Genomic DNA, 72,089 nt, shown 5'->3' on the forward strand with positions numbered 1-72,089 from the left:
TTGCGGATCTTTCCGAATGATCAACCTCCTCCCTCTTTGTCTGTCTTTGGATGGTCAGTAGACATGGTGCCCCCCCCGGCGTGACTCCATAACTGTCTGATCGAAGATCATTCGGACTGAGAGCCTGGTACCTCTGTGATGGGCAGGCCACACACAGACAAGCATGCGTTGGAGGAAAATGTGAAAAACCTCATGCGCAGATACAGTTGCTGACTGCGGCTCCGGCGGGACTGGAATGCAAGCCATTGTTTCGAGAGCCATTTAGCAACAATGGGGCGATCCAGGACAGTTTGCAGCACAATGCCTCCACGCTGCTCCATGCAGAAAAGCCTCTCTGCCGCTTGCTGCTGCGGCACCCTGCTGGGCTTGGTGAACTGCTTGGGAAACGGGTCGCTTGTGCAGCTCATCCGTTAAAGACGTTTTCCAACAATTACTCTGATGGCACTCATGTAATGACGGCACCACTGAAGCACCACCCAAGCAGATTTTTCTATTAGATTTGTGCTGAGAGTTTGGAAAGTTAAATCTGTTGCAGGGAATCTGCACCAGATGTCTTTAACTATTATGAATTAAAGAATTATCTCCTCTCATATGTGTGCACACATGAACGCTGAATTTCCCAGTTAAAAGGTTTTTGTCGCACACTTTCTAGACTGTTTTATGTTACTGTAGAGACATAAATTAAGCTGTATGCTAAACCTACTCTTGACATATTTGGCTTTAAAGCACTAATAAATCATAGTATGTAATCAATTGTAAAGGATTGTTATTTGAAAGTCAGTGCAGATATTAATTTGTGTAGCGCTCAGTCAGTATAAGCAACTTGTAGGCCAACTTGTTTCAGGCCTGACTGTTGGCCAACCATTTTTATTAAACTGAATATTCTCCAACAGGGGAAAGAGAAAATAACTAATTAGATTTGTTGTGGTAGCCCCAACTTTTCTTTTGTACAAGGATTAGGAATCCATTTAGCGTTTATAGACATTAAAACATGTTTGTGATAAATCGCAATCCTTTGTTCTATATTTTTCAGTTTTGCCGAACAGCACATTACAAACATCCAGACCCCCCCAAAAAAATTTATTTACAAGACTGATGGAACATTTTTGGTTCCAAGAAATTTTATTTATTTATTTTTTATGTGTCCTTTGTTTTACCAGGCAAGTTGATTGAAAACAAACTCTAATTTTCAATTACAAACTACTCAGAAAACACCAACACATTAAAAACAGAATTAGATACAGCAGAAAACAAAAAAGATTTAATAGAGGAGCCATGATGACTTCCTGGAGGTGGGGCTTCAGAAAGAGCAGGAGCTTCTTAAAGAGACAGAGACCCAGTTTAAAGGCGCTAAAGTATGAAGTCAAATTTCTTGTAAGTCATATTTGGGTTTTAGAATAGGTTTTTGTTGTAACAAAGTGTGAAACAATGAAGTGGTATTTCTAGTGAAAATGTAGTGTTTTGGCAAAAACATCCTTTTCTGGCTTTATAGTGGTGTTAATGTTTTTAAGTGGGCTGCTGTAAGGAGGTCCTAGATTTGAATCCTGGTGTTATTTGACACAGGTAAACATCCAACACTACAAACCGTAGCTGAACCCTTGAATTTCAGAAAAGTTAGGCCACATTTTTATTTATTATTATTTTTTTTAGAACACAACTTTGTATCATTTTGCGTCATTTTAGGGAAGAGGTTTTGGGCTGTGGTGTGACAATGCGGAACCGAGTACAACAAAAACATCCTTAACAGCAGGTCAGTGACTGTCTGATATGAGACAGTGACTAAACCTGTGGGAAGGGAACTGGAAAGGATTTAGTTGTCAATGGGGATTTCTCTCAACCCGTTTCCATTTGCTCAACAGTGAGGTCTGCTGCTCTGTTAGGAGGAAGTGGTTCCGTCTTTCAGCGCGCATGCTGGGTTTAAATCTGCATGACTGCAGATAAAGTCCTGTTTATCAGCAGCAGGATGGAGCAAATATGGTGAACAAGGAAACTGACTTTAGAATTCTTTATTTGCCCCCCTAAACCTATTCTGCATATGCAAACATCGCTAACAGCGGCTGCCTTTCCATTACAAATGAGCACAAAATTTTGCCAATATCCCACTAATGTCAATAAAACACAATTTTACAATTGTCATTAAAATCACATGTGAATATGTTTGTTCACGCGATACCATTAAAACACATTCATCACCATGTGTTGAGCAAAAATGCCTCATACTAGCTCCAAAACATTTGATTAAAAAACTGGATTTTTTTTTTTTACCAAGCAAATTTATTTTCCAAATCTCAAATTGCGCTATTGTGTGGTCAATGGAAACGCAGCTATGAAAGCAAAGCATTTTACATTCTCTCCTAATTTCCATTTTACGTAAATGAGTCCTGATACCGAGTAATTAGTGGGTGATTATGTGGTAAAGTGAGAGAATTTCATAGGGGCTTTTTGTCCTCCTGTCTGGAGTTAAAAGTGCAGTTGTGTAGCATTACACACAGAACGTCCCAGAGAAACACACACCTGATTTATAAAAGGAAAGTGAACGAGGATAGCTTCTGCTTTGCTCCTGTAAGCGACAGTAGAAAGTGGCTGCGGACGCACACAAGCGGCAAAACGCAATTCGAGAAAGGACATTAGTTGAATTTTAGAGTAAAAGAGAAGTGAGCCCTCAAACAGGTAGTAAATACAGGTCCCTATGCCCACAACTGCACTCTACGATACTATAACACCTCCATGAAGATAGTAAAATAACAAAGGATGTGAGTCATAAGGAGACATGTATTAGACACACTCATGTATTCCTTTTTCTTTTTCTTTATGAGTCACCATTTAAGTGTGGCAGTAGAATGCAGCCTAACAATAGAGCCACGTGACAGAGACCTGGAAACACACACTGAAAGTCACATGAAGGCCTACCATTCCTGGGGTGTGTTTTGGTCATGTGTGCGTGGGCCGGCTTTGGAATGAAAACAAAAGGTCAACGCACACTGATTGAGAATGTTGCAAAAATATTTAGCTTTATATTAGGTAGGGATGTTTCTTTTGAAATGTAATACTGCAATAACACCAACTGGGCAGTTTATGTTGTAGTTATTCCATTCAGACATATAGATGTGTGTGAAACCATTCGAATGACTAAGAAAGGGAAATTAAGCTTTAAATCTGCTATTGTTGTTGGTGCCAGACAGACCGGTGTGAACTGCTTCTGATTCACTGGGATTTTTATTCTTGTGTTTACAGAAAAGGGTGTGAAAAAAAAGTCAAGTGATTGGAAGTTGTGTGGACAAAAATGGCTTTTTGTTGTCAGAGACAAGAGAGAAAATGACATTGTTCCAACCAAGGTATCCTGAATTCCGTCTCCGACTACAAAGCAGTTCAAAATTGGAAGAAGATGGGCTACAGCAGCAGAATGCCTCACTAGGGGCCACTCCAGTCAGCTAAAAACAGGAAACTGAGACAGCAGCCTCACTGAAAATGGAGCTGATTGGAAAAAAGCTGCCTGATGATTTGTTTTATTAGTCATGCTGGAATCACAACAGAGATGATGACTCAAGTTCATGGTCGGATTTGAGTCACACATAAGCTTCAAGACACAACACTTGACTGAGTCTTGTTGTCTGAAGCCATGTTTCTAGCGGGTCTTTTTTTTTTATATGCATCATGAATTACGGTATTAGAAAAGGTTGATATAAACTGCAAAATTTAAGACAGCTTCCTCAACTTCCCAAAAATGTTTTTACGCTCGTTTGAGTTGGTTTTTGGTTTTTCCAAAAACAGTGAATTTGCTGAGGCGGAGATGGAAACACCCATTTTCTGAAAAAGTTGAAGCTGAAAGCTGAAATCCATTTTTTTCGTGTGGTTGTTCACACTATTAATTAAATTCGACCACAATCAGACTTCAGTGTGGAAGGTTTGCGCACTGCTAACAAAACATTAATGGATTCCTCAGTCTATTGACTGATTTTGAAGATGTTGCGAGACAGGAGCCAACAGTATTGTCAAAAGACCATAAGTCAAACAAAGCTATGAGGAAAAAGGCACAACAATTAGCGATGGCTGTTCAGACTGTCGGATAGGGGAGACATATGGGCAAAAAGAAATTAAAATGAATTCATTTAAATAATTTAAAGCAAGTCAGAAATGCTCATAAAATGTCAAAGGATGAAAAAAAATAGGTAATGAATGTTAAATTATGATTGTCAAATGTTCATGTGCTACATTAGGCCTAAGACCAAACATTGAATTTCTAATCTACTGCAATGGAGAGTGATAGGAAGACTACATGTTGTGCATTTAATAATAATAAAAAAAGTCTTTCAATAGAAACTTGCAAAAAAGATAAAAAAATAAAATAAAATAAAATCTGAATATTTCTTGATCACTGTAAAGCTGGGATAAAACAATAACAACCAAAACTCCACATAATATGAATGAATACCCAAATATGAGGATCTTGTCCTGTTGGGTTTATCAGCTGTGGTGCCACCCAGGTTTACCTCTCGCACCGCCATGATCATTTTCCAGCCTTCCTAACTGAGAGTTGAGCAACATGTGGGGTCATATTGACTCAAGTCTTAATCTGACATTTAATAAATTAAGCAAATATTTAATTTCCTTGTTGCAACAGCACGTCAGCAGCCTTTCTTTCTTTCTTCTTCTTTTTTTCCACTGCAGTTTACCAAGAGATCCCAGGTTAATATCAGCTCATTACGTACCAGCCAGCCATAGGAGTGTTTTTGCTGTATAAAGCGAATAATCTTAACAAAAGGTTATCAGTGTGATTCCATGGTAACAGGCGGAGAGAATAGCATTCTGGGTGTGACTCCAAAAGCAATAACTGGATAGAGTTAGCAGAGTGCGGTGTGCTGGTGGGTGTGTGTGTGTGGGTGTGTGCTGTGTGTGTGTGTGCGTGTGTGTGTGTGTGTGTGTGTGTGTGTGTGTGTGTGTGTATGTGTGTGTGTGTGTGTGTGTGTGTGTGTGTGTGTGTGTGTGTGTGTGTGTGTGTGTGTGTGTGTGCCACTTATCTGCCATGCTGACAACACCACAGGTTACTTTTACTTTTATTGATGGAAAATATTGTTTTTTACAGGACAGTTGTATTATTTTATAACCTTGCAGGCTTTACAGTTTGCTGCCCTCTTGGACTCACATCCATCTTTTATCGTCCAACTTTTACTTTATCTGGTAGCAATGATTAGAGCACCTCCATTAATAAGAACCGGTGAAAAAAACAGACAGTTTCTGTTTTAAAATGAATGGTACATCACTTCTGTTGTATTAGAATAGAACACAATAGAGTAGAAATGTTGTTTATTGTCCCCCAGTGTGAAAGTTCAGGTGTGCTCCAATATTAGAGGATGAGCATGTTACTTTTTGTATTTTCTGTCCAATGGCTGCTGGAAAAGACAAGTGTTTTGTTGTAGACCCCAATGTACAACGTGTGCATGACTCCGACTCAAAAAGGGATGGTTGTACACAATTGTGCATCTGTTTGCATCCATTTTCACAGGTATAACCATGGTGGGGGCGTGGTGAGCAACAGCTTATTGGCATAAAAGTGACAGAATCTCTAAAACAGCTCAAAATATGCAGAACTAAGCGGGAAAAAAATCTCATCATATGAGGATGATTTTGTGCAAAAAAATATAATGAATCTGTTTTGTAAAGCCCACAGATCTATCTTAAATAGTTTAAAATGAAACATTATAGATCGACTTTAAAAGTGTGCTGGGTCTACGTACGCATCTGGATGTGACTGATAGTCAGGTTGAGACACAGCAGGACCTGCTGTAATGTTGATCTTTTTTCTTTAGAAAATATGCCAGCAGGAAGATCATGTTTTATCATGATGCTGAGGTATTTCAACATAAAACTGAAGCTAAACTAATAAAGTAGATGTGAGTGTTAATGTTCTGCTATATATGATAGGGCAAAAAAAGCTACATTTAATTTGATGGTATCTTTAAAATTTTATAATTTAAAATAAAATAAATAAAATCCTCTCAGTGCAGGCACACCCTTTTCAGGCTTATATAAATCTATAGATCCAGTATTTAGGAATGTAACTAGAGTGCAATTTCTTTCCCCAGTTAGGTTGTGTTGAAAATAAAAAAAAACAACAGGTCAGGTTAAATGAATCACAAGGAAGCCGTAGTGAACTCATCACCATGACTCATGCTTATGGATTCAACAACAAAATATTTTTTTTCCAGGGAAATTCAACAGCACAGCCTCCCTTTCTGCAGGCGCAGATCCCTGGAGCGTTTGTTGACATCCACTTCCCGCTCCAGGCTCGCTGCGCCTCTCAGCTGTCATGTGCCGCCCTCTTACCCCCGCCCACAAGCTTGTTCCGTGGAAGCCCCAGCCGCTTCTTATCTCACCACGCCCACTTCCACAGAAATGAACACGCCCATAGCTTCCAACAGAAACGTGTGTAGCATCGTGTGAGTTTCTTTCTACACACACGTTTCATTTCTATGTGTTCGTTTGGAAGGAGGGCCGCACATCCTCACGGTGCCGTTCAGATGATCAGTCCGTCTCCTGGCGGGTGCAGCCGGGTGAAAACAGCGACAGAACCTGTGGCACCTCAGTGATCACTCAGCTGTCGCATTAGTTAACTTGTAGGTGAATGGCTCTGCTGTAAATATTGGTGCCGCTTTCGATGATTATGCAAAGTTAAATCTATGCTGTCGTTAAAAACAACACAGCACATCTTGCATGTTGGAGCCATAGCATTAGATTTTTCCATTGGTTTTGCAGACAACTGAGTGCCATAGCATATCCTTGTTGTATAAACATGCATTATTACCTTGTTTATTGCAAGTTTATTACAAATAAATAAATAAATAACTTTTCCCACATTATGTGCATCCAAATCCAAAACATAGCAGGGGGGAATTGCTCAGGTGTGACAGTAGTGCCAGGTTTGAACAAAGTGAATAAACATGGTGTTTATTGTCCCACAGTAGACAACTGGAGGGATCCTCAAGTCCAGTCATGAAAAGCAACTGTCCTGTAGCTTTTATGGTCCTTTTCCACTCGTACCTAGCAGCATGGCTCAACTCTACTCTACACTGTTTGGGTGGTTTTCCACTACAATCCTGGAACAACTCTAGTGGGCTGGGTTGTCATATTGTCAGGGAGTCCCAGAGTCTAAAACTTACGCCATCGTGATCTGTACACAGCATAACAATGGAGGACATGGCCGTTGTCTGCTCAGTTAACCATTGTCCTTTGGAACAGCAAATTGTTCAATCGCTGTTGTAAGTTTTTACAAATGGGATTATTGTAAAGGGACTTGATCTTATTGTTGCAACCAGTGACTCCGCCCCCTAGCCAATCAGTGATCGACAATATTCTCAATTCGACTGGAGCCTCAGTGAAGTAGGGCTGGTGGCTTGCACCAGCTACCAGTGGAAAACCACTGTTACTGCACAGAGCTGAGTTGAGCAACACTGACTGGGCGCTAGCGCTATGAGAGATATTAATGTTTCTGTTCTCTAAAACACTTGAATCCAATGGAGTTCCCTTATTAGCATTCAATTGTTCAGCCCTGTAAAGGAATTCAGCTCAGGATTCAGGTGTTAGAAATTGTAGGAAATTAGCAACAGACGTTCTAGAAGACTGGAAATTTGCACCCCTGCCCTGAGACATGTTGTGAAGACACTTTACACTTATTTTACATTCACAATTTACATACATATAAGAACTGGAAGAAAACTGGATTTTCTATTGTACAGACAGTCTTTTTCCTGAGCAATAGTTACGGCACAAATAACTTTTACTATGGCTTATGAGAATAGAAGCTTGTTAAAGAAAAGGCATATATTGAAAAGAGGCAATGGTGATGACAGTGGTAGGAGTTCATCCTGTAACCGATGGGTTGCCTGTTCAAAACCCCATTCCATTTATCTCAGTTGCTGTGTCCTTGGGCAAGACACCTCACCTGCCTTGCGTGCTTCTGTCAGGCTCCATCATAGCTGGCCACACCAGCATGTGAATGACTGAATGTAGTATGAAGCACTTTGGGGTCCTCTGGACTTCATAAACAACTATACAAGTACAGACCTTTTACCTAAAGAGTTCCTCATTTTCTTGATCCATGTTTGTTATTATTTCAGTCTGGACTAAAGTAATGGACTGACTACATGAAGAGCTGACAGCCTAACATTACCATCCAAAGAGCACCATGACTAAACGGTGTAAATCCTATGAAGTCATCAGTGCAAACCGTCATTTCCAGAGCTTTTAGGCTTTCCAAGAAAAACTCTTCATCTGACTCGAATCATAGATCAAGACTGCACAAAAACATAAGGGAGTACCGCAACATTAACGGGGAGGACAGTGAGGACCTTTGGCTTATCTGATTACTGCCAACTCCCCAGCATTGGCTGAATGCTCAGCAATGATGTCAGTGCATTCCTAAGGCCTCAGAGACATTCTCCAGGCAGCACCAGTGAGCCTAAAAGACCTTTTCACAGCATTGAAGCCAGATTCCACCACACAAGCTGAGCTCACATGCGAGGCCTTATCTCCGAGCCATTCAGGCCTGAATAGCAACTTTGATAAAAAGCTTAGGCGTTTTATGTCTTCGGACTGATTATTTTCAAAGTTTATGGGTTTCTGACCAACTGCGCTGCATAAACTTGCTGCTTAGGTTTTCTGGCAAAGTGAGAAAGTGCTGTCCTCAGAGTGATGGATATCAGCTGCGGTGTTTGCTTCAGGTCACATTCTTTCCAGGAAAGCAGCGCATCTCCAAGGCAGTGGCTCTGTTTTGTCGTCTTGTCTGGTTATTACCCCAGTTTTGCTTTCCCTCTCTCCCTCACCCAGGTCTCCATGTACAGCTGATCCAAACTCAAACATCACCAGACACGGAGCTATAGTAGCTAGAAAACATATGGGGCTGTGTGCTTGTCCATTTGCACCAACTCAGTGACCTCCTTTTCACTGTACAGCTGATTCTGTCTCACAGCTACTTATTCATGCACACTCACTGACTCCTGGCAGCCGATTCCTCTCGCCCTTTCCCAGAAGAGAGGGAGGCGAGGAAAACAGCTGCAGAGTTGAACTTAGTCCAGATACAAGACTGACCAGAATTCCCTCCAAAATTAATATTCCACTGAATATTATGATTCAGTGGAAGTCCTGTCTTATTCCTCCACCCCCAGTAAACTTTATCTTAGCTAGAAATATCACTCACTTTCTGGAAAGTTATTTGTTTCTTCTGTGTATCACAGCAGCTTGACACGTTGTACTAATAAAGACTTTATCTGGTATAACAAAAGATAAATGAGAAGAAAAAGTTTTTATTGCTGGACTTGTTTCCTGTTATGGGTGCATTCTGTTTAATCCGCTTTAATCAAACTCTAGTTCGTTTGTCTAGAAAGTCTGGTTTGTTTGGGGAGGTGTGAATGAGCAAATAAGCTCTGATGCGGACAAAGAAATCTAACTCTGGTCTTTCTAAAAACCTAGGCCTTGGTTTGTTTGAATTAAACTCTTGAATCATATGTGAAAACCAAAAGCCGGAAGAGGACTATAGCATAGGGCATTATGGGTAAATACTACCATAACAAATGGGCAAGTCTGGAGCTAGCAGCTCATGGTCTGTGGCTACAGATGAACATGAAATCCTACAACCACTAAAATGTGACGCCACTCCATTGTAGTTTATATTTCATGAAGAGGGAAGTTGAGCTCAGTGTCTTCTTCTGAGGTTTTCTGCAGTGATTCTTGGTGCAGCGGCACCACAGGTAAGAAAGTGAATAGGTTGCTTAAAGAATTTGGTTTGCTTGACACAATGCAGTCTGAAATTTAACCACGCCAGCTGAAAATGTAACAAATGTTGCAATTTTGGTCCCTAATTGAACCAGACCAACAGGTGGAAAAACACCCTAAAGGTATCAGATGTAATTTGTTGCTCGTTGAGGGAATGAATTTTGTAGGTCTGTTCCTTTCAAATAGCTTTTAAAAAGATGTTTGTTTTATTAATATGTCTATTTGTATATGAAGATCCTCTCAAACCATGACACAGCGGGCATTTTCATATCTAATACCCGTTGATGCTTATTTCACACATACCAAAGATCATTTTCAAATCACTTTGCTGCCATCTAGTGGTAGGAATTTGATTAAATTTCCATTTCAAATGAAATACCTAAATGTATGCACAAAATAATTTATACCCTTGGGCAGATTTTGCATTTAAATAATATTGAAATTTTTGGAACATGTTTCCTGAGTGGAAATAATCTTAATGTTTAGAGCGTCATAGTTAGAGGCCCAACTTAAATCAGATAGAAAATGTGTGGAACCTGTTGCATGATTAAAGGATTTTAAAAAAGTCATGAAATTTATAGTTGAGACCTATTTTATTCCACAAGTGATACATCTTTACTTTGTGTTGTAGAAGCAGACTTCTTGGTTGAATTAAAATCACTATAAATCTAAATAGTTGCATCTACATTCAGATTTTCTACTCAATTTATAATATTTCTGACAGCAACAAGGCAGTTTGAATGTTTATGTAATTGGTTATAAATTCAGACAGTAAGGCAGCCTGTTGGAGGAAACTAAATAATTACTTGAGAGTAACGATACAGAAAACTGCATCTAGATGTTGTTGCATTTTCTTTTCGTTCTTTTCAGTTGCCAGTCTCTTATTTCAAATAAAACAAGTAGCATTCACCCCCACTGTTAGACTGCTCTGCTCTGTAACAAACTCACAAAGACAGTGTTTCAAACTGCTGTCATTCGATATTTACATATCAAATAAGCAACACACGTATGCCGGGTTCCTGACATTTCTTTTTTCTTTTCACTTCCTTGTCTGTTTTTCTATTTGTTTAGCTCACAGAGAACAATACCTCACAATGGAATATGGAAAACTGGGAAAAAAAAACAAAGAAAAAAAACCCCTTTCAAACAACTACAGGGAAATTACAGGTAATTTAAAACTTTTGCACAGCACTTTGTGACATATGCTCTGAAGATTTTATTTTTATTTTTTTAATGAATAAAGAAAGCTATTCTACATGCTAGTCTTACTTTGATCTTTGTTTTGAGAACTGTTGTGAGTCCAAAGAAGTAAAAAAAAAAATAAAAATGTTTTCTTGCTTTTTTTAATGGACATAATGTCATAATCAGTGATGCATGGAAAATAAAAATGGAGATGCATGGCTAACTGCAGAGGTGGCAGGTGAGCTGAAGTGGCTGACTGGAGTCAGGATGTGCTCAGCAACACCACAGAGCCATTAGACAAAAGTGACTTAAAGCTGCTTTTTCCTGCTAATGTCCTTCTGTTTCATAACAGGTTGAATAATTTACAGTGGTAGCTGAATCCAGATGACAAAGCAGTTGGTCTGCTGTGAAACCTATTGCCTGATCCCGTGATGCGTACATTGTCTATGAAAAGCATTCACCCCATTGGATGATTTGCCCCTTTTTATAACTTTTACAAATCAATAAAATGTGGCTTTTTTGATGAGGAGAAAGTGAAAACTGATTTCTACAAAACAATTAAAATTTCCTTTTAAAAACCCACACAAAATAGGTACCTGCATAAATATTTAGCTCTTCAAAGTGACTGACTTAATTCAAGAGTGGTCCAGCCAATTGGTGCGATTACTCTGACAATGAGTGAAAAGATTGTTTCAAGCAATTGTAGTATAAAATAATCATTTAATGATCCTGATGTATAAATCTTTACTCGGTCTAACCCCAGCATATTTATCCACTCTCCTACATAGAACTGTCAGTTTTCGTTCTCGTCGCTCCAATAACATTATTCTTCTGCATGTCCCACGCTTTCGAACTGAAAAAGGGAAGCAGGCATTCAGTGTTTGGCCCCCACAGCGTGGAATCAGTTGCAGTCTGAACTTAAGATGTCGGAAATGATTTCACTGGACTTATTTCGAGCAGTTCTTAAAGATATGTGTAACCCAGTGTTTAAAAACACAAGAAAAAAAATAATAGATGTTGATTCAATGTCTTATTCTACCAAAATAGCTAAAAGGTAATTACGTAAATCTTCAAAAAATGTGAAATATGCTTTTAGTGTTAGCTTCTATTGACAGATTAGGCAGCCAATGGCTGGCGCGGTCTGGTTTCGTGTCGGCCAATGGGGTTGATCGTCCCGCCCCTTTTTAACAGCTGGCGGTTGTTTCGTTCGGAGCGCGGCAGACAGGCTTGAAAGCTAACAGCTGACGGTTGCTTCGCTCAGAACGCTTGAGAACAGCTGACGGTTGTTTCGCTGCGAACGCTTGAGAGCTAACAGCTGACGGTCGTTTCCGTAAAGAGGTAGAAAGAAATTGACGAATCTGGAAATTGGTAAGGAAAACAATATTAATATAAATTCACTAAATATATAATTCAAAATACTACATTCGGTTTTATTAGATCTCGGAGGGTTTCCCCCGTGAACAGCTGAAGCCCGAAAAATAGCCGTTGACAGCTCGGAGCATCGGTGAGTCATCGCACGCGCTCGGCAGTTGGTTAAGTAAATTTGGTGAAAATTGGCTTAAATACCTATTAAATTATAAAATTTAATATAAAATAAAATTGATTGTAAGATTTTGTATTGTTATTGTTGTGTATGTTGTATTTGTTTTATGTAATTGCATTTATTTTAAGATTGAATGTATATTATATTCTTTTTTTTACCACATATAAGCTAATCTATTTAGTTTTACTAATATGTTGGAAAAATTGTGTTCTGTTAACTTGTTGTTATACAACATGAAAGAAAAAAATAAGAAGAACTTGAGAAATGATTAAATAGCATCTTATGTGCTAAAATGTTTTACTTTGGCCTTGTTATAGGTCAGGTTTTTTTTTTGGAGTGTGTACAGTACACTTTTGGCTTGGAGGGCCAAAGATTCCAAGACCCTCTTCACCTGAAACTGGATGGCGAGCCCCAGCCCAGAGGACCAGGCGCACGGGTAGATAGTAACCCGACTGGTCACCAGCTGAGAGACTTTGAGACTGAAGAATTAATTCATTGGAGACTGAAGTATTCAATTTATTTATTTATTTATTTTTTTAAAAAGCGCGCAGTATTTGTTTGTCTGTTTTAAATGTGGATCCACAATTGTTTATTATATTAAATATTTGCTCTTTTCTTGTAGACACTGTGTGTTCTGTTGTTGCTCACACCTGGGTTTCCTAGAATTTAATATCTTCTGATTAGGCCCAACTTCCTATATATATAGTATAAATTAATTAACCTGTTTTTGTGAGTTGCAGGTTACAAAAAATTTGGCGAGTACAGCCAGGAGCCTAGTTGTGTGACAACAGTGGAACAACAATTTGAATTTTATCTGTTAACACATTGGTACTATGGATTTCATTGCAAAATTAGGAATTAAGATACCAAATGCAGTCATTGTCAGCGGTTTAACTGGATCTGAAAAGGATGATGATGTTTTTGACTACTTGCGACAATGTGGTACAATAAGTAGGACACTAACAGTCGATGATAGCTCATCTGAGTTTTACCAGAACTGTGTCGTGGAGTTTAGCTCTGATTTAGCTGTTCAGGAGCTAACACCTGCATTGCCTTACCTGTATCCATCAGCTGAAAATCCAGATGTTAAATACTGTGTCCGCGCCCTAACAGATGTTTACACAAAAACCGTAGGGGGCAGTGTAACTGATACCTACCTCACTGAACTAAAGACCTTAGCTAAGTTAAGTGGGAAGGATTTTGAAGAAGTCTTAAGGGAGGTGATGTCAAAGTTTGAAGAGTCCATGGGATCTGTTGAGGCAGCTGCAACCCCATGTCCAAATAATGACACAGAGCCTACACAAAGTGTTGGTTTCCCTCCACACCACATTGATAACCCCCACTCTCCTAAGCTTGTTCAGAGCCCTAACCCAAGTTCCTTGAAACTTAATCAGAAACCTCATATATTAAGTCAAACCGATCTAGTCTCACCTGAAGTACAGAGGATTGTGGTTGAACATGTTGTCAAAACTACAGAGAAGACATCTAATGGTCACTCCACCCTTAGGTTGAGAGCTTTTTCTGGAAGAAACCCTAGACCATATCCCGAAGTTGACTATGAAACATGGCGTTCCCATGTTGACTTAATGATGGGAGACACATCTCTTTCTAACTTGGAAAAAACCCGAAAAATTCTTGAAAGCCTTCTCACTCCAGCTTCAGATGTCATTCGGCCTCTTGGGCCTGATGCATCCGTTGATGACTATCTTAGGCTGCTTGAGTCGGCATTTGGCACTGTTGAAGATGGTGAGGAACTGCTTGTGCGATTCATGAACACTTTGCAGGATCCTGGGGAGAAACCATCTGCGTACTTGCATCGCCTACAGGTGGCACTGAGTCTTGCAGTGCGCCGGGGTGGTGTAGACCCCCGAGAAAGAGACAGACAGCTTCTTAAGCAATTTCAAAGAGGCTGTTGGGATGATAACCTGCTGACAGAACTGCAGTTGGAGTTAAAGAAAAATAATCTGCCCACGTTTGCAGAACTATTACTCCTACTCCGTATTGCAGAAAACAGACAAGAAGTTAAAAGCACAAGAATGAGAAAACACTTTAGTGCAACCAAACAAAAAGCAGCGTCACATGAACAAACTGTCACTGAAACAAAAATGGACTTTTCCGAAACAACTTCAAACACTTTAAGTGATCTGAAAAAACAGGTTGCTGATTTAAAAAGCCAATTAGCAGCAGTTATGAAACAAAAGAAACAAACAGTACCTAAGAAGAACCAAACAACAAAACCTGACCATGCAAACCCTGAACCCAACTTACCTTCACACAGCCGCCCTAGTTCACGGCCCAAGCCTTGGTACTGCTTTCGCTGTGGGGAGGACGGACATATTGTTGCCAATTGTGAATCTGAGCCAAACCCTGCACTTGTAGAGGCAAAACGTAAAGAACTAAAAGCAAAAAGGCAAATATGGGATAGACAACACAATGGCTCTGCTTCTTTAAACTGAAGTTTGCCTCTGTTGAGGGACAAACAGAGGCTACCACAGAGTCAAACCGTCCCCTTGAACCCAAGCAAAATGTGCCGACTAAAAAACGTGCCATTTTAAAGTCGCATACTAAAACCGGCAGATTCAAACTGCCTCAAGGTTTAATCGGTACTAAAAGTACAGCCCAAGTAAAGATTGACAGCAATACTGTAAACTGCTTACTCGATTCTGGCTCCCAGGTGACCACGGTCCCACAATCATATTATGAACAACATCTGTCCAGTCATCAGATTAAGCCACTTTTTGACCTACTCGAAGTAGAAGGTGCAAACGGCCAATCAGTGCCTTACTTAGGGTACATTGAAATGAACGTCACTTTTCCAAAAGAGTTTCTCGGCATTGAAGCTGATGTGTCAACACTTGCCTTAGTCGTGCCAAACATTCGAGCTGCTTCCCAGTCTTTGGTGTTAATTGGAACTAACACCTTAGATGTGCTTTATGAATTGTATAACGAAGCATGTTCCGGACTGCAGCCTCTCATTTCAGATGGTTATAAGGCAGTGTTAAAAGTGCTAGAGTTAAGACACAAACAGACCAAAGGCAGTAGCCTTGGTCTAGCAACCATGTATAACAAAGGCCCTCAGCTAGTCCCAGCAGGCCAGACAGTTGTCCTGGAAAGCATGGTAGCATTGTCAACTAATACCACAGAGAGATCCGTGCTGCTAGAGCACCCATCCTTTTCAACCTTACCTGGGGGTGTCCTAGTAAAGCCAAGTCTCATCAGCTTACCTGAGCGAGCACCCTACCTGATACCAGTTGTTCTCACCAATGAAACTGAACATGATGTGACAATCCCTCAAAAATGTGTGATTGGAGAGATCCACACGTTCCAGAGAGTCCTCTCTCACCAACATTCAGTGGGATCTTCCAAATCTGAAGTCGGTCAAAAACACAATCTGGTTTTTAACTTTGAGTCCTCTCCTATCAGTACTGAGTGGAAAGAGCACATCTTGCATAAGCTCAATAACATGCCAGAGGTTTTTGCACAAAATGACCTTGATTTCGGTCGGACTGATCAAGTCAAGCACAACATTAAACTGTCAGATGAAACTCCATTCAAACACAAAGCACGACCCATACACCCCAATGACCTAGAAGCCGTCCGTAAACATTTACAGGAGCTGCAACAAGCAGGCGTGATTCGAGAATCCACTTCACCGTTCTCTTCGCCCATTGTCGTTGTGCGAAAGAAAAATGGCGACGTCCGTCTCTGCATAGATTACAGAAAACTCAATTTGCAGACTGTAAAAGACGCTTACGCGCTCCCGAACTTGGAGGAAACATTCTCTACATTGACTGGATCTAAATGGCTTTCAGTCCTTGATTTAAAATCTGGCTACTATCAGATTGAAGTAGAGGAAGCTGACAAACCAAAAACTGCGTTTGTATGTCCCAGTGGCTTTTGGGAGTTTAATAGAATGCCTCAAGGCATTACAAATGCTCCCAGCACTTTCCAGCGCCTTATGGAACGATGTATGGGTGACATGAACTTAAAGGAAGTTCTTGTGTTCCTTGACGACATCATTGTCTTTTCCAAGACACTTGAGGAGCATGAAACTCGATTAATGAAGGTTCTAAACCGCCTCAAAGAGTACGGTCTTAAACTGTCTCCTGAAAAATGCAAGTTTTTTCAAACTTCGGTGCGATACCTCGGACACATAGTATCCCACAAAGGGGTGGAGACAGACCCAGAGAAAGTGAAAGCTCTGAGTAGCTGGCCTGTGCCCAGAGACCTTAAACAACTTCGTTCGTTTTTAGGTTTCTCGGGGTACTACAGGCGCTTTATCAAGAACTATTCGAGCCTTGTTAAGCCTCTCACAGATCTAACATCAGGCTATCCACCGCTGCGTAAGAGCACAAAACCCAAACCTAAGCCTGCTGAGTACCATGATCCGAAAAAACCCTTTGGTGAGCGGTGGACTCCCTCTTGTGAGCAAGCTTTCAAAGACATCATTGAGAAGCTCACTTCTGCTCCTATCTTGGCATTTGCAGACCCTAAGCTGCCGTACTCACTTCATACTGACGCCAGCACCACAGGGCTTGGCGCCGCCCTTTATCAGGAACAGAATGGACAAACAAGGGTCATTGCTTATGCCAGCAGGGGGTTATCCAGGAGCGAAGCTCGTTACCCCGCCCACAAGTTAGAGTTTTTGGCCCTAAAGTGGGCTGTAACTGAAAAGTTTGCAGACTATCTTTATGGGAACCAGTTTACTGTCATTACTGACAGTAACCCTCTGACCTATATTCTGACAACAGCTAAGATGGATGCAATGAGCTACCGTTGGTTAGCTTCTCTTTCCACCTTTAACTTTAAGCTCCAATATAGAGCAGGAAAACTCAACTCTGATGCAGACGGTCTTTCAAGGCGACCGCATGGTGAGTTATTAAATGATGCTGTATCACAAAAAGAGCTTGACAGGATACAGCAGTTCACCCAAACTCATTTGGCACAGCAAGACACCAGTTTAAGCCAAGAGGTGGTGTCAGCCATCTGTGAGAGACCCTTATGTTGTAGTTTCTCAGATGAACCTACCCCTCTTGTTCACTCATTAGCCATCTCGGTAAACACCTTACCAGATGACTTTGTCAATGAAGATGATTGTGGTGGTCTTCCAGTCGTGCCTCATCTGTCAGCTGAACAACTCAAACAAGAGCAACGAGCTGACCCTTGCTTGCGCGAGGTCATTATCCAAATTGAGACTGGTAAAAAGGTTCCACCTACAGTCAGAACAGAACTTCCAAATATAAGTCTGTTGCTTCGAGAACTAAATCGTCTTGAGCTGCACAACCAAATATTGTACCGAACACGCCAAGATGATGGCAGTGTCACTCATCAGCTCGTCCTACCAGAGCAGCTCCGTGAGGCAGTTTTTCACAGTCTCCATAATGATATGGGCCATTTAGGTATTGAGCGTACCCTCGATCTCGCCAGAGGAAGGTTTTATTGGCCTCGTATGGCAGCTGACATCGAGAACAGAATCAAAACATGCAACCGCTGTGTGCGGCGAAAGACCCCTCCGGAAAAAGCTGCAGCGCTTGTGAACATAAAGTCTACCAGACCGCTTGAACTGGTTTGTATGGATTTCTTATCCATTGAGCCAGATCAAAGCAACACAAAGGATGTGCTCGTACTAACTGATCACTTCACTAAGTATGCCATAGCCATTCCAACTTCTAACCAAAAAGCCCAAACCGTGGCAAAATGTCTTTGGGATCACTTTATAGTTCCTTATGGCATCCCTGAACGATTACATAGTGATCAAGGGCCAGATTTTGAGTCACACGTAATAAAAGAACTTTGCAAGATCATGGGCATTCACAAGATTCGAACCACTCCTTATCATCCTAGGGGGAATCCTGTGGAACGCTTTAACCGCACCTTGTTAAGTATGCTTGGGACCTTAGAACATAAAGACAAAACGCAGTGGCGCAACTTTGTAAAACCATTGGTCCATGCGTACAATTGTACGAAAAATGACACAACCGGATTTGCACCTTATGAATTAATGTTTGGTCGTCAACCCAGATTACCTGTTGACCTTGCATTCAACCTACCTCTCCAAAACAAAAGTTTTAAGTCCCACTCACAATATGTGGAAAAACTGAGAACAACTCTCCAAGAAAGCTACAAACTAGCAATCCAAAATGCTAACAAAATGGCTGACAGAAATAAAGCCAGATTTGACATGCGTGTAAAACCGTCCAAACTAGAACCTGGAGACCGAGTTTTGGTGCGAGCCGTTCGTCTTAGGGGTAAGCATAAACTAGCCGATAGGTGGGAGACAGACATTTATGTTGTGGTAGAACAAGCTGGTGATCTGCCAGTCTACACCATTAAGTCTGAAACTAAAGATGGGTCAGTGCGCACTGTCCATCGTGACCTTCTTCTACCTTGCGGGTTCCTTGCTCCCACAGAAGAAAATCCAACTCCGCCAAATCAGGTCTGCAAACCTAAAACACGGCAGTCCCCTGAGCAAAATGAAGAATTCACTCTTCCTGAACCTGAAAACGAGGAGTTCTATTGGCTTAGAGAACAACCTGTCCCAGAGCCAATCAAATTCACGCGAATTTATGAGATTCCAAAACAGACATGGCCTAAAAACTTACCTATATGTGACAACTTACCTGAATGTGACAACACACCTGAATTCAGCAATGTACCCGATTGTGATGACGTTCCTGGCAGTGACCCGGTAGTTCCTTCTGAAGAGAAGTTTGAAGCAGTAGTAAATACTGAACGGTTGACCCATGGTAGTGATTGTAAAAGTGAACCTAACCTACATAGTGAAGGTGTATGTGACCAAAATGTATCAGAGGACAAACCCAACCACCCAAGTCATGAAACCACAAATCCTGTGAGACGTTCAGAGAGACAAACCATTCAACCAAAGAGGCTCCAGTATAGCCAGTTAGGGAACCCACTCATATCCATTGCCCAGTCCCTATTCCATGGCTTAAGCCTTGCTTTTACTAGTGCCTTGATAGAACCTGAACTTGAAACCACTTTTAAGGGTTCCAGCATTCCTGTCATTTCAAAACAACCCATCCCATGCAAAGGGACTTGCATGTTCCAAGGGGGGACAGTGTAACCCAGTGTTTAAAAACACAAGAAAAAAAATAATAGATGTTGATTCAATGTCTTATTCTACCAAAATAGCTAAAAGGTAATTACGTAAATCTTCAAAAAATGTGAAATATGCTTTTAGTGTTAGCTTCTATTGACAGATTAGGCAGCCAATGGCTGGCGCGGTCTGGTTTCGTGTCGGCCAATGGGGTTGATCGTCCCGCCCCTTTTTAACAGCTGGCGGTTGTTTCGTTCGGAGCGCGGCAGACAGGCTTGAAAGCTAACAGCTGACGGTTGCTTCGCTCAGAACGCTTGAGAACAGCTGACGGTTGTTTCGCTGCGAACGCTTGAGAGCTAACAGCTGACGGTCGTTTCCGTAAAGAGGTAGAAAGAAATTGACGAATCTGGAAATTGGTAAGGAAAACAATATTAATATAAATTCACTAAATATATAATTCAAAATACTACATTCGGTTTTATTAGATCTCGGAGGGTTTCCCCCGTGAACAGCTGAAGCCCGAAAAATAGCCGTTGACAGCTCGGAGCATCGGTGAGTCATCGCACGCGCTCGGCAGTTGGTTAAGTAAATTTGGTGAAAATTGGCTTAAATACCTATTAAATTATAAAATTTAATATAAAATAAAATTGATTGTAAGATTTTGTATTGTTATTGTTGTGTATGTTGTATTTGTTTTATGTAATTGCATTTATTTTAAGATTGAATGTATATTATATTCTTTTTTTTACCACATATAAGCTAATCTATTTAGTTTTACTAATATGTTGGAAAAATTGTGTTCTGTTAACTTGTTGTTATACAACATGAAAGAAAAAAATAAGAAGAACTTGAGAAATGATTAAATAGCATCTTATGTGCTAAAATGTTTTACTTTGGCCTTGTTATAGGTCAGGTTTTTTTTTTGGAGTGTGTACAGTACACTTTTGGCTTGGAGGGCCAAAGATTCCAAGACCCTCTTCACCTGAAACTGGATGGCGAGCCCCAGCCCAGAGGACCAGGCGCACGGGTAGATAGTAACCCGACTGGTCACCAGCTGAGAGACTTTGAGACTGAAGAATTAATTCATTGGAGACTGAAGTATTCAATTTATTTATTTATTTATTTTTTTAAAAAGCGCGCAGTATTTGTTTGTCTGTTTTAAATGTGGATCCACAATTGTTTATTATATTAAATATTTGCTCTTTTCTTGTAGACACTGTGTGTTCTGTTGTTGCTCACACCTGGGTTTCCTAGAATTTAATATCTTCTGATTAGGCCCAACTTCCTATATATATAGTATAAATTAATTAACCTGTTTTTGTGAGTTGCAGGTTACATATGCAACAAGATTCTATGAAACAGTGTCATTGTTTTCAAATAGTTTTTATTGTTTTATACTTGTGCATATGTATTAATTGTTTTTATCTTGTAACCAGGTTGCTATGTATTGCAAATGTTTTGCTCAGGTCCCTCTTGAAAATGAGATCTAGATCTCAACGGAGTTTACCTGGTTAAATAAAGGAATATAATAAATAATGACTACTGTGTCTGGAAGGACCATTCACTGGACTACCATTACAGCATGAAGATTGAAGAACACTCAGAGAAAAGGTAAATGAAAAGAATCAGTCAGGGGATGGATATAAAGAAATCTCTAAGAACGGAACATCATAATCAATGATGAATGGAAAAGAAAGTTCAGCGAAATTCATCATCAAGACATTGACGGAATATGGCGCTTTCGTAAATCTGCCAAGATCAGGCTCTCCGCTCACACTAAGAGACCGTGAAGAACGACACTAGTGAGAGAGGACAACAGGTTACCATGACTACGCTGAAGGAATTACAAGCTTCAGCAATTGAGATGGTAGACGCTCTGCAGACAACAACTGTTGTCCAGGTCCTTCACCAGTCAAAAGTTTAGGAGAGCAGTGTTGAGAAAGCCACTGTAGAGGAAGAACTGGAGTTTGTCAAAAGGCCAGAGGAAGACTCCTTAGACAAGAGGAAGAAAGTTCTTTGGTGTGGAGCTTTTTGGCCCTGAGACAAGACACTATATTTGGTGGACACCAAACACTGCACATCACCACAAACACACCATCTCCACTTTGATGCAAGACAAAATGAACGCAGCAAAACATACTGTAGATGGTTCCGGAGGACAATTAGTTTCCATCTGCAGCGGAACTACGGCTTAAGAGAACATTTATTTTTCACCAAGACCGAGCCAAAGCATCCGGCTAAAGCTACACAGAAATGGTTTGAAGGTTTGAAGATATACATCAAGCAGGTAAATCCTGCTCGATGTTCTGCAGGTCAGATCTCAATCCAAAGGAGGATTTGAGTAAGGACTTGACAAGGCCTGTTCACAGCTCATCCCCATGAAATATTAAAAGTTGTTTTTGTGTCAAATGAGCCAGATTGTGTTGATCATGATGGATTCCTAAAAGCTATGAAAGGGTAAAACATCCAAAGAGGTTTTCACTCAAGATTCTGCTTTGAGTGAGAACCTGAAGAAGTAGTGGAAATGACATGGACCGCCATTACCGCCACCCAGTAATACAGACTGGACAACGGCTGGTGGACAGACACTGAAGGAGTCACATATTTCTAAGGCAAGTCTTCCTGCGGATTGAAGGTCAAGACATGCTCTCCTCCTACTTTCATCATTTTTACCATTGTAGATGTGCCTGGCAGCATCATTAGCTGATTAAGAAGCCAGATAAAAACTTGAGTAAAAACATTTTGGTGGTAGAGATGACTGGTTTTCACACTAACATCTTCTGGTTGATTTATTTTTCAGTTAGTCATAATAACACTTAAACTAAAGACCCACAATGATGCAACCTACTTTCACTCTGACTTAGATACCACCTTATAAAAGAAAAAAAAGAAAACCTGTTTGTCTCATATACTTGCACAAAACAAGAAATGAGTCTAACAAGGTTGCAGCCAATCCACTAAGGGTCATTGCAACACCAACCTGTTGGACAATTCCCTCTGCATTGGAGCTCCATTAGCATCGCAGCCTGTTTTTCCATCACAAAGAATCAGTGATGAAGCCCAGAAAGTTACTTAACTCTTACATGACATAACAGCCATCCATGTTCATAGATAGCTATGGCTGGATGGGTGATTCAAGCAGCTGTCTGTCTGTCTGTCTGTCTGTCTGTCTGTCTGTCTGTCTGTCTGTCTGAGAACTGGGTTGTCAAAGCAGAAAAACAGGATGCCGGCATCTTTAATAGTTTATGCAGCAGCTGGCTGCTTTCTTGCAGCTGCATCCTGGAGTTACGTTCTCATTCCCATCAACCCTCCAAGACAAACTCATAGTATAGAAAGGCATGGTGAGATTTTGATGTACTTCCTTATTTAATTAGTGTTATAATGTAAGCTTTTTAGGACAGGAAACAGTTTCTTTAGCACTGCAAAAAGATTGAAAACAAAGGGATCCTCCCTTTCTCAGTTATTTTCAGCACACGAGAGAAGCTGTTGAACCATTTTGAGACAGCAGAAGTGAATTGAGACCTTATCCAGACTAACTGGGACAGTGACTCGAGGAAAGCGCTAAGTAGGCCTACTGACATCCAACTGAAGCATTTGTTTTGAAATTGTTTACGCGGACGGATTTTGGTATCCTGCTCGACATTGAATTAATCTTTACGACTAAAAATGACTTTGAGTTTTCTTCATATGTGGCCTCTTTAACCAGAGACATTCAACAAAGTTTAATAATGGCAAACTTATTATTTTCTTTCTACATTCTTTTCTTAGCTAACTTTCTTTTTTTTTTAGTCCTTTCATAATCTTTTCAGAATGTTTTAAGACAGATGAAATGTGGTGGGCACACTTTCGCTAATCTGCTAATAATTGAGCTAATTTTTCACCTAGCACATTAGCGTTTTTGCTAACTAGCGAAACATGTAGCACACTTACCTTCCCCTAAATAAATGTTTCCATATAAATTCTAAAGTGCTAATTTACTTGGCAGTTTTGTAAACTTTCAGTTGAGTGAAGTTTGGCATCTGCTTTGAAGCTTTGGTTAAGAATAATTCAAGTAGTTAGATGTTAATATTCATGCTCTTATTTTGAAGTGGGTGAAGACGTGTTAATGCAGCAGATCCAGTTCCTCTCCTCACGTTGTCCCCCTCTGATGCTGTGCAGCAAATAACATTTATTTTGTACCCAGAACTGTTGACAGCTTTTGACATGACAATTATTCAGCCACATTCTTGCTTACACAGAAAGTGACTTTTTTATCCTTTTAATTTCAGGTGTTAATTCGAGCAGATAATTAAAATATTTCTCCAACACATAGAGATTCTGAGAACAAAACCAAAATGGCAACACTGCCTGCATTTCCTTTGACCATAAAATTGCGTAAATTGAAACTACGAAAATGTATTTGCTTAATGGAAACACAGCAATTTTGAAAAAACTCATGTGTTTCTATAAAACGTTTTTTGCATCAGATGAGGTGGTTTTTTCAGCCGTGTGGAAATTTGCATATTTCACAAAACTGCAGCGGAAACACTTCTTTCATGATCAACAGTTGGATGTTACTGCTGGCGGAAAAGACGACGAAGACAACGACGGGACGTTATTGGAGGATGAAGACGTAGCATGTTTCAACAAGCTTAGTCATGTGCGATTTTAATTTGACTCCATGGATTTCCTATTTAAAGGAAACACCTGCAATTGCAAAATTGTGTTTGTTCTTTCCCCCCCCGAAATTAGCAGGATATTGACAGTTATGCCCACATTGGTAACAGAGCTAACAGCTCCCCTGACTTTTTTTTTTATGATGTGGCATGATGCTGTGACCTCAAAACAACCATCGACTGATTTTCACTACACCACTGCAGAGTCGCAGTTTACAAATCTCAGGGCACCAAAGATGGGGAAAAAAACCCCCAACATCTTCCATATAAATCTCTCAGACCGCCTGATGGTAAACACGATACCAGATTTTGATATGAAATGACTCAAGTTTTCTTTTGAGTCCATGACAAACAGCTCTCTGCTGCGGTTTCTGCTGCTCCGTTGTCTTGTTATCAGCTGTATTGATGAACACAGCTGCCGTTACCTGAGCTGAACCGCGCTGTGGCTTTCTGTGCCCTGTTTTCACAGGCCGCCTGCAGCGGCTGAGTGGTTTCCTAATATACTCGTCTGCTCGCTCACTGTCTGCCTCTCCTCATCTCCTCCTGCTCCTTCACGCCGTCCCCGAATGACTCGGCCTTTCTCTTGTCTCTCTCCATCTGCTCCCATGTATAGCATAACAAGCATTCAGCTCTATTTTCCCCCCTCTTTTCTCTTTTCCATCAGCATGGACTTGCGTGAATCTCCCACAAATGCAGAGACAATATCTGCCTCCTAAATGCCGCCGGGCGTCCGCTCCTACACGAGCTTCCACGATGCAGGAGGAATGCAGTTTTGATAAATTATACATGTGGAGACATCTTACAGCTGCAGTGCATTACAAGGTCTGCATAATTGATAAGTGCATTATGACAGACTCCACTGCTGAATATCACCTAAATTAACCCCTGCAACTTTGAAACCACACAGGAACCTCAGTATGGAGGCGTTGATACGAACACAAACATGAAAAACATTAGAAAACAACACGACTGCTTGCAGTGTGTGTGCAGGCAGGCATTCTCACAGGATGTCTGTTTACAGTACTGTACAGGAAATGCATTATGAGTTCTAAGAGCTACATACTGCATTATCAGACTTTTTTTTTACTAATAAGCACAATTTTCTTCAATTTAGCTTTGGGTAAACATTGATTGTAACTGGGCTTTGCTGAATAAATGGTAAATCCCAAATAGCTGATGTTACAGTCAAATTGTTTTCTGGTACATGAGTCTTTTCATAATAATCTTGGAAACATTAAATGTGTTGTGTGAACTGTGACTTTCTATGACCCGGTCATATCTCCCTAAAATAATAATTGAAAAATGCCCAAAAAATGCACTTTGGGGCATTTTTTTTTTGCCTAAAGTGATTTATTTTTTTAGCCTAAATTATGTTTTGGTTAAAAATTACTAAGGCCATTATCATATGAGAGTGATGATATTCTCCAACAGGCTCACAATTCATTTGTCTAGAAAGTCCGGTTTGTTTGGGGAGGTGTGAATGTGTTTTCAAACTCTGAAGAAGCTCAAAATAGCAAACAATGGTCTGCCTGAAAACCCAGGTCTCGGTTCGCTGCATATGCATATGTGACCGCCTAACTGACTGGAGGCAGCTCCAAAAGAAGGAAGTGGACTACAACGCATGGCATTCTGGGTTAATGCCAAGAATGCCCTGGGCTCAGAAATGCCCAGAACAAAATGTCTATCGCTAGCAAGAGAAATGCAAATAATAAAGAGAAATCCTACAACAGCTAAAATCTGACCCTGTTCCATTTTTGTGTACATTTTGTGAAGAAGGACGTTGTGCTCAGTGTCTTCTTCAGAGGTTCTTGGTTCAGCGCCACCACAGGTAAGAAGGTGAACAGGTTTTTCAAAGGGTTTGGTGGTTTGACACAGTGCAGGGTGAAAGCATTCTCTATCAGCTGAAAATGGAACAAATGTTGATATTCTGGTCCCCAAACAACCAGAGTCTGTCAGACTATCAGGTGTTAAAACACCCCGAAAAAACTTTGCACTGCAAGGCCTACTGGGAAATTCCAAGGAGCACTCCAATCACCAAGCTGGTCCTGTCCTATATCTGCCTAGCAACAAAGCAGAATCAATTCTGATAGGGTGGAAACAGGCTGCTTTTCAAAGAACACTAGAAGTAATCATTCTTTTAAAAAGCCCTTAGAGACATCTCAACGATTCCCTTCTGGGAATTGGAATCGACTCAGACTCCAACTATATTTCCTCCCAGAGGCTAAAAATTGCCACACCATCCACAAAGCCGTCAAAAAATGATCAGGAAGCAGACAGACAGATGATGGATCCATTCAAACCATTTATCACCATCAGACATGATCCGATGTACACTGGATCACGTTTGGTCTAATGTTCAAACACAATCATTGGATCAAACATGAACAACTCAACTTAAAATGATCAGGGATCGTTGTGAGTAGATTCAGCTATCTGCACAAGTCCCAACTTTAAATCCTCTCCTAATGTGTCCAAATATTCATTACAGTTTTGGCTATTTTTCTGCTGAGTTAAATTCATTTTACTAGTAATTCATTACTTTTACTGTGGAAAAAAATTTGCATGTTGTTCAATATGAAAAATATGAAAAAAAAAGAAAAACCAGAAAGAACATCCTTAGATATAGCCTATTATTAAAACCTGTAGTTATTAACTTGCACATAGCAACAGAGGAAATGCCTTCTAAATATTGAAAACATTTAAATTTGATGGGGCGTGTTTCAATTTTTTTTTAAACCAAAATAAATTGCTATGTCAATTTTTGTTACCCATGACTATATTTGTGGACTATTTTGCTTTTACTTTGTCTTAAGTGTTGATTACTTGGGTTTCTGTCAAAATCTGGTGTGAATTTGATGGGCCCATTGGTACTATTTAAACTTCGAAAAATGTGTCCAACACTTTTTATTTACCTGAGCTACACTCCATTTGGTAAATGTCCTTAAAAAAATCAAATTTAGAAAACAGTCTATATAATTTGCTAATATAACATAGTTTTCATATTTTAATAATAATAAGCTCCAGACTGCTATGCTACATTGAGGAACACATTTAATCAAAATGTTGTGTTCTGTTTGTGAATTTTTTTTTTTTTTTTTGCTTAACAAGTTACAGGCAATGTGAGGACACTCAGCATGGGGTGTGGTGGAATATTTTTTATCCCCAGATCCTGACCTGAGTCAGTGTGTCAAACCCTTCAGGCGTAGACACTGAAAAGAGGCGGAGCTTCCAATAGATCAAAGGCGCACGGTTAAAGAAAGAGGCTCTCTGTTGGCAGGAAATTGAGTAGAACAGTGGTCTCAACTTTCATAATCACACACTTTTCTACTTCCCTGAGGCCACTAAAGAAACCCAACATCAATAACTAAAAGGTGGAGCTATTGTTGTCTGTTCATAATGTTCCACATCAGAAGAACTGCTGCTTTCATGGCACGGTGTTTGGAGGAAGACCCAAATAGAAATCAGGTATCAGTTCACATCTTTGGTTTCTTTTCATGTATGTGTTGGGTGGCATGGTGCTGCTTCAAACTGCTTCCCCATTAAGTCTACTGATTTTCTGAGAAAATCAGAAGAATCAGCGTCAAATTCACTAAATGGGAGTAAAACAAAACTGGAAAGTGTTTACTCACTCTTCAACAGTCAGGAGCACACTAAGCTGCAGTGCTTTCCCGCCTGACTGCAGGAAAGACTCGGTTTGAGTTGCGACCAAAATTGCAACATTTGCCATATTTTTAGCTGCTGTGGTTTCCCTTTGGAAAACCTGTTCACCACCTCGCCTGTGGTGGCGCTGCACCAAGAACCACTGAAGGAAACAACCTCTGAACCTCTGTAGAAGAGATTGAGCGCAAACTTTCTTCTTCACAAAATGTGAACAAAAATGGAGAAGAGTCAAATTTTAGTGGTTGAATTTTTCCATTTGTTGTTGGTAAAAAAAGACCAAGAGCCATTCCTGCCACTAGCGTTTTCTTTTGGCTATATTTTCCCAGTATGACCATGCTGTTGTCCACTTCCTGCCTCCCTCGCCTGTGGTGGCGCTGTGCCAGGAACCACTGAGAAAAACAACACAAAAATCTCTTAAGATGACACAGAGCGCAACTTCCTTCTTTACAGAGTATTTAATAAAATGAAGTGGCATCAGATTTTACCTGTTGTAAGATTTCTTGTTTGAAAAAATGTATTTAAATCTTTGCAAATTAAAGAAATGTATGTAAAAGTAAACAGAAATGGAAGGAACTACTTTAAAAAACGTTCAGGTGTTTTGTTTATAAGATACATGCCAAAAAGAAGGTCTCGGGGTCAGAAGAGGTTTTGTTTTGCTATTACAAAGTTGTTTTCATTATTGCTTGTGCATTTCATCATTCGTATATATGGATATGCAGAAACAACATAAGTTGTTTTCACCATTTGGCCAAATCTAATTCTGATGTTTGTCATGTTTTCCTTTGGAAAGGCAATCTGTGCTAATCCAGGCTGGTGCAGCTTGTAGTCAGAGTTAATACTTTCTTCATGAAAAACAGCATCAGAATGTAAATTAGAAGTCAGAACAATATTTAGTAACTAATGAAAGAGTCAAAGTGATCCAGTCATTGGGGGGAAAAAAAGCCCATTAGGTGAACTATGCGCTTACTTTGCCTATGTTTCTAAAAGTCAGTAAAAACAGATGTAATAGGGACATAACGGACCAGTTAGTCAGAGTCACTTCCCTTTGTGTGGGTTCACATCAAAGCAGTGACTCTAGCTTTTATCCCCGCAGGTCTGGGACACAGAGTCCATCTTTAAAACAAATCCCCTCCTAACACTGGATTGCATTTTCAGTCTCTGTCCTCCCTCACTCTCTTTTTCACCTTCTCCTCGCTCTCCGCCTGCATTAACTCTGCCCCTGCTGTTCTTTTCACAGCTCTTTTACTTTCTCAAGTGTGAATACCTCCCTCCAGGTCTGACCTGAGATCAGTTCATCACGGCTTTTCAGGCAGGCAGTCGGCCGGTCATCCAACAAATCAGCTTGCTTCTCTGAGGGAAGGTCCGGACGAGCTGTGCTACATACCAGTGAGCTCTCCAGGAACACTTTATGCTGTTTATCAGAAAGATCACAAAGAAGCCAGAAAGCATGTTGTCTGGTGTGTTGTTGAAAGCAGAAACCTAGACAACCAGTCAGCACAAACACAACGTGCATGTTAGGGATGAGCAAAAGAGGTTTAAAATTTTACCTCAGTGTTTTATGGGTGTAATTGTGACAGTGATAATTAATTATTTTTATTTTTTGCATTTTGTAGATTTTACAAGCGGCTGCACGGAGGAGCAGTTGTTAGGACGTTTCCCTCGTAAAAAGTAGATTTTGGGTTTGAATCCTGGCCTGGATGACGTTTGTCTCTGGCTACTCTAGGTTCCTCTCACTGTCCAAAAGGTGATTATTAGGTTAATTGGTCTCTTTAAATTGGTAAATTGCCTGGTTGCACTTTCTCTGTGTTGTCCTGTAATGGACAGGTGAGCTGTCCAGGGTGTGGCCCGCCTCTTGCCCAATGACCTCTGGAGATGGGCACCCGCCATGCGACCCAGCATGGACAAGCGCATAAAGACAATGAATGGATTTTCAAAGATGTGTCCTTCTGCCAAAAAAAGTGGAAATGTCATAGTAATGAAATCCAAGATGGCGGATGTCTGCTGTGATTGAAGTCAAAAGTGTAAGCATTGTCATTATGACCACAATCAACTGTGGTCAAGTCGAAACCCGTCAAAACACACTGAGACCACATTTGCTAGTTCCCAGATGCACACTCAGATGTGAGCCAGAGGTTTGTTTTGGAGTCTGTTGTGCAGAAGAGGGGAGATGAGATGTTTTCCATCTCTTTATAGCCTATGAATCAGATGGACGGCAGGGGAGGAAGGGTGAGGTATTGTCTCGTGGTCGGAGGATGAACTCATTTCCCCCATAGCCATGGTCATGGAGGAGGAGGAGGAGGAGGGGAGGAGGGTAGAGACAGCTCAGGGATGGATGTAGGTCAGGATGACGTGGCATGTGGGGTCAGATGTGGTTTATTTCAGACAGGTTTAAAAAACCACCAGCGGCGGATTGGAAACGATGTGGCGCTCCCAAAATCTGCTAACCACAAAAATTCTGCCAACAAAGCCTTGGCACAAACAAGGCGTCTGTGACTCTATCTGGGAGAAAAGTCAGGAGGGAGTGGCTGCAAACAGCTGTGCAGCTTGTTATTCTCCACTTGGCAAATCCTTCTGAATCTTTCAGTGGAAGCCCCCTTGAAAGAAAAAAATAATCTAGCACATATTTGGACGTAGACCTAAGAAAGGATCATGTTCACCGAACATGAAATGACGAAGATTCCCCTCAACATGAGGAAGAGTTTATGTGGACCTAGCTGTGTAAACAGTGATCCAAAGAGAAACTCCTGAAATCAGCATTTGTCTGCAAGTGAAAATCATTTATTGCAAAATTTCAGCTGTGAAGTGTTAGATCAGCAGGTTGTGTTTCCTGAGCTGGCTGTTTGCTCTCCACTCGGGTCATTTAGGAAGGAAGAGATGGACAGCAGCGGATGCCTTTCCGGAATCAACACCGTGTTTGGCAACCTTCCTTGAGATAAAGGCGGCTCAGGCAGGAAGTTTGGATTGTGTTGTGGTCGCACCATATATTTTCCGTCGGTGGTGTGTGGAGAAAACGGTTAATCTGACGCCAAGCCTCACCTTTTCAGACACTTCTCTCATTAGAAAGCAGAATCATTCAGTCCCTCTGAGAGTTTCCACTGTGAATCTTTGGGCCTTCACAGTGACTCTTAATAACTCTGAACAAAAAATAGGTAACAATGAGAAGCGATTTAAAAAATAAAGGTCATAGAAATGGCCCTTCTGACTTTTTACCTTCTGAAGTTTTGGTCAATCTTGGTAAGAGTTCATATGGAATAGACAGACCAACAGACCAATGACAGTGACAGTCCAGTTTTTGGATTATGGGAAGAAGCCGGAGTATCCAGACAGAACCCACACATGCACAGGGAGAACATGCAAACTCCATGCAGAAAGACCCCGGGCCGGGAATCAAACTTGGAAACAGTGCCACCAACTGCGTCACTATGTAGCCCCAGTGCAAAAAATGCATAATGATAGAAGAGTCTTCACTGGGTCTACAGGGTAATGAAGCTCATCCGATCCAGTGAACTGAGCTGAAGAAAACCAAAGATGATCTACAGTGAAGGAGCTAGGATGAAAATCCTTCTGTCTTCTGAAGTGTTATTGGAGAAGACTGAAGTCTAAAAGTAATTATTTTACAAAACCATTTTTCCCTATTGAGCAAATGTTAGATTTCTCTAACTTCCCAGTGAGGTATTATGCTTTATTATATTTTTATCTTAATCAGTGGTATGAAAGTAGGTGTATGTAGTTGTTTTAGAAGTCCCCTAGCCTAGCCTTATCCTAGAAACACATGTAAAACAAAACCTCTTTAATCTATGATAGGAACTGTCTGCACAACATTATTGTTTGTGTTTTTTTATTGGACAGGTATTTAAATGAATACTGAGGTATTTTTGGCAGATAATGAGACAATGCAAACATGAGGCTCCTTAGCATGTCGGCTGTGTGGATTTGAAAGGTGTTACATAACGAAGAGGAAATGAATGTGATACGGTGACCTCGTAGCGACCTTTAGATAATCCAATAACAATATGAAATCCGTTGTGATCATATTATCATTAACGTTGGAGCCAGATGGCTGTGGATGAGAGGAAGATGGGGGAGCAGCATACTACAGTGTGTGTGTGTGTGTGTGTGTGTGCGTGTGTGTGTGTGTGTAAGAGCGATAGAGAGAGAGAGATTGGTACTCAGGGCATTCCAGGTCGTCTGTTAACCTTGTTATTGTTACTGTTTGGGTGTTCAGATTAGCTTCTCTAGTTATCTTGGAAGCTGTGATTATAGTACAACAATCTCTCCACCCATCAGTACTCACACATTTTATCCCACCAGTCAATACAACACATTCCTCTTCTCTGCTATCATACTGCTGGAGGTGGAATAATCGTCCTGTGCTGCGTCTTCTTCGTACACCAGGAGGTATGAAGTTCCTCAAGTCAACTCCAAGACGTTTTGTTTTTAAGTGCTTATTTTCATAGCTGGATCACAGCAGTAGTTTTATCATATTTATTATATACAAATATGAAGATATTCTTAATTATGACATCTACTTTTTTATCAAATAGAGTTTACACATCCCAAAGTCATCTCTAGACTGAGCAAATGGCTTCAACCAATGCTAATAGCGAAGCTAATTTTCCATTTAGAACTTTAGCGTTTTTGCTAACTTTAAAAATGTTAAGAGCACTTAGCTTCCCCTAAGTAAATTTTTCCTGATAAATTTCAAAGCACACATTTTTATTGACTTAAGAATTATTCAAGTAGCTATGTGTTTAGTGAAGATTGTTTGTGCAGAGCTTCCATTTTCTCTCGTCACGTTCTCCACCAGTCATGGAGAATGTGAGAAATAACAGAATAGCCGTCATTTATCATGAATGCAAAGTTTGGGATATTGTTCTACATCTTAATCTTCCTGTAAGCATCTCAGTGACTCTCTTCCTGACCTGTCTGCTGTGTGCCTTAGTCTTTATGATTCTGTTTGTTCTGTAATGTTCTCTAACAAACAAAAATATAGATATTAAGAGCATATTGTCTTTTCCGAAGATCTTCACTAAACATATTTTATGGTAAACTATAATTATAGATAAATTATATTGACAACTGCTAGTCAGACTAAAACGAGGTTAACCTTTTATCTGTCACGTTCATCATGCCATTAAAGACGTTAAAAGGAGCCCAAAACAAAAAGGATGCCATCAGTCTGTCTCTGAAAACACTTCTGCTGTCATCTGTGCCTTTTAGAGCACAAATCAGCTCCTGACATGCATTTTAAATGCTTTGATGTTTGTTTGCAGGTCTTTTGTGCGGTTGCAGCGTGCATGCAGAAACAGGTTAAAACTCCTCAAATACACTGAAATATAGCAGCATCCTTTTCTCCTTCACTTAGTGGCAGCTTTAGACCACATTTACCAGGGAGGAGGGGGCAGGACGGGCCCGGAGTTTTTACATAGAGGCCCAGAACAAAAGAATGAAACAAAACACAAAACCAGGGCAATATTTGATGGGTTTATTTATTAAGTGTGTCACAGTGCCATCAAGACACTCCTGACTCTGAAGCTGCAGGTTGCAGACCTCCAGATGAAAACCCAGATCCCATGTCAATACGACTGAAACGGGCAACACCGTCATTTTTAAATTATCGTCAAGTAAACTGTGAAGGAACAGTTTTGTTAAAACAGCAAACAATTGGTTTGACTTGCTGAATGAATTAAGATTTGTCCCTAAGGCTTTGTACACACATAGCGGGGTCTTTTTAAAAACTAATATCTCTGCCACACGTTTTGAAAAATAATATCTTTCACATGGGATGAATTTTAGGAAGGTTTTCATCCACCTGAACCCGACCAAAACGCCAAACCCGCAGGGCGCAGTGTAGCATAAAAACCAAATGTTATGTCAGCCAATCAGATTGCTTCAAAACAACCACGACTTCCTGTTGGGAGTTAAACATGGGAACTGGAGGTTCAATTGTGTGGACAGACATATAGATTGAATTACTTTTACATATCGTACAAGATAGAATTATTAAAACACAAGATGATATTGTGGTGCAATATTTCTCGCAGAATGGAATGAGTTGGACCCCTCGCAGTTTTCCTTAGTATACATGCAAACACAAATACAAAATTTTCTCAGATCTCTGCTCTGATGTGTAGAATTATTTTTAGTAATATTGAACAGAGTTATTGCAAGAATTATGATTCGTAAAAATAAAACCTGCTTCCGAAGGCGTTCCTTGCTCTTGGAAACCCAAACTGAATCTTCTAACTTCTATCCCAGAAACATTTATATTCATCAGCTATTTTTTGGTTCTTTTATCTTAACGCTTTGGTCAGTGTTTGAAGTTGTGGGTTAAATCAGATGCAAAGGAACGCTTTATGTGCAACAAACACCAAAGAGATATTTTTTTCCCCCAGTAAACAACCTGACTGTACGGAAGCATTTCTTACGCCGACAGATTGCAACACGGAATAATCAGGCTGCCTGTTTACCCTGCGAACAGAGAGACACTCAGTGACGGAAAATGAAGACTGTGGCAAGTTTACATTTTTAACAGCTGCGTCACAGGGGTTCATCACACCGCATACATCCAGCGCAACAGCGGATGGCATTCTGGGAAATTCCTGAACTCACGCTGATCATCACCAATGTGAAGATGGTAAAACATGCAGATTCAGCACCTCAAGCCGAGCGGCTCCCTCGTGCTTCGCCGCATTTGTGTTGCGTTCTCTGCCAATGAAGGAATCTCAGCGGCAACAGCGTGGAGCAGCAAATATCTGCATATTCACAGGCATGTAAGAAACCACTCCAATCAGCGTTATTCATGGGGAACACTTACTTTTTGGAGAACTTTGAACAAAGTGAGGTAGGTTTTTGTGCTAGAAAAAAAAAAATTGAGTTTCTGTTTTGAAGACAGCAGTTGGTTTTATCAAAAAAAAAAAATAAGTTGAATGCTTTTCTTCAAAGTTTATAAGTTAGCAGCAGCACTTCTTTTATTCTGACCACAGCTAACCTCTGCTCATCCCCTCACTTGGCCACGCCTCTCGGTGTCTCTTGGCTCCAGGGAGGTTAGCTGCACTTTTAGGATCCAGAACACAAAGGCCAGAGAGACTTTGGAATTTATTAGGAACAGAAATTCCAACGTTTTGTCCAGTAGAACAGCCATCACTGTTTCTGAAACCTTCATCAGATTTTGTCATCAGTAGCTATGTTTCCATCCAACTGTCAGACATCGCTTGAAACCAGTAATGCGAACAGGAATATTGTTTTTCTGCGTCTGATAGGCTTACATGTTGCAGGCAGGAAGAGGTTGTGAATGGATTCTTGGTGCACATATTGACTTCTCTAATGTTTGGTGTTTCTCACCTTTTTTATTATGCTTATGATTAGACAACTAGATTTTGATAAGACAAAATCCTGCTGACAGAAAAAAAGTGAAAACCTAAAGACAAATTTGAATAAAATCAAATTATTTCTTCATTAAGAAGAGAATGTTTCTTGCTTGCCCCCCAAGACCTGGCAACATAAAACATGTACATCATTTCTAGAAAGAAAAAAAAAGACCAAATTTTGGACCTCATCGGGCTGCAAATGTTAAGCTGTAAATGTGTCCTTAATTCTGTTCATATTCTGACTTTTCACATTTTGTAACATTCCAGCCACAAACACCAACATATTTCCCAAGGTTTTTATGTTCACTAAAAAGCAAAATAATGAGATGGAAGCAAACAGGGTGCAAGGTTTATATAATTATTTAATAATACAATAATATTTGTTGTGCACAGATGTGTACATTTCTCTTTTAGCTTCACGTGGTGGTTAAACAAACATAAAACACTAACAATACATACTAAAAAAAATCAAGGTCACAAACCTGCAATGGGCACAACCTCAAGTCTGAATAAGGTTCAACAGTTGAGAAACATTATTGTGTTTGGCATAAATAAATTCTTCTAAATGCTCTTGGTTGTGTTTGTAGCTCTAAAAAAAAACAACAAAAAAAAACTTTGAATGGCCTTGTTGCTGAAAATGTGCTTTACATATAAAATTGCCTTGCATCCATGTTGCCAAATACATTTGTGAAGTCACCCACAATTTGTTGGGGCTATTGTTTCGTTTTCCTTTTGTACAAATCTCCCACCATCTTTAGTGCTGAGCCAAAGATCTTTTTGACATAAAAAATCATCAGAAAAGCGTGGCGTGTTTCTACATCCATATAACGATCAGAAACGTATGAGTGTTTATGAGCCTGTGTAGATAAGACTTCAAAAAAATTCCTCCATGGCTGACTCGCTTTCAAACTCTCATATTGGAACTGGTGGATTGAAGAAGCAAAACCATAATGTGACGCTTGAAGCTACATTTCATCACAAATATGCACAAAACCTAGTTGATATTCCGCTAATGTAAAAAAACAAAAAACAAAAAAAACACACACACAAGTAAATTAGAAATGTGATTAAAATTACATGTGAGTAAGTTTACTCATGCGGTTAGTCATTAAAAAACATGCTGCGTCATCATTCTCCAACTACTTCCTGTCGTCTTCTTCATGGTTTCCACCAGCGGCAGCAACATCTGGCTGATGATCATGTGACTCAAGTGGTGTGAAAAAAGTGTTTCCATTGCAGCTTTGAGAATTTATCCAATATTTTTATTAGTACAGTCATAAAACCACCTCATCCTACTGCCAAAACATTTTTATCGAAAAAACCCCCCAGTTTTTACAAAATTGCCGTGTTTCCCTTAAGCAGATTTAATCTTGAAATGTCAAATTGTGAAATTTTATGGTCAATGAAAAAAAAAAAGGTGTAATTCAAACACTTAGAAAAAAACAAAACAAAACTGGCGCATATTTTCAAGGCACAAGTTCCCTTTAATCAAGTCTGCAGTAATAATATTTATTTCTTGCTATATTGCCTATGATGTCATTTGTTCATAAAGGCACAGAGCTTTGCTTATAGATACCAGTCTAATGTAAATACCAGCCATTGTCAGTAACGTGTGATATAGTTAGTGTGGCACACAAAGGGAAACATTCCAAATCTACATTCCTGACATAAAATTCACGTCTCTGACTTGTTAAATGAGATTAAAACCATCAGCAGGGCTTTATCTTCCATCCAAGATGGAATTAGGAAGCATCTATGAGCTTCAGCATTTTTTGGCTCCTGAACATTTGCACTTGCAGACAAAACACGACATTATGGCCATCACCCTGCTTACTAAGAGTTTTATTCATGTCACGCTGAGCTAAAACAATAGCAAAAATAAAGATCTTGCTGATTTTCTTTCCCCCTTCTAGAACAGAAACGTTTAGCAACGTTTAGTTTCAAATTCTTGAAACTGATGAATAAACTGAAACTTGAAATAGCTGACAGAAATCTGAAATGACAGGGCGCTCTAAAGCAGGCGCCACCTTCATCGTCATGTGCTGTTTCTGTATTCTCTCAGGGTTTATCAATCCTTTGAATTATGTCAGCGTCTTTTTTCTTCCTGGTGACCAAAATACTGTAAATTTTAGTCAATTTGAAACTCGTGAGCACTTTAAAGGTTCCACAACTGAATTGTTGACCTATAAAAAGTCTAAGAAAGAATTGTCATACGGTTTGGCTAGACAGTATTGTGTCTTTCTGTTATCATTACACAATTAATAATTGCTTGTTCCAGACTTTAACCAGAGATTAACATTCCTCTCTAAATGACTTCATTACTTTAAGTTTTCCAGAATAAATAAGCCTGTTAAAAATGTAAAAACAAAGCAAAGCCAAAATACAATTAAATGGTGGCACACTTTATATATATAATCCATAAAATTGTCTATCATTAACTAATCATTGACTTTATTAAGATGAACAGTTTCTGTTACAGGTCGACCAACATGGTTGTCTGTGAAAATAACGGTAGAATAGAGATGTGATTGGATGTTACATGTTTCTAAGATGCTGTCCTTTGCTTGCAAAAATGTTAAAACTAAAGGTTTGAAAATGGCAAAAAAAAATAAATAAATCTTTTGCTGTTGACTAGTTGTTAGCGTTAGCGTCCAGGAAACCAGGTGGTCTCACATTAGCAAACGAGTTATTTTGTCAAGTCCAGGAATAAACTCGATCTGTTTCCAGAAAAATCACATCTGTTTCAAGGTAAGTTAGTGGAATTAACCACTATTACTCCGAATTAAAGTTTTTCATTGAACATTCACTCAAATTAGAGGGAAAAAAAGTGAATGGACTCAAAATTCTGAATCGGCTTATAGTAAATAAAGAACCAAGTTATTCAATGTCATTCCGTCGCCGTCTGAATGAATCTTTTCTGTCCTCACGTCCAACAAGGTTTTCAAACATTTCTTCAGTAATTTACTGAGTTATTTGGCTGATTAGAATTTGCACAGGCTTCTTGTTTGACCTTGTACACAAAGCAAGTAGTCATTCATGCTTGTAAAAGGGAACAAACTTTAATTTTGAAAGCATAACTGCAGACATTGTAAGGTTTTGTGGGATATAAATTGGTTTAAAAAAAAAACACAACATTTCTGGCCTTGATGTTTCCTAGTAGGAACAAGATTTTCACAGAGATAACCCCATAAAGAACAGAGATGACACAATAGATTCTGTTTTCATTGAGTTCATTCAGCGCCTTTAAGACTCTTTTATACCTTTGTTCCAACCTGAGCTTTAGAATCTATAGAGTGTAAATCTGACGTGTGACGTTTTGCCTTTGACAACTGCTGTTTCAAACACCTGTGACGTACACAGTAACCTGACCTTTGATGAAAGCCGTTGCCTGCTGTGGCCTTGCAATGCGCAGCTTCAACAAGCTGAACAATTAGCTGAGCTGCCTGAATATCTAAAAGGGAAGGCAGCATTCACACAGAGTGGTTAACAAGAAAACAGAGGACAGAGGTGTTACATTGTTTTTAATTTCTAGGAAAGTTGCAGTAAAATCTATAAGCACTTTGTATTGCTTTGTTATTACCTTGTTGCTGAAAATGTGCTATATAAAAAAATTACCTTTACCTTTAAAAAGCTGTGTTTTGTCTCTTGATGTAAATGAGTCGCTGGTTCTTTTCAGTCAGTTGGTTTCAGATCCGACAGACACAGAAGCTCAACTCTGATAATCAACTCTGACATGTATTTATACTCGAGACCATTCAGAGCAATATAGGCCATTATTATCCATTTTCTGGTGTTTTTATTTCTGACAGAGACCGAAAAGGACAAATATTATTATAATCTGACGTACTGAAATTAAAGCACGACCCAGGTCTTCTTGGAAATCCTTCATTCTGGCAATGTTTAGACTTTAGGTGGTTGTAATAATTCATGTCATGTTCACCCAGGAGTTTTGTGTGCTTTGAGATCTTAAGCTTCTTTGTTTCATAGAAAATATTATTTTTTATACACGAATGCTACTAAAGTTCCATTCTTCAGTATTTAACCTGAAATAAAACTGAGAGCATACAACATGTTACCTTTAAAACCTACAAAAAAGTGAACGTTTCATTTCATGTGAATTTTTTATACATTCAAGTTTATTTCCTTAAGTAAAACTGCTGCATGGTTCACAGCAGAGGCTTGTTTCGTCCATTTTATATAATTATTTACTGAGCATTTAAGTTGGATCACTGGTCCAGCAAACAGCTGTTGAATCATTATAAGAGAGCCAAGATATTTAAAAAATACGAGACATATTTTCCACAATTATTTTTTAAACCATATCCTTTGTGCAAAAACCAAGTTTGGGTAAAAAAAAAATAGCTGGATTTCCCCCCCCATGACTCATACCCAACAATAGTCCGCATGGAACGCTAACTTCCTTAATGCACCTGTGCACTTCCTGTTTTGGCTTACCCTGTGACCTCCAGCTGCAACTGACCGACTCCAGCTTGTGTTTGAGGAAACAGAAGGAACTTTAAGAAACATTTATGAAATACCTGAAGCTTTTTAAGGCTTTTTAAAATACATAATTTGACTGTGTAAAACTCATCATTTATTTAGGACAGCTAATTTGTAATGTAATAAAATGTCTTTATTTGTAACAAAGCAAACACCCGGGGCTTTCCTATCATCCCAACAAAAACAAAATCCCCCTGAGGCTAACGGAATACTCCAGGATGGAAAAAACTTCAAAACGGCAGGCTCGTAAAAATATTAGCAGCCGTTGCTCAAAGAGAGTAAATCCTGCAGACCTCTATGCAAATACTGACATTGAGTGTTTATTTATTAACTTCTACACATCTGCAGATTTTACCCTAAAACTTCCTCATACCCTCGTTGGTGTTTTCCATAGTATATTGATGAAGTGTTAGGTGCTCTGCTTTATCAACAATGGCCATGAGAAACAGAATTGTGTTTGTCACAAAATCCAGATTAGGATTTTTTTTTTTTGAGGTGAAAAGTGCCTTTTCTTTAACGGTTCTTATTTCTTTGATTAAATCAATTCTTCAAATTATAAAGGATTGGTAAGCTAAATTCAGTCCTTTCAATTAGTCATTTTCAAGGCTGTTGCCCAACATCAATCTAGATTAGCAGAACTGTTAGCATTGTTAGCAGCTAATGATTAGCCAGGAACAGTATGTTCATGGTGCTCACAAGAATTCTGCAACATGAATTATATGAATTATTAAGAAGTGCTTTATGAGTTGACTCTGTACCTCACAGTGGAACACAAGATTTACTTCCTTTTGGATGTGAAATTATTAAATGCAGAAATAGTTTGTCAAACTTAGACAGTATCTTAGAATCTTTGATGTGAGGTTCTATGTGGGTTTTAATAGTTTTAGTTCCTGAAATAAAAAAGTGTAAAATCACAGTTAGACTGTTGAAAATGTTCATTCATTTTCAGAGTGGAAGCTAACTGCTAGCAAGACGTACAGCACCGTAAGCTAACGCTGGCTGTTTAGAACTCAAACTGAACATGCTAATAGGTGTCGACTGCTACATTAGCAGATATTGACAGTCTACACTTTCAACAGACCATTGTTACTCTTTGTGCTGATGTGTTCAGGCAAACCACATTCTACTTTCTACGTGAATGTATCCAGACTCCTGCTAATCTGCTCTAACTTCACAAAGAATGGAGTAAACCTTTGAATTTTGAGCACTAAGAGCCACAATGGTGGATCTGAAGAGCATTAAAGTAAAACACAAACCTGCATTTGATTTCTTCATGCAGCAGTGTCTTATGTGTACAGAATTTTTTTAATTCTCTGACAGTAAATGGGCGGCAGAAAAAAGTACCGGTCTCCAAGATTTCTTGTATATTTTTATTCCAAACGATGCTAAAATAGAACTCTCTAAAACTTAAAAAAAAAGAGAAAAATATGTTTGAAAAATAGTTATTTAACTTTTTTTTCTTTGCCCCTCCACATTGTTCTCTGGACATGAAGATACTTCACCAAAGGAAGCTGATCTGGATGTACATGGAGAACTTACTTACAAGCATGTCAGTGAACCAAAGACAAGTCTGAAAGGAAAACCTTCGGCCATTTTCTGCTGTCAGTGTGTACCATCGCTTTGAACTGATTAAACTGGCACAAATGCAAATGCAAAATAAAAAGAAACATAAAAGCTAATCTTTGGCTGTTCTTTAAGCAAAACAGTTTAATGCTTTTGCCAAGTGTGTGGGCACATGTTCTTTTAGAATGTGCATGTGTGTGATTTTTTTTCTTTTCTGGAGGGGGGGGGGGGCAGCTTATCAAAATATGAGTAGGCGAGAGGTGGAGTAAAAGTGGAAGAGAGCACTGATACACCCTGAAGGAAGAGAAAGAACGGGATGAATCTGACAGCTTAGTTTTAACGGAAGTTTGCACAATTTAGGCTCTGAAGGGTTTTGTGGAGACAACACACACATGTGATGCACTCAATCTGCTGGCAGTAAAAACACTATCTGTGTATTGCTGATGTAAATAGACCATTTGACTGGATGAACAAGGTTCATTTAGAATTGCTTTGGTATCTTTATAGGCCAAAACCAGGCGACCCATAAAGACTATAAAGAAACACTTTTTTTTGTACAGTTTGTAAGAACTTTGTAGTGAAATTGTGATTAAATCTGTCTTTTTTTTTGTTGTTGTTGTTTTATTTTATTTTTTTTAAATAAAAACTGTACAGTTGCTAAATAGAAAATACATCTTTGGCCATTTTCTTGAGGAAAGCACTACTTTAAAATTGCAGCTGCCATGTTAATATTCTAATATCTCTTTGGTTTACTTGTGTTACTTAACTATAAGAGCACTGGCAGAAAGTTATATACTTACAATAACCAAATAAAAGCTAGTGCATTTATTGTCTTTTCCTGTATTTTTGATTGAACAAGATAAATTAATTTTCTTTAGGATATTAATCAACCGTTGTAATAATCTATTTAGCAACAGTGATAATAATGTTAGTTTTTTTGTTCGATATAACAATTACACTATTGACAAACTATTGGAATATCATTAAAAATGTCTCCACATAAGCATAAAACTTGATCGCTTGTGGGATTCCAGGCTAAGTTGTTATATTTTACCCAGTGTGATCAGACTCTGAGGTAGCCCATGCCTAGGTATGTAATAAAAAAGAAAGCCTCTCTTAGTCATTACATATTCAATAAATATTCCATCTAATAAGGTAAAAAACAACAACTGCACAACACTGACTCCTGTGTATTTTAGGTCGAGCACCAAACTCTGGTTTTGATTCATGAGTTCACATATTTTATTGTACTGTTGGAAGTGCAGCAAACTTGACAAGATAAAATGAACCGGGGTGTTCATCCATCACAGCTGATGACACACAGCTATCCAGTCTGTTTGCTGACAATGGACCATTTTTCAACACGGCGCACTTCATTTTGCAGAAAAACACCGACTGTCATTTTTCAGCATTTTCCACTCTGCCCAAAAGCAATCTCATGAGTGCATCAGAACATAAATGCATTTGCCTCTCGCTTGAGCTTTCCCAGCCTGCACAAGACGGCTGGAAGCCGTCGGCTTGATTCTGTCCTGATGCGCCTCTTATTAAAACGACGACTCATTCTAAAGCTGCACCAAAAACCCCCCCCAAAAAACGGCAGCGTGTCTACTGGCATCGGCACGCATATGGAGGGTCATCTTCAGAGAATAGAGCTCACACTTTAATTGATTGGTTATGAATTCTGAACGAGCTGGTGATCACCAATCAGCAGAACACTTGGGAAGGTTGTCAGAGAGCGCTGCCTCTGATTTGTGCAGGATGATTTCCAAGGAGACCCTTGTAGAGCAAATCTCTCTGGTTTAGTCAGATTGGACTTGATGAAAGCGCAAATGATGCTGCTGGTGGCGTCTAATAGAGCAGCAAGGGAAGGAAGAGGCAAAAGCACCAAAAAGGAAATTATTAAAGAGAGGGCTACGATTTCTACACTTGTTTTAGGAATGATTGGGGAATTGGAGTATGTTTCAGTGTGTGTGTGTGTGTGTGTACTGGCTGTTCCAGAATATGCATAATTTGGATGAAGGAAATAAAACAAAGTGTGTGTTGTTGATTACACAAATGTCAATGTGCTTTATAACTGAAGATGGTGATTCACAGATAGCTATTCTTTGTGCAGGAATGCAGATAGTGAAGCAGATTGCGCTAGTGTAATCTGCTCTATGCTAGCACTAACAAATGCTGCTAAGTGCTATTTCACAGCAGCTTCAGACTAGAACAAAATGCACAAAAGCCATAAGAGGAGTTATGATCAAACTAAATTTAGGTTATGATAAAACAAAATGTATGCTGAAACAGAAGCTCTGATGATGTATCAAACCTAAACTGTAAAACGTATCTGTATAGGTGATACTGGTCCTGTACTTGGTGTCCGATTGATTATGCGGTATGCAGTGTTGCACGCCTGAATTTTGTATTTACTCAGACTGTCACATATTAACATTTATTTGATGGCTTGAAACATTCAAGAGTGGCAAAAAAAGAAGATATTTTCAGAAATGTTTTTCAACATTCGCTCCGGTATGTTTCAGACAAAAATCCCTTAGATAAACCAGATGGTAAAAGAAAAAAATCTCCCTGCTAAAGGGCTCCTACAGTAATAAAATTAATGTGCATTGTGAAACAGCTTAAGCTGTTTTCCATGGGATGAACTGTGACATTTCTTGGGAACAGAGTGTTCTGTAATTTTCAATAATAATAATAAAAAAAAAACAACCTGTTCTTTGCCTCTCATTTCTCAGGCATTAAATGTCAAATCCTGGACTGTAACGACTTCAGTTCACTAGCATTTAAATCCATGCCTTTAGTTATGGAGCTGATACAAAGTGTAGCTACAATAAAGTCGAATTATTTCACATTAAGTCATCTTGTATCCAGTCTGTTGGAGTGAATCACGCAGAGATTGGACCTGGAAGGTCAAACACTATTAGTAAGCATAAATGTCCCGGGATTCTTGCTTTTGGGTTTGAAAGCCATAACAGTGAACGCGTCCTTTAAGCATCCCATGACACTTTGGGTGCCGAACAAGGACGTTGTGCTTGTGGGCCTTGACTGCTGTTAAATGTGTGCCACCTGATTTACACCATGACACTTGTCAGTGTGATTGCTTGGCTTCTGACACACACACACACGCCCACCCCCACACACACACACGCCCACCCCCACACACGCGCATGCATGCTCTCAGCGGGTGTCATCACTCAGAGGAGGATATTAGAGTCGAGTTAAATCCACGAAGCTGTCAGAATGCGGCGGATCATAATTAACGCCGGCCTGATTCGGGTGTGGCGCCGTTTGTGTGTTTTCAAGCGACCGGCTCATCACCGATGTGAGAGGGGCACCGTCGCTCGCTCAGCGGTTTGCGCCGCCTCCCGTCCCCAACCCTGAGGCGTGGCTGGACGATAAATCACACAACTAACAGAGTGAAAGAAAAATAAGAAAAAAAGAACAACATTTTACGAATACATATAAAAGAAACGTGTGCGTCTTTTCCACCTGGCCATCTCTCACCCTGACAGGACTGAAGATTGAGGAATTATTATTTTATTTTTTGTGACGGTAGAGGTGGCTCACCCGCTGCTGGAGGAGAAGATAGGCGTTCGGTACATGCATGAGCCGGTCACGGTGTGTGTGTGTGCGTGTGTGGGTGAGGATCCCGGAGAGACGCTGATGGAGGGAGAGATTCGAGCCACACACTCAGCAGCTCACACACACTCACACCAGCCCTCATCCGCTGATGTCTGAACGACATCCATCTTCTTCTTCAGATCAGTGACGCTCCCTGATTCCTGTCCGGGATGCTGATTGTGGAGCTGTGGGTCCCAGATGGCCAATCACAGCAGAAAAGAACCAAGCAAAATAGCTGACCCCCCAACCAGACCACAACACACGCACACGCACACACCTCGCAGGATGGTTCTCCTTCAGTTCCTTCTGACCACTGCAATGCAGCACTGAAGAGTTTTCCCTTTGAAAAGCTGCCAACACCTTTATACTGTCTTGAAATGTAGAGCTGCTTTGCTTTGCAGTAGAAAATGCCAATGAACCAAGCTTCATCCAGTAAAGTCTTAAGAAATTCTTGTTGAAAATACAAATTAAACCAAGAATGCCAAGATGCCGAGCCTTTTTCCCCACTGATTCAAATTGCTACGAAAGTGAAATTAGAAGTTAAAATATGGTAGATATGAAATACTCTGCTTCCAAACAATGTGTAACTTACCCCCCAAATGAACTTCTTGAGTTGATTTGATTTTTGGAGGTCAGATAGAACCCCATATAGATTATTTAGTGTTCTATCTTTAGCTTTTTTGAAATTTTCTTGAAAATTTGTTTAATTCTGCAAACCTTTATCTAAAACCATTTAGGTCAAACAGTACAGATGAATTGTTCTTGGTACAAGCTTGGAACAACTTCATCACAGCTCCAGTTTCAGATGTGTAGGCGTCTCACCACGAGACACGACGATACAGAGGGTCCAGAAAACAGTCAACGAATGTTTATAACTCAGAGAAACAGATATTTTCACTTGCTAGTTGTAATTAATGAAAACACGAAGCTTGTTCTCCAAGTGGAACCTGGTTGAGTGTGATACCACTCCCAGATCTGTGGGGGGCGCTGCACAAAGAACCACTACAAGGAAACAACACATAAAACCCTGAAGAAGACACTGAGCGCAACTTCTTTCTTCGCAAAATGCAAACAAAAATGGAGTGGTGTCAGATTTGATCTGTTGTAGGATTTCTTTTCTGTCTTTGGCAAAATGCCATGAGCCATTTCCATCGCTATTGTTAGACTTGCACCTTTGTTTTGGTTGCATTTACCCACTTGTATTCACTAGACCAAAATCTCAAAGTTTTGGTTTGCATCAGAGTTCGATTGCACATTCCCACCTCCTACTCAAACAAACTAGAGTTTAATTAAAGTGGAATAGACTGGAAATACACCATAAATATCAATAGAAAGCAATGGTGTTCAGTCAACCTGTAAACAAACTGTTATTGTCCTAAACTGTCTAGTTAAAAGATAATGTAACTTAATTTAACATCACAAGTACTTGGATTGATAGTTTACATGGCATTGGGAGTGTAACCTAAAGAAATTGACTCTAAAAATGGGTTAGCATTAGCATTAGCAATGGTATGCTTACCATTGAGGAAATGAAACTCAGTAAACCAACTTCATATGAGAGTTGAACATTTTTATGGCCATTATAATTATATATTGGAAAAATGCAAATTGTAAGTAGATACAAAATGGGAAAAAGAAAAAAGAAGAAATAATAACAATTAAAAAACATAAAAGTGGGAATTGGCAAAGGTTTGAGCTGACCTGGAACTGTCCCTTAATGCTATACTTAGGAAAAGAAGCTGCCCAACCCCTCCCCTCCCCACCAAAAAACAATAAAACAATGACTGATTTTTAGTATAAATGGTAAAACAATTTGTTAACTGATTAAATTTAGAATTTCCATTTAGAGTCAAGAAAAACATTAGCCAAGGCAACAATGACCAAACATTAGTCATACTCTGTCTCCTAACCCACAACATTCTTAATTTGCCTCTAGGTAAAGATCTTGGCATTCTTCCCATTCTTGTCCTCTTCCTACCTCTATAGCTGACATATCATCATTCCCCATCATCTTCAACTCCATAATAAGTCAAATAATTTCCCTCCTTTCATTGACCGCATGTTCATCTTGCCACACTTACTGATCTGATCGATTTTTTCGTTTTCATTTCCCACATCTTTTCGTTCCTCTCTCTTTGTTATTGCTCCATATCTCCTAACTCTCTACATTGATTTGTTCTTCAGTATTCTTCCTTTCTCCGTCCACCTCTACTTTCCCATCCATTCTTCCTTAACTCTCTCCCCCAGACCTCTTTCACTGCTTCTTTTCTTCTTCTTTCTCAAACCTTCACTCGAGTCTACACACCTTCCTTCTGCGACTCCAACTACTTCGCCTCATAACTCGCCCTGCTCTTTTAACGTCTCCACATGGGAAAGATGTTGCATCCAGATCACCATGGTTACCAGTTAAACAGTGCTGCTGCCAGAGCCCTTCCTGCTAATTGAAATCATTACAACATGCAAGCAGCTGCTCTGTCAGTCCATCCTATCGCCCTCCTCCTGGTTTCTCCTCTGCCTCCATTTATTTGTTTTTACATTTAGGTTTGTTTTTTCAGTGCTTTATCATAAAAACAAAAAATCAAAAGAAAGAAAAACTATTAGCATGTCAGTGATGAAACAGATTGAAAAAATAATCTATTTTATTGATTAATCAAATTATTTTGTTTAAGAAGAATTAATTACTGGGAAATTTGGACTTCATTTTTCACCATTGCACACCTTGGATTTCCGTAACTAAGGGTCAGGGTCTACCATTTTGATGTGTTTCTATAATTATTTTTTGTAATTTGTAATTACTTATTAAGAAAAGAAAGAAGAATTATTTTTGAATAAAACTGGAAATTGGATTTGGCATAAAGAATTCGGCGATTTCATCTCACAGCCATATTGCCCAGCTTTACTTGCTGCCATCTACCTGTCATCAGAACGACTCCATCTTTGGAACACATGTAGACCTTTTTATACTGACTCTAAAGGAAAAGAGACAGGTAAAGAAAACATAGGACATGCAATGGATATACATTTAGGTAACTTGAAAATGAGCAACATTAGATGGAATTGGGCAGTACATTAATTAATTTGGGCATTCATTATTTAATTAATGCTCCCATAGCTAGGTGAGGTTTCAAAACTGAACCTAAACATGCTAGAGTTTAGATCGAGGTTAAAAAAGAAATCCAATCCAACCCGACCCGACCTGAGTCCAAACAGATTCTGTTTGAGCCCATCAAGCATTTAAGTTCAGCCTGAAACTTTTGTTTAATTTGGGTCAGGCTTTAGATTGAAGCACTTAGACACACACTTCTGTGGAGTCCATTGTGGTCTGTCAACACAGTTGATCAAATCATAACAATGGCTTATTCCTCTGCTGAAAACTAGAAGACATCATACATTTTGGTTATGTGTCAAATTCACACATTAATAATGATTTGACCACTGGAGTATTCATTTCATTCAGTGGCAGAAATTGTTTTAGAACCAAATGTTGTTGCATATGTAGGGTAACAAGAAAGACCAAGTGTCTTTCAGATTCCTTTGCAGTGTTTCATACATAGGTTCTAAAGACAACTTTAACATGGTTCTGGTGATCAGATTATTTATCCTTTTAGATTGACCTCAATATCCAAACTCAATATCCATTTTCACATTTTCACATTAAGAGAGGAAGCATTTAATGTTAAAGCCCCACAGGAAACCATATGAATATCTTCAATATTCTGACAAAGTGGCATCAATTATTAAAGATTAAGAAACAGGTGTTGAGTTAATACATGAATGTTCCAAGAAGAAAGCTCAAAAAGCTTCTTTTGCTGCTCTGCCCTCAGGATTAATGTCCTGTTTGAAAACTGCCGTCTTTATTAGATTGCCGTCCTCAACGGGCCGGATGATTTATATGTTTCTCCAGGGATTTTGATCTCTGTGTGCGTGTGTGCATGCATCACTGTACGGTGTAACCCTGAAAACACATGCAAACTAAGTGAAGAAGGTAAATGCTTGTTTTGTTGAATTGTTTCCTCCCTAAAATTATAAATTTTCCTTCCTCTTCCGCCAACTTTGAACACATGCACGTCTGCCCTGTTTTTTTTCCTCCGAAGAGTTTTTGCGGCGCTAGTGGCTCGTATTTTTTGCCAAAGTAGGCAGACAAGAAAGAGGGGGGAAGACATGCGGCAAAGGTCGCCGGGATCGGGAGTCTAACCTGTGACGTCTGCATCAAGGACTAAGGCCCCCAAACGTGGGGTGTGCTAACCCCCTGTGCACCACAGCACGTCCCATATCTGCCCTGTTTGAGTATATTTTATTAGAGTTCAATATCAAATGTGTGCCATCTTCCTGTTAGTGTCATTTCCTGTTCATCCATCCAGCAAAGACAGAGGAAGATGTGGATTTTTGCATTTTTACTGATCCCAGTCAGGTGATGTGAGCATTTCATGTACAAATGTGCACATAACTTTGTCAAACAAACACAGTTTCACAATTGCAGGTGTTTCCACTAAATAAGAAATGCAATTAAAATCACACGGGACTGAGTTTGTTCAGGTAATAAGTTATCACAAAACATGCGCCGCACATTGATAATCTTGTGTGTGAAATAAATCAAAGTCTATGAAGCCAAAACAAAAAAAGAAACACCTCGGCCCAGTGGCAAACTTTTTTGTCAAAAAATGAGCTTTTTCAAAATTGTTGTGCTTCCATTGAGCAAATGTATTTTTTAAATGTCAAATTGCACAATTATCTATTCAGTAGAAACACAGCTTATGTCATATAAGATTCTGAATTTTTTGTGTTCTGATAAAGTATTTGCTCCCTGATGGATTTATTCAGATTTTTTTTTCTGTCCCATTCACATGTTACACATCAAACACATTTCATTAATCAGCTTCATCAGGGTCTCTGTGCATGGAGTTTGCATGTTCTCCCCATGCATGCATGGGTTCTCTCTGGGTTCTCCGGCTTCCTCCCACAGTCCAAAAATATGACTATTGGGTTAATTGGTCTCTCTAAATTCTCCGTAGGTGTGAGTGTGTGTGTGCATGGTTATTTATCCTGTATGTCTCTGCATTGCCCTGCGACAGACTGGCGACCTGTCCAGGGTGAACCCCGCCTCTCGCCCAAAACGTTCCACCAGGGACAAGGGTGTACAGAAAATGGATGGACGGATGGAATTCTGCTCTAGACTTCTCAAAGTCACAAATGTTTGCTCACTTGTGTCTTGGAGGACTTGGATTGTACAGTGATCCACCTCTGCATGGTTACAAGTAGTGGAGTGGGCTTAAATCAGAGGTTTTTGTTTCTGTTCTTGTGTTTTATTTCTTGTATTTCTTACGTTGCTCTCAGACATTTTGTCCTTTTTTTTGCTGCACTCTGTGTCATTCTACTCCACCTGCCTGTTTCTACCTCTGCTCATCATCTTCATTCAATCCACCTGTGTCCAGTCTGATCGTCTGTCAGTCTCACCTGTTTGCCGTGGCGGCTCAGTTTCTGTCATTATCCACTGAATTCAGCTGTATTTCTTGTTCCCTCATTGCCATAAATGCATTATGTTACTTTCATCATTAAATACCTTTGAAATGCATTATACTTGTCCATATGTATGATGTCCAAATAAGACCATTTTTTGTTTATTTTTGTCTTCTGAGCAATATTACCAGTCATATTCACTCCAACTAATCTAAAACTACAATAATCACATTATTACTGCAAGAAAGATTGCAGGCAGAGGAAGTATAAGTGGGAGGGCTGGTGTAACAGGGTGGGTTTTGTGTGTTTAAAAGTGAAAAGAGACGGATGGTGGAGGGTTTGGGGGGCTGTGTCCAGTGGCTCTTCCTCAGAAGTGCTCTTATCTACCTTGCACAGGCAGACTTCACAGCCTTTGCCCAGTTCTCACTGTACAAGCGTATGTACAAATAACTCTGCTTATCTTTTCAGCCACTCAGCTAGAAGGCGCAGTATCACATCCCCAACACAATGGTGAAGGAACACCAGGTCGGCCGCCTGCAGCGGTTGCCGGTCGGATGATCTGAATTTAACCAGGTGTTACGGTTAGGGAATTTAACATCATGACTTTGTCATGAAACGTGTAGAACCCGTCTTGGTTGACTTATCCAATTGTAAACAATTGATTCCAAAAAAAAAACATTTTTTTGGATAGTTTTACATTCAACAAACCATTTTGTTGAAAGTAAACAGCCGTCTGTATTACCATGAAATTGTTAAAGGCTGGAATAAAACCCTTCACTTTATCTTAAGCAAATCATTTAGATAATAATGAATTAAAAGTTTTTACACAATTAGGTTCCTGCTGGAAGGTGTTTCTGGTACGCCCGGAAATTTGACACACAAGTTAGCTAATCCTGCAGGTTTTCTAACTTACAACAACCAGATTCATTTGGGTGCATTATCACTCCCAGATGCAAGTGTTTTTCTATGTTTTTGTTTAATTCTATGTAAATTCGATGCAAATACAATTCCTTAAACATAAAATTTAGATTTTTGATTTACAGCTTTGAAATATTTTCTAAATATTTAGACCTTTGAGATCTTTTCATACAAAGCCTAAACATCCAAGTAAGTATTCTACAATTTTTAAATTTATGACATACCTTTACGTTAGTTGAATATTATTAGTTAAAATGTGCAAATGTGAAGGAACAAACTTTCCCTTTGGATCAGAATGACAAACACAAGTTGTTCATCATGATGAAGTTCTCAGAATTCATGGGCTGTTGAAGACATTGAGGTCAACCGAGGTTACATCTTCAAAATCCACTTTACTGTCTCTGTTGTTTAAAGACCTTCTGGAGAGATACCAGAAAAATGTAGACTTTTTTTGTATGAGAAGACATTTATATTGAAACACACAAGCAATGACATTTTAAATTGCGGTAATTGGCTAATTCTTTGTCCTAAATAGGTAGCGATGGTGTGATAATGTGGATGGATGAGGCTTGAGCTGCTCTTGTGGAAAAGTCAGGAGGACAGTTATTTGATATTGATCAATGGCATTTCTTGCTACTGTGCACACACACACACACAAACACACACACAGAAAAATATTGAGACGAGTGGCCATCTGCTGAGTGATTAATGCTCCAGTTACTACCTTGAATGGAAAGTGTGTATCTTAAAATCAGAGGAGCGGTTAGGAAACCTCAAAATGACTATTTTGTCCAGAGTTTCAAAAAAATGCCTTCTTTTAAATTTAATAATAAGTTTGATATTACACCTATTTCTGTAGTTAACTTGTTTGTTACTAGGTCATATGGTAGGTTCCATCGTTATGTCAACTACAGCATCTCAAAATAGGCCCATGATACAGAACGAGCAGGTTTAATGTATTGTTTAAAGTTCACATTCAAAACAAATGATGTCTTGTTTTTAAACGATTACCTTGAAATATAATAACCTTGAAATAAATATATATTCACTGTGATGAATTCATATTCTCCCAAGTCTTCAGGCTCTGCCTCAATCGTTGATGAACTTGGTTGACATAGTAGTTAGTTCCATATTAAGAACCAAATGATTGGAAAGAGACAAATGCAATGGTTTCAGTGAAGTACCGGATTGGTAAAAGCATTTGTTAAATATCTCATCATTATGGAAACCAAAAAAAGAAAAAAAGTGTCTTTGGTGGTTTGTGTGTACAGTATATGTGTTTATCAGAGTCAAAAAGACTACAGTTGAAGTTTCGCTAATGTAGCAGTCCTAAGCGACCTTCAGTGTCCAGACAAGCCTTTGGCTGTTCAGTGTCATTCTCACTGTCTGCATATTCAAACAAAAACCCTGAAACAACAAATGATGCCAACAGCTACTCAGTGCCTAACCTCTCTGCTATTTGTACGCGGACATGATCACCCGTTAACGCACACCTGCCAAATGTGTCACTGTGGTAAAAGCAGCCCATAGGCAGATGCTAGCAGAGATGAGCAGCAAGCCAAGGCACTGAAAAAGTGGAAGAAAACACAGCAAACATACATTTTCAGACTTAAAGAGCTGACAGCTGCAATTTAGTGTCACTAAAGGAATGGATTAAACAAGATTAGCTTGTTAGCGACCATCACTCTGTGTGTGGGTGAGTGTGTAGTTTGAGAGCACTTTGGTTCCTGCTGGAGATGAACATGACACTGCATGACTCCTCGACCCACGCACACGCACAAACACCCAGTTACCTGATCTCCCTCTGCTTCACTATATATAAACCTGCCCTATCAGCTTGTTAAAGGAGTTAAAAATAGCTCTGCTCCATGCTGTCACACTGCATGTGTCTCTAGTTCCTTCGGACTTTCTCACACAGAAACACTTTCAACACTATTTTTTCCAGCACAACCTATTTGAGAAACGAACGTAACAACGTGTCACTTTGTGCCTATAACAGGTTTTTAGGGTGTTTTCATAGTTCAGGAAACTCTGTTGAATTGGGGACCAAAAATGCAACATTTGTCACATTTTCAGCTGCTGCAGTTCACTTTTACCACTTTTACCACTGTGCCAAGTGAACCAAAACCTTTGAGCAACCTGTTTACCCCTTTGACTTTGGTGACGCTCCACCAAGAACTGCTTAAGAAAATGACACAAAAACACCAGAAGAAGACATGAGTGCAACTTCCTTCTTCACAAATGCAAAAAAAATGGCATGCCATCAGATTTTACCAGTTGTGGAATTTTTCTTTTGTATTTGGCAAAAGACCACAAACCATTTCTGTCACTAGCGTTAGACTCGCACACTAATTTTGGTTGCATATACCCAGAATGCCTTGGGCTGCAGTCCACTTCCTGCTTTTGGAGCGGCCTCTGGACGAACCGCACCAGAATTCACTTCAACTGAGCCAAGATCTGGGGTCCTAGGCAGATGAGAGTTTCTGTTTTTGGTCCACGTCAGAGTTTGATTGCACATTCACACCTTCCCAAACCAATCAGACATTCTGGGCAAACAAGTTGGAATTCAATAAAAGTTGACTGAACAGAACTGGTGTAAACACATCTTTAGTCTCTTTCATATAAAGACGGCAACAAGGATTCCATAGGTCTGCCACATTAGGAGCATCATGAGTTAATCAAAGTTTAACATGAAATCTGAGAGCCCAACAGACACTGTGGTCAGATAAATAAGTCTCCAATCTTCTTCCAACGTTTGTCCTGCTGTTTTTAGATGTGGCACATAATTTTTGACGCACCATAGGCCAAACTAATGTTGAAAAAAAAATCTGCTAAATATACTCTGCTCAGTTCATATGTCATGTGGGATCATGCTGCAGACTCTCCTCTGATCGACACATGCAGCAGGTAGTAAAAAAGCTGCTGTACTGTAACTAAAGTTAATTCCTGCTGACTCTTAGCTTAGCTTCAGTGGCGTCTTTGCAAGCCAGATATCAATTGGATGTACAAGCATTCATAATTAGAAAAATTAACTTTTGAAAGTGAAGAAGCGGTGTAAATACAGTCACTCATTGACCCTGCAAAGAAAGATAATCATCTTTTTTGTCATAGACTGAATTTTGCATTTGAAAACATTGGGACTGAATAACACTATGAAGCTTTTTTTATTCAATTAGTTTTTTCCGCTAAAGACTTGAAAATGTAAAAACTACATCCTTGAAATGGTTTGATGATGCACTGGAATGAACAGAGGGTTTTACTGACACTCTTTGACTACCTTTTAAAGATCTTTAACTAATTGCCTCAAAGGAAACCTAAAGCTGTTTTGCATAACCTTGAATGAGAATGAAGAATTAGTAATGCAGAACTAGAGGATATTTCCATTTCCATTACTAGGTTTGTGCAGCCTTCTAGGACTTTTATTTTCTTAACATTTGATAATACGTATATTTTAAGAGTATTTATATAAATGTGTCTGATTTTTATGTTCTAATATGCAAAATTCTGGTAATGAAAGGGTATCTATAGCTACTAACTACAAACCAGTCAGATTTTTTCAATGTATATACTGTATTTATCCACATTTCTGAAGTAATAGTCTTTTTCTAATCTTCTAATAAATCAAACATCATGTTGTCATTAGCTCCAAATGTAAAATCCCCATAAATAACAGAAATAAAAGCTTGATAACAGTTAATGGTCACTTAAAAAATACCAAGGATGAATTTGACACTTTATTTTGAAAGAATTATCAAACTACATGACGTCTGGAAAGAGAGATTATTCACAAGTAGAGATAATGTCAGACAGCTGATGCTCTATGATCCAGTGAATTCTCAGATCCTGTCAGCTGAAACCAGAAGCTTCAGGAAACAAACACCTTTTGTTTACCAAGCTTCCCCTGTTGTAGGTCAGCTACAGTTACCTAAATGCCACAGTAATGATAGAGAACATGTCATATTTATTTATTTTTTAATGTCTTCAAAATCAGAAGTTTACATATATTTACTGACCATTTGGTAGCCTTGCCTTTGAACCGTATGACTTGGATCTAACCTTTTTGGGTTTCCTCCCACAACCTTCTCACAATAGATAGCTGGAATTCTGGCCCACTCCTCCGAACAGAACCGGGTCACATTCTCTAAAAGGAAATTCACTAAAGAAGGAAATCATGGATTTGTGGCCACCCAACACTTAGGAACCACTCTGGCTGTGAGCTTAAGGTCCATTTGAAAGCTCCTCTGGTGCCCAACCTTTAACTTCCTGGCTGCTGTATTTGGATGTAATCCACATAGCGTATTTTCCCCATAAGATGCTTAAAACTGCCTTATAACATAATGTTGCCACCCCATACTTCAGCGGACATGATGCTCAAAGGCTTAAAAACCGGGCATATCATTTTTTTTTTGCATGTAAATTTCTGATTTCAACTGTATATTATGGGAAGCTCCATCTGAGACTCTTCATGTTAAATGTCAATGTTGTGGGCAGGGCAATTTGGAAAAAAATAATTAAACAGCAACGACTTGTTTGGAAAGGTTTCCTGGGGAAATATCTTTATGCAAGTAACAGCAACACCATTTCAGTTTGCAAACTCGAACCTCAATAAATCACAAAACTTTTCAAATTCTGCTTGGGACAGATGAGGCCAAAGCAGAGATGTTTCTCTAAAATCCACAGTGCCATGTTTATGGAGAGCCACAAATAACTGGAGCGGTCTCCGGTCAACTTAGCATTCACATATGTCTTCAAACCAAACCAGAGTTCTATTTTTTTTTTTTGGCCCACAATGTAGTTTGATTGCGCATTCACACCTGTCCAAACCAATGCAACCTGAGTTATTCATGACTACACAAGGTATTCTAGAGTTAAATGTGAGGCCACCTGCCCAACAAATTTGGGTCACATATCAGAACAACAATCCCAAACTCAGCCGTATGTTTACCACAGAAAGGTAGAAAAAAAATCTATATATCGGAATGGCCCAGTCAAAGTCTAAAGACCAGTCTCAGACTAAGTCTATCTAAAAACCTCACTAAGCCGATTCCTTATTCTACACAGTGAGAGATGTCCCCATAAATTATAGCAAAGGCTTGAAACAGGGTATAATAATAGATATTTCATTAATATCCCTCGCCTCAAGTAGAAATAAAAATACTTTGGAAAGTACAAGAATAATTAGTTACAAGACACTTGTCAAAATAGGACGACCTCGGTGACCCTGCTTTAGTTGTCGTTTGCAAAGAGGAAGTGTTGCAGTAGGCCGCTCCAGTGTTTACTGTAAAAGTCATCCTGTTGGCCACGTTAGAATAACATGCCATGGAAGCGGAGCGGCCGTGTTTTGCTACGAAATGCGGCTCAGAGGTTAACAGTGGCTCACGCTGGCATTGTCTTTGTGTGTCCACAGGAAAACGGTCAGCGGCTGTCACGTCCTGATGGGGAACCTCGACCCGGCTCAACTCACCAGCAACTTGTTGCCTCAGCAGGAAGGAAGGAAGGGAAAAAAAACCCGTCTTCCTTACGTGCGTCTGTTTGTGTATGCAAACATCTGTTTGTAGTGGGAGGGTGCTCACCTGCGCACATGGATGAGAAAGCACACAGAAGTGAATCCGCATTTGTTCCTACATGTTTACATATTCTCTCTTTCCTGGCAGGAAGAGCTCCGTCGGAGAGCTCAAGAATGAAAAACAGCGGGCTTCCTCATTCTCCCTGCCAGTGTGTGAGCGTATCCATTACATAAGCAGGTGAGAAGGAACAACACTGCTGAACAAACAGCTGCCAAACCATCTTCCTTGTTCCGAGCAGGATGCGTCTAATGTGCAATTAGAGCATGCAGGGAATGGAAAACAACACGTCATGTCAGCAGACCAGCTGCTCCTCTTTCAATTTATTCATACCAACAGGTAGCTTCTGTTTACACAAAATCTGGAGATTCAGCTAATTATTGTGCTGAATTAATCTGTGATCTTTTTGTTTTGCATCTCAAACCCACTTGGTACATTCCCGCCACCGGCGTTTTATTAGCACAGTGTTGACCCCACACTGTTGACACAGTGTCGGCTTTTCCAGCAGGAGTTTTCCAGAGAACTTCCTGGTGATGATGCATGTAAGGAGATATGATTCGGATGAACAGGGCATGCTGCATTATGCATGAAAGTTATACAAACGGGTGGAGGCAGCATTAATTTCAAGTCAACAACACGGCTGAAGGACGAACTACGTAAAGGTTTTTACGTGACGAGTGGGAAGTGGCAGGAGTCAGCTTTCCAGGATGTTTTCAGTTATTTACCGTACTTATTTAATTAAGTAATAACCTGTAAGCTGTCACACTCTTTCCAGCCATGTCATGTCTGTTGTCAAAAAACAACAGGCAGATTGTTGTGCCTCAATTTCTATAGTGCATGTAAAGTAATATTCCATAATTTCAAATTTGCGTCCCAATGACTCTTCAGATTGAAAATAGCTTTTAAAAATGGCTTCTATTTTTCATTAAGCCCACATTAAAAACAGTTATTTGGTTCCATGTGCTGTTCTAATTTTGAATGTAATGTTTGCATCAACTTCCTAACTAACAGAAATAAAAGCTTTCAAACATCCATGAGTATTTAATCTATATAATGTGTTTCACTTGGTGATGAAGTTCATAGAATACAGGCTTTTTAATAAAATTCAGACTTACTGTTGGGATGGAGAGTACTGAACTCAGAATGCTCTCTGTGCTCTCAGAAACGATTGCTTGCTGGAGGCGTGGAGTCTGTTGGAGTTTGATCTGATTTTACCCAATCGTGACAGTTTGGCCGTGACGTACGTAACCGTCGTGAAGGAAGCTACGCTAAGCTTGCATTCCCTGCAAGCTTAGCGTAGCTTGCAGCTCCACACTCCCTTCACTTCCGGGAAGAGACCGTAATGCCAAAAGACATTTCTTCCCGTAACGCTAGATTTGCATGTTTGTTTTGGTTGTATTTGCCCAGAATGCCCTGCATTATAGTTCACTTTAAACTTTTGGAGCGGTCTCCAGACCCCTTGGTGTTCACATATTCATATAACCTTCAACCAAACCTAGACTTAGATTTTTAGGCAGACCATAGTTTGTTTTATTGGTCCACATCAGATTTTTACTGAATATTCACACCAAACCAAACGAGCCAGACTTTCTACACAACCAAGCGAGATTTTGATTAATGTAAACAGAGCTGTTGTGAATGCACCCTACGTTAACGTTTGTGTACATCAAAGTTGTAAGAAATTACTATTCTAGAAACATTAGAAATAATAAATGACATATTTTTCATAGAATCAAGCCATAAGTGCATTAAAGAAACAAACCACCTGTTGCTTTAGACACCAAAATTACGTTTCTCTTTTTCTTGCTATCAGAGAAACGCTTCCTCTGTTAGCAAGAACAAAATGGATGAAATTTGGATTTTATAATGGGAATTTCATTCAAAATATCAACATCAACACTCCTCCTACATTTCTCTCTCTCTCTCGTTCTCTTTCTTATGAAATGCCCTTTAAACATAACACAAACTCAGATTGTTGAACAACCCTCCTGTGTGCTGCTGAGCCTCGGGGCAGGAAGCAGGCTGATACCGAGCTCTGGACCAGAGGATGTGTGGGAAGAGAGAACCAGAACGGGACACATGCAAGCAAACGCTCAGTCCTAATAAAGAAATCCTTCATCTTGTGTAAATAGGATAAAGACGACTTAAAACAAAGTGCAAATATGGAAATAGGCTTCAATGGTTTCACGTCTTTCCCTGCAGAGGAAGCTTCTTTGGTATTTCCCACTGCAGTTTCTGTGCTAAAAAAGGAAGTGAGGAACTGTGGGGCAGCCTGTTGCAAGAGGCAGAAAGATGCAGATCTGTGTAAACAGTGGCGGCAAGATGTAGTCAGGAGGGGACGATAGGGTTACAACAAAGACACATCTCTGCTGCAGCCGAGATCCTCCCCATCTGTCCACAGATGCTCTCCGCTCTCGCCGTTAATGCAGCTTAAATGGCAGACAAGAAAAAGCTTTTTGAAAGTATATCTACAAGGATAGGATACACCACATGAATAATTTGGCGACTCCGGGGATTCATGCCGGAGTTTGGGGGGGCGGATGGGAAGAAGCGATCAAGGCAGCTCCTTGTCAAAGTGTTGGATGTGGAAGAGAGCAGGAACAGCTGAGATCCCAAACTGAGTGGAGAGAAAACAACTCAAAGTCTCTTGAAGAAATGCACAACTCACAAAGTACCAACGTTTCGGTGTACAGTTGGCACACACGGACAGGAGTTCAGCTTTTTTTGCGTATGAAAGAGACGTGAACATCAGGAGGTATCTTCCGAGGAAAATATTGTATTCCATATGATCTCCTACCCAACAGCCTCAGCATCTATCTCTACTGAGGATTATACTGCTACATCTCCTGCACGGTGGAGTTTTCTTGACTTACTCAGAGAAAAAATTGAAAGTTATCCTTTAGCATTGAATGATGGCATTTCAAACTTTCTTGAGACTGGAAACCTCTAAGCACAGATACCTTGCTTTGCTGTTGAGGAAAGTGTATTAAAGCCATTATTTTTGGTTAGAGTGAGATGATTACACAACATATAATGATTCCTAAATAACTGGAATCAGGTGGTTAGGGTTCTCTAAGCACAATGCTTAATGGTACCCTCTCCGAACCCCATGTAGAACCATGTTGTGCTACTTTTTGTTGTCTACAAGAGTAAAATAGTTTCTTCCTGTTTCTCTCCCTAACAGCTGCTCTGAGTGCAGAACGTGTCAAAACCATCCTGATTTTCCACTTCTAAATTTAAATAGTTTCCAACAAAGACCGATGCTAAGCGACTCACGGACAGTATTTTCCATCCTCTGTCAATCAAACAGATGAGCAGGAGGGGGAGTGGTAGGGGGGGGGGTCAATAATGGTGGTAATGATCCTGCTATGAATAAACCAGCTAGAGGAAGTAGAGCTCCCATTAGGTTTTCCTCCTCAGGCTAATAATAACCGGAGAGCTGCTGCCTCCTCCACGATCAATACACATCCGCAGCAGGACGCAGCTGAAGACACGCTGTGGTGTTTGATCTGAGAGCACAGCTCAGCAGGTTCAGGAGAAAAGGGGATTTGCTGTGTTACGGCCATCTGTAATGTCTTTCTGATGTTTCAAAGCTAATATCAGGGACATGGTTATTTTTATGTGCAAGTCAAGGGGTCTGATCCAGATCTCGGTCACGCTTGCAGCATGCTAAAGAGCGCAATTTATCAAATAGCCACACCTAAACTGATTACAGATTCTTCAAAACCTTCACCGTTCTCGGTTTTTCCAAAAGTATTAGCAAAACTTTGTCTTTACTTACTCACAGGACAAACCAACACACACACACATGCATACGCACACACACACGCACACAAGAGAGAGAGACTAACCAGCTGGATTCGAACCCAGGACCTTTTTGCTGCAAGGCAACAGTGATTTGAAAATAGCACTTGTCAACATTTTGTGTAATATATTCTGCTCTGTCATCACACAATAAATTCTTCGTTCAAGGGTCAACAAATACACCAGTTTCAGTCATTTGAAGAGCACACATAAATAGCACTCATGTCAGCCGTGATGTGAAGGGAATGAATCATTTATGATTTATGGAACAGCCTTTCATAATGAGCTTACTGAGAGCTTGGTCGTCTTAGATACACTGGATTTCCAGGAATTTATTGCGATATGATTTTTCCCTCCAGAAAAAAACAAATAAAATCACATGAGCATCTCATGTTTGTTTTAATAATTTAATTCTGCTTTGCGTCCACCTTTATATTGCAGGAGCTTCTCAAGATAATGACAATTCTGTATACTCTACTTGTAGTCGGAGAGTAAAATAAAGAGTGGCTTCTAAACACAGCTGAAACCAAGAACACACCCTCTGGCCACGGCTGTTTTAAGAAATCATAGCTTGTCAGGCCAACTGATATTTTGATCATTACTGCACTGTGCTGTCAAATATAATACTCCTCCTCAATCTGTTTTTTTTTTTATTCCAACAAATCCAAGCTGGCTGCTGTGTGCTCTCATCTTAGATCCAACAAATGGAACCGCGGTTAACTGGCCGACTCAATAATCTCCAACATCAAGAAGTGTCATCTTTGTGTATTGGTCTGGTTTATTAAATAGAACCCAGCAGACACAAGGTTATGTGGGCTTTTCCACATAACCTTGTAGAACCTGGAGACAGACCACATACGCCAATATTCATCCATCCATTCATCTGTATTGGACTAATCCGCTGATTCCAGTTGCTAACCTTATGTTTTCTAAGAATAGTGCTGTGTAAAGTCCAGCACCTTCTCACTCACAGTGGCTTCTCACTCGTTGATCACTGGAGACAGGCACCACCACCCCTCACAACCGCACTAAGCCTGTAAGATAAGGGATGGATTGGTCAGTTGCTGCGTTGATTAATAAAAAAATAAAATAAGGGAGATAATGCATGTTTCTGATTAATTGCTGAATAAACCAAACAAATTCTACAACCAAGAAAATGCATGAGTCTCGAGCTAGACGGAGAAATGACTTGTGGTGTTTTACCAAAGACAAAAGAAAAATCCGAAATTCTTACACCACTCCATTTTTGTTTGCAGTTGTGTAGAAGGAAGTTGGATTTGTGTCTTCTTCAGACGTTGTATCGTTTCAGTGCTTCTTGGTGCAGCGCCTCCACAGGCGAGGAGGTAAACAGGTTTTTCAAAGGGCTTGGTTCAATTGACACAGTGCAGCGTGGAAGTGAACAGCAGCTGCTGAAAATGTAACAAATGTTGCAATTTTTGTCCTCAATTGAACCGAGTCCAGAGGTTCAATTGGACTGTAGACTCGGACTCAAGTCCACAGTCATGGGCAGCATGGGCAGCAATGTGCAATTAAAAAATGAGGGCAAAACCATTTCATAGAGTTCAATTGGCAATACATCCAAGGTATCAAATGTAGATTACCTTGCAGTTTGCAAACATCACAGGCTAATAAATAGAACAAGACTAAATGTTTAGTAACGAATGTTGAGTGACATTTTCTAAATCAATATCTTAACAGAGTATTTTAACCAGGTACAGGTACATTCTAAGTGAGTTAGTTTGACAAGCAATAGTAAGCACAATAAATGCTTTTCTTTCACTCTGAATCTAAGTGAACAAGTGGTGACACAAAGAAATGTAATTTATGGTGGAATTGGCAGCTTTTTGAAGTCTCTGTGCATCACTGTCACAAGCCCATCAGATGTGTCAAAGGAAAAAAGTTCAAGCACATCTACAAAGCCCTCCAACAATCACCTACATAAATCATCGAACACACGAAAACGCACACACCCACCCCCCCACACACACACCACGTACAAGAAGCAGGGATGCTCCTGACCTGTCATTCAAAGCTTGTAGTCTGTTTCCTTCTCAGGCTTCTGGCAATAAAAGCAATGTTAGAGCTGTTAGAGTGGAACGTAAAGTGAGTGGAGAAAGCAGCTATAAAATTGATTTTTAATAGGTTTCAGTTCATTAGGTCTGTGTGTGTTTGTCCTGGCTTGGGTTGAAAGGAGGCCAGTTTAATGCCGCAGTCATCACACCTGAAATTCTGTTGCTTGTGGCAAATAGAGACTAGCTACTGTCTTTCCTGCCAAGATACTCGGAAACTCTCACAGAAGGATAAAACGTCCTCTGATCACGTCCTCACCAGTAGTGAGGAATCGTAGTTTGCATTCAAACCAGCCCTATTTGGTCCACTTTAATCAAACTCTAGTTCTTTTGCCAAGAGAGTCTGGTTCATTTGTTGAAGTGTGAATGCGTAATACAACTCTGATGAGGACCAAAGAAAAGCAAGCTCTGGTCCAGCTAGGTCTCGCTTTGGTTGAGGTGAACTCTATGCTTGTGTGTATACCAAGCATGCCAGAGACCACTCCAAAACCAAGAAGTAGACTATAGCACAGGGCATTCTGGGAAAAATACAACCAAAACAAACACGTGAGCCAAACGTTAGCAGGATATATGTCTCTTGGTCTTTTGCCAAAGTCAAAAGAGAAATCTAACAACTGCTATAATCTGACACCACTCCAGTTATGTTTGCATTTCGTAAAGAAGGAAATTGTGCTCAGTGTTTCCTTCAGTGGGTCTTGGTGCAGCGCCCCCACAGGCAAGGAAGGGAATAGGTTTTCAAAGGGTTTGGTTTGTTTGACACAGCCAGTGTAAAGTGAACCAAATCGTAACAATGCTGCAATTTTGGTCCCCAATCAATCAGAGTCTATTGGAGTATCATATGAACTTAAAGAACAGAAACCACTAGGAACTTATTAAGTGCAGAGCTATTTAATATAAACTATATAAGAGAGTTATTATGAGAGAGGTTTGCTTTGGAAGAAATATATTAAAAATTCGATAATTCAAGCTTCTTTCAAAGTAAATGAAACATACAAGATTAAATATATTAGTTTTTCTGAAGCTGAGTGAAGTTAATTAAAAACATCAATCTGTCCATCCACTGTCTTCTATTTACAGCAACTGAGATTGGGCTACAGGGGTAGCAAGTCAAGGAGGAATACCCAGAGTTCCCTCTCCCCAGGAACACTCTTCAGCTCATCCTGGAGCATCTCAAGGCATTCTCAGCTCAGTAGGGGCATTCAATCCCTTCAGTGAGTTCAGCGTATGTGCCAGGTTACCTCCTAGGGACCTGCCAGAGAACGAAAACATCAAAGAGAGTGCCTGAAGGCATCTTAATCAGATGTCTTACCCAAAGCTGCTGACTCTTCGGATGTGGAGGAGCTCTGCTCTGAGTTCCTCCACCATGATGGAGTTTTCAACCTATCCTCTGAGGGCGGTGAACACGGCAGCAGCATGGTGCTTCTTGTCAATTATTTCACATCAAATGGCACCTTGAATACAAATATATGCAATATCCTGAGATCCTGCAGAGAGACCGAACATGTTACTGGAGTTCACTTCTGGATAGTTTCATCCCCAAGTCTTCTGACTAGAACATGTTTGAAAAACATTGGCCTGTGCCACATCTAGGAATGCCTGCCATTCGGGGTTGTTTGATGGAAATGTATAGTGGTGTGTACTCAGGATCTTATTTTGTTGTTTTATTATCCATATGTCAGATAGGGATCACAATGCAGCCTGACCAGCAGTTTGGCTCAGCTCTTTCTTCTCCACAACAGACCAGAGCAATGCATTATTGTGGACAATTCCCACATTTGTCAAATCTGATTCATCATATTAACAAGAAAAGAAAATCATGCAGTCTTCATGCAGAAAAGATTAAAGTCGGGAAGTACAGAAAAGGGGAAAGAACTTGATAATGTTGTATGAGGTAACCATCATTCACAACAACAAAGCTGAGTTTCAGGTCAGCTGAAAATCAAATCAAAATTTTCAAAGATCAATCAACCTGGTATGTCATGCATAACTTTGCCATGACCTGTGGTCTGCATTGGGATTCTCCCATGGTTCTGCATCCAAGCTGAGATTAAGAGTGACACAAGCTTAAAGCAGAGATGAAAGGAGTGAAGCAATCACAGGATTCCTAAACCCGTGTGGCAAGCAGTAAGGTAAGGTGTTTGATTCTGTTTCTTGACAAGCACAATGGGCACACCTATTTCCTTTCACATCCAGGGTAGACACCCATATAGTACACTGGTGTGCCACCTTAACTGTGAGTAATTATGAGCCAGGTATAGGTATAGTTGTTTACTATAGGTGTGTCAAAGGTTTTAAAATCGACCCAACTGGCTTTTCCTGCCCCATCACTGTTTTGTCATGATATTTATTTAATTTTATAAGTCTGTGGTTGGTGAACTGTTGGAGAAAGGACAATGCTGTTGTAGTCTGGGATTGGACTGAGTTGTGTTGTTGTGTTGTCTCAGCTACTCTCCTCTCCCTCCCTTCCTGTGCTGATCATTTCCACTGAAAAAGGACTCATTTCTGCCCACCCATTCCCTCAACTCTACTGTTCATCAAGTGACTGTATAAAAAGGCCGGTGGTCAGACATAACCAGATTGTGAATCTATGTTTGTAATAAGGGAAAACTAGCTATTTGTTCTGTTTTCTTCTGTTTTAATATCACTGACCTCTCGTCGCCATCATTTTCTGGTCTCCTACTAACCTGGCTTATCCACACACTAACTGTACACCATCAGTAAGGTAAGAATCGTCAATGATGATTAACTTACCAGAACTTCTTAAACGTCTGATAAAGCTGTGCTGAGATTAATGATCCACCTTCTCTGCCGCTGCAAATAGAAAAAAATTCCCTCAGAACATTTTCCTAGATCTCTGATAGAGCATGCATACCATGCTGCTTCTCCAATATTCCAATAATCCGGGTTGCCCACCCATCCCATTGCCACTCCTTTTGTTTTACAACTAACCGAGACGTTTCACCTCCTCCACTTCTGATATTACGGTATTAATAATGGGTTCCCTCACTGTCACTGAGATTGTCAAGGTCTTTGTCATTTAGAAGTATTTGGGTGCTTCTGTATTGTTCTATTTTGCAGTTGGAGTTTTTGCTGCAGTCCCAATGATTCTAAAATTCAAGAACTGGTGATGTCAGCAAACATTTGTAGCAGGGACAAAAGTCTTATTTATCCCCAGAGAGGAAAGAAAACAGGTGGAGGGAATATCGCTATAAATTATATTTATATATGGCACTGCAACAAGTAATATACAAAAACAAAATAAATTACATTTTTCCTCATGTCTTTTCAGCACATTTTTGCTCTTGGGTTTGACTGAGTTTCCAGTAAAATGCAGAAGATTAAGTTAGAACATGCACCATTCATGTAACACCGACTAGTATGTTATAAACTGGCAACAATTACCCAGTAGCTCTTGAGTTTCATTTTTCAGCAAAATGAATGTTGACTTGACATATAGTATGGCATCAGTCTGCACAAATGACAAGTAAAGCGAACTGGACTGCTGTTGAATGAAACACAGTATGAGCTGTTATGAAAAATTACATAACTTGTTATGATTCTACAGTACCTGTTGTACTTATTATTTAGCTCAGTGTAAAATAACATCAAAATAATCAGGCACTTGGCTGCAATAAAAAGCTTTTTTGTATACACTTTTCAAAATTGCACCAATTTTTGATGTGAGACTAATTTAAAAAATGTCAAATTTTACATGAGTGTAATTTTATTTTAAATATTCCCATAATGCAATGCAAATCTATTACTACAGTAATATTCTCAGCACTTGCGTATTGTATAATCGGTTTGCTTAGATGCAGTCTAGATTTAGAAAAGTTGATCAAGCTACAACAATACCATTCTGATATTTTATCTTTTATGTTTTTGCAGAACAAAAAAACTGCGTTGGAACAACACAGCCTAAAATGTCTAGACTTTCAAAAAAAGAGAGAATACATATTTTTTTTTTTTTACAATTATGCACTGCTTTGTATTTTGGTTTGGAAGTCTGATTGTGTTGTGACACAATGTGAATAAGTGAGGCTTGTACGTCAACATGTCAACCATCTTCAATTTCAAACTAATTCATTCACTGGTTTAGCTCCACACACGTACAATGTTGCAAGATAATTATTCTTTGGAAATCTATTAATATCATGATTTCCTTTTAACTCCATTCTGCCATTACTAGTACCAGCAGAATTAATGGATGAGCTTTCAGAAACAACATTTTCTTTCTTCTCCTCGTTTTTTATCCTTCCAGTCTTTTCATTCCTTATTCAGAGGCTTCCCTCTCTGAATCCATTTCTCTGGTCTGTGGTTACCGTACATCCTGCGTCCCCAGTGACTGCCTATTAGCCTGAGAAGCATCCTTCACTCCCCCTCCCTGCTGAGTCTGCATTGTATATGTGTTCCTCTCTCAAGCATTGTGGCTGTATTGACCTTCACTTAAGTCTTTATACATTCTGTCAGCCTTGCTGCTGTCCAACACTCCCATTTTGTGTTCAGAGCCTCTTCAGTCTCCTAACACAACTTGCACAACGGATCTGAAAAGTGAGCACACCCCTTTGAAAATGTAAATACATTTTAAAAAAAGCATTATTTCAAAATATTTTCCCTTTTCGACATGAGACACATTCACATCATTTGAGTTAATCTCAGCACTCAGTCCTCATCAGTTCACACCCACTGTCAAGTGTAGAATATTTGCATCATTTTTCCTAAACCTACGGGATGCAGAGGATCGTAAGAATCATAATGTAAAATGGTACCAGTCAGGAGAAGGGTAAAAATGAAATTCTACAGCATTTTATGCAAATATCACACAGAAGGAAAAAATATGGTACAATAGTAACTACAACTGACATTATAATGGAATTATGTAATATTTTTGGTAATATAATATTGTCTGTAATTAATCTGTATTTTCCACAATCATCGTTCCTTTTCATTTTTACTACGTGTTGCACACTCGAACAAAAATGATGTCGAGACATGCGGTTGTTGTAAATTTTCTTTACTTTCCTTTTTTTCTTGTAACACGAACAACATCCATAATCCAACGTGCGTCACACTCGGGCTACTATCTACTACTCGGCTTCTTCAACACAGCAAGCACTTAGGACCCAAGGCTGCCCTACGCGCCTGTTCAAAAGTGATGCTTTTCTAAACTCCTTTCACTCTCAGCCAGAATAGTTAGCAACAAATATATGAATGTACAGCTTCACATGGACAATGAATCACAGTGCTTTTTTAACAACAAAACAAAGCAAAAATATTCATAGGAACAAGAATAGAATCATTTTAATGGAAAGGGGGTGTCCTTGATCTAAAGTCCCCAGCAACTGGTCCCCCACACACGTCCCCCATCATCTATGTATTGAAGTAAACATCCTGTAGCCAAAATTCTAAAAGTTATTTCTAACTTTGAGCATGAGGCAATTTAGATGCACTTGGCAACTAAGGAGTTGAAATGAGTAATACTGATGTTGAGAAGCAATAAAAATCTTGGAGTAATTGCAGAAAAACTAAATAGTGTACATGCATTTTGATTATGTAACTTTCTGTCAAAATATTACTTTTGACTTAAGGAAATAATAATATATGAATATTGATGAGTAAATAATTAGTTTCATAAGTACATACCCTAACACAATTTTTTTTAATGGTAAAACTGGGATAAAAGCTTCCAGGATAATACAGTTAAGGTATTTGTCAGTATTTAGCTATAGTGGAAAACTCTGCAACAACAATTTTGGTTGTTTGAAAATATATATTGAAATTCAATTTATAAAGCCGATTTAATATTGCAAAAAAAGGGCTAGGAACTCATTGGACTGCAGTAATGGTCTGTTGCTGTCTTGTTTCAGCATTAGCAACATCAGTAAAATATCAACACAGAGACATTGAACAGTCTGTTTCATTCCTTACGTTTCTGGTAGATCTAATTAGCATCATACCAAAATCAATACTAATTGCAGATTACATTTTCAAATTTATGACCTCTTAATAATTTAACATCTGATTGGCATCAGAAGTAATATTTTTTGTATAATTGGAGATATTTCAGGTATTCAGGGGTTAAATAAAAGTTAGACATTTTTTTTAAATTTCCTCAAACACTCAGAGAAAGCAGTCTGTAAAGAGTGCTATACGTTTATACCCATTAGGAACAATGAGGAAGACCTTTGAGCAGTCTGTGTACATTTGTCAGCCAAGAACAATATGTACCACATTACATAATAATAGTCATTTTTAGTCCTGCCTTTGAGGTTCAAATATTCCCAGCATCCAGTTATGATTCTTCATTAACTATTTATTGAAAAGGACAGAAGGCTCTTTGTGCGACCTCCGCAGCCTCCAGGGATCTGGAGGGAGAGCTGGGAACTTCCTGTGAGTACAGACAGATTTACAGCTTTTCTTCCTCTCTTGCGCTGGTGTTTAACTGGTGCTTTGGAGGAAAGGACCTGAGCACACCCACAGAAACACACAGCTGCCAGGGCCCCATATGGTCCCGGAGCTTCTGCTTGGTCTGTACAGCACAAGGTGCGCGGCATCGACTTGCACAGCGCTCCTTAATGCAGTGCAGTCAATACATTCAGAGCTGCAAGCTGTCAAGGTTGCGGAAGAGGAGCATGTGTTCGGTCCACATGCAGGCCGAGTTCCGACATGAGAATCTCATCGTGATTCATCTCATGACACAGATTTTCACTGGCGGGTTTCATGTGATTGGAATAAATAATGACCTTAATGTTCCCAATAGTTTACGAGCACGGGTATATTCAGCTGTTTTCATAACGAGATGTTCATAATTGAAAGATTTCATATTATGCAGGGTGTGTCATCAAATTTATTTGGCTTTTCAAGCCCGTAAGGGGGATGAAGGAAGACGGAAGGGCTGCAAAAAGGAGAAATGGACGATTGAGCTTTAAATATGACCAGAACCATTTATTTAACCTCCCTCGTCCTGCACCAACTAACACAGTTAGTTGTTACTAATCTGTTAGAATATTCCAGCAGATTTCTTTTTTTGCTTTACCAATGTTTACCTTTCTTATTTAGATTTTATTGAACAAAAATCTCCAGAAACTCTTCAAAACTTTCAGAACAATATTAAGCTGTAATACTGACATTTCTAAATCAATAACTGATGCTGCAGATATTAAGAATGGAACGAAGCATCCCTTTTATGGGAGGTCAAAAGTTAAATAAAGACATCATTAATAAATGTGGCATGAATTAAATCAATTCCTTTTTAAATGTTGAAATAATTAGCAAATAATGTATTAAATATGTTGCTATGTATTGCAAATTTTTTGCTCAGGTCCCTCTTGAAAATGAGATCTAGATCTCAACAGGGTTTACCTGATTAAATAAAGGAACATGAACATGAACAATAAAATCATTCAAATGCAAGTGTAAAATAACCAACACAGATAACTAATTAAATGTATTTTATTATTTAATGGCTCCTGTGGCGTCACCATGAAATAATTTCATCTTTCAAACTTACCCATCAGATTGGAGGGGCGGGGCTAAGATGCTAATTGTTGAACTTAGTTTAGTCTCATCACAGCCGCTTGCTGGAGAAATTTCACAATTAGCCAAAAACATGTAAGCAGGAGATAGTCATTCATACTACATGGTTAAAGTCGAAGAATCAAAAATCCTCCATTTAACTAAACATTTATTTATTTCGTGATAGATTTTTATTAATTGTTTAAAGATGGATTTATTATTTATTTTGTCCCTTTTAACTCTCCATAACCTTTAGTAAATGCTTTTAATCCCTGAATAAATCAATCACAGTTTAAATAAATTATATTAAAGTCACCACATATCATTAAAGCAAACATAGCATTTATTTTCTTATCCTAACACTTGCCTATGCACCAAAAATACCAATTTTTGTGGTAAGCTCTAGAAAGTTACTAATAAAAGTGTTAGCATGTTGCAGAGGAGGAAGGGAGGTGCTAAACGAATCCATTCCAGTTTTACAAAACCACAGCTCAGTGGAACTGCTCGAGGCTTAATGCTTACAACTGCTGCAATCAAGCTACAAATGATGAGGAGAGAAGATTTGTGTGTGTGTGAGTGTGGTGTGTGTGCGATTGCTTTCCGAGTCCTACTGACCACGGCTGATTACGCACCGAAGAGGCTGCGCTGACGTCAGAGAGCGAGTTGCTGATGCAGATGCAGGTTTTTCCCCCCCTACAGCGTCCTCTCTTGAATCATGTCCCTTTCTGTTTTTCTCTTTGCAGTGACTCTCAGATCAGAGCGAGTGAATCATGGGTAAAGACCATAAGGGTGAAATGATGGTAGGAAATGTGTGAAGGAGAGCCTGAGATGAAGTTGCGAAGGTGCTGCTGGCTTTGTGAGGAGACGATGACGCAGGCGACCCTTCCCCCCTCCTCTCCTCACCCCTCTGGTGCATGATCGCAGTATACTACCTGAATGCGCTTCTCCTTCAGATCCAAGGTTCTGCGTTTGTCAGAGAACTGTCGCAGTGAGAAACGAGAGATTAAAAAGCAGGAATGAAGAAGCTACCAGAATAACTGTCCACAACATGTCATATATAAATATTTTTTTTGTGACATGTCAAAGGTCAAAAGGAAGATAAACTACATTTCCTGCATTATCTCCACCAGGCCACTGAGACTTACTCCCTCACTTACTCAGGATTCATACCAGCTCCTAATGGCCCTATTAATAAATCATTACAGGCTGACAGTGATGTACGGCGATCATCAAGATGGGGGTGACCGAGTTTGCTTCCTATGGATTTAGCGCCTGCTAACCACCTCCCATCCAGACCCCACTCAGCTTGGGATTGCTCCCCGCGACATCATATCCCTTACCCAGGGTTCCGGGGCATTCTCCACGGCCGGGGCGAGGCGATGAATCAAAGTGCGGACCAAGATGGACCCCAGGGGGGGCAGCGAGACCTTGTGACCCACTTCCTATCACCGCGGGCCTGCAACACAGTTTTCAGCCAGTGAGAGTGACGTAACTGACACTATGAGGATATAGTGTTAGACCGCTTGAACTGGCAGGATGCAGAATTGGAGACAGAATGAGGACGCAGAGACATCCAGTGTTTTCATTAAACAAATACAGAGCAGGAAGTGTAAAATACTGATTGATTTTATTTATTGATTAAAATCATAAAACTGAGTTTATTTTTTTTTCCAAATAATGATTTTACTGTAAAAAAACAACCAACCTGGCTCTATTTGAAAATGTAATGTCTCCTTTTTTAAGTCATGAACATTTGCATAGTGTTCAGTTTTAAAAGCCACACCCACTGATTATGACCTGACCCATAGAATCAAGAAAACAGAACTCTTCTCACAGTATGAAG

This window comes from Xiphophorus maculatus, chromosome 1 (genome assembly GCF_002775205.1).
Source record: "Xiphophorus maculatus strain JP 163 A chromosome 1, X_maculatus-5.0-male, whole genome shotgun sequence".
In the NCBI taxonomy this organism is placed as follows: domain Eukaryota; kingdom Metazoa; phylum Chordata; class Actinopteri; order Cyprinodontiformes; family Poeciliidae; genus Xiphophorus; species Xiphophorus maculatus.